The 72,089-nt window shown below is 43.0% G+C and overlaps 2 protein-coding genes across 5 annotated transcripts in view; one reads left to right on the forward strand and one right to left on the reverse strand.

The window, feature by feature from the left end:
* The window catches only part of LOC133563760 (boophilin-G2-like), a 5,039-nt gene extending 4,262 nt beyond the window's left edge, over positions 1-777 (reverse strand). The window contains exons 1-2 of the mRNA XM_061918052.1: positions 691-777; positions 1-14 (exon numbers count right to left, since the gene is read on the reverse strand). The exon at positions 1-14 is cut by the window's left edge and continues 178 nt beyond it. Coding sequence (XP_061774036.1) covers positions 1-14; positions 691-757 — 81 coding nt within the window. The 5' untranslated portion in view covers positions 758-777. The remainder of the gene's footprint in view (positions 15-690) is intronic.
* An 8,556-nt stretch (positions 778-9,333) lies between these two features.
* Positions 9,334-46,406, forward strand: LOC133563761 (carbonic anhydrase 12-like). Of its 4 annotated transcripts, none has more exons than XM_061918054.1 (9): positions 9,334-9,471; positions 9,658-9,678; positions 27,035-27,214; positions 29,803-29,945; positions 44,457-44,552; positions 44,629-44,692; positions 44,772-44,929; positions 45,007-45,133; positions 45,500-46,406. In XM_061918054.1, the coding sequence occupies exons 1-9, from the start codon at positions 9,414-9,416 to the stop codon at positions 45,994-45,996; spliced, it is 1,344 nt and encodes a 447-aa protein (XP_061774038.1). In that variant the 5' UTR covers positions 9,334-9,413; the 3' UTR covers positions 45,997-46,406. The 4 variants fall into 4 exon arrangements, with proteins under 4 accessions (XP_061774038.1, XP_061774040.1, XP_061774037.1 ...); XM_061918053.1 differs by having other exon boundaries at positions 9,429-9,573; XM_061918056.1 differs by lacking the exon at positions 27,035-27,214 and having other exon boundaries at positions 9,350-9,471.
* The last annotated feature ends 25,683 nt before the right edge of the window (positions 46,407-72,089 follow it).

The following is a 72,089-nucleotide window of genomic DNA, read 5'->3' on the forward strand; positions in this document are numbered from 1 at the left end:
CAGTTGACAAAAGTCTGTAGGGTGGTGAAAAGACATCTCATATTAGGCACCAAATGGTGTTGGCTGCACAGGACTGGTGATATCAGCGTGAGCAACCACTACATATTATTGTCATGTCGTCCATGCAGGCTAGAAATGTTTGACTAACTTTATCACCCACTCCCTTTTTTTATGACCCCAATAAAAAACACCAGTTATGGTACGTTTTTTTTCTTTACTTCCTGCATTTCATAGTTTTTCTTTTCGATCAACCTTTATTTTAAAATATATATAATCGAGACTCCAATGAAAAGTCACCCAATGCTAAATGTTTTAATCGCCAGTCTAGCAAGTTGATGTTCAAGACCTTAGACTGTGTTTTAATAGCACATTTGACTCCTCATTCTGTCAGAGCATACTTCAAATAAAAATGTAATCTCTTGAAGAAAATACAAAGAAACCAAAGAGCCACACACTGATAAGTTCAGTGCATTGTATTATTGTTTTGGCGTGGGCGCCATCATGCACTAAAAAGGACTGAAGTCCTCTCACAAGTATGGACGCAAGTTTAAATTAAATCAAAACACAAGCATTGTCAAATATTTAATGAACCCTAACTCCAAGCAGTTTAGCATTTTTATTACCTACAGTTCTTATAGTTACGGATCAATGGAAATAGCTCCACTTCGATTAGAAAATTCATGGACCCACCTGGTATTGCCGAATGGCCAATGTAGAACACAGCAAAGACAATGGCAAAAACTAGTAGGTGCTTCATCGTCCAACTTGTCTCAGAGGTGTCTCTTGACCACTGAGCCAAAGTTGTAAATTACAGCAAGAGCAGGCTGTCAGTACTGATCTTTGGACCCACAATTCCCTTCAACTGACACCAACGTTGATGACAGTAATAGACACCCGCATCCTTAATCATTGTTAGGATAAAACTCATTTATAAGGGTGGGTCCAGACACACAGCAGGTTATATCATTTTTTTTGTGTGTGTATTTTTATTTAGAACTAAAACAAAACAAGTGAATTAAATGGAACACTTCTACTGAATGTTGTGCTATAGAAAAATGCACTTACAGTATCAACAAGTAAAAACAGTAGTAGGTACTGTGAGGGTGTAACAAATACACACATTTGTTCCAAACCAAACGCAGCTGTACAGAACCAACACACATCGGCTCTGTTAGGATTTTCTACTCTGTACCTAATTCAAGTGAAGGACCGGAAAGTGTACACATTTGGGTAATGTGACTAAAAGTGGACTACATTTTGGATGATATTCTTCTTTTTTATTTGAGAATTTTCTTGATTGGAGAACTGCCGGCCAGCATATGATAACAGCATTTCCATGTTGGATGTAAAAAAAAACATTGAACAAGAAAGCTAAACATTTTTACTTTTACTGCAGCGAAAACAAACTGAACCGTGGCTTTAATACCAAGGTACGTATCGAACTGGGATAATTCCGTACCCCTAGTACAGGAGTCGGCAACCCAAAATGTTGAAAGACCACAAATACAAAAAAGTAATCGGTCTGGAGTCACAAAAAAATAAACGTCCTATATAAGTGAATAGTATTGAAGACAACACATGATGTAATTTTCTATATTAGCTATATTACTCGACTATCAAAATTACTTTAAAAGTCCAAATACTGTAAGTATTTTAATGAAGACAACACATGATGTAATTGTCTATATTAGCCGACTATCAAAATTACTTTAAAAGTCTTGTATAAGTGTATAAGGTATAAGGTTCTCATAGTCATTATTATTGTCACCGACGTCCCACTGGGTCATTATTGTCACCGATGTCCCACTGGGTGTGAGTTTTCCTTGCCCTTTTGTGGGCCTACCGAGGATGTCGTGGTGGTTTGTGCAGCCCTTTGAGACACTAGTGATTTAGGGCTATATAAGTAAACATTGATTGATTGATTGATTGATATAATGAAGACAACACATGATGAAAGTGTCAAAATTAGCTATATTGAAGTACTATCTGACGCAAATCTTCGTTGACAGAAATGTTGAAATATAATATTTATTCTACACATTTTTACAACATTGGAAAACAATAGTAAAAAAATTTCAGAGGGTGAGGTGACTGCCTTAGAATAGCGAAAGGTATAGAAGTGTGTGTCCAAGTTAAAGGAAATGGCAGGCTGTCTTCTAATAGATGTATTGCAATCTTTGCAAGCTGGGTAACGTTTGCTGTAGTCTGGAACAACATGGTCCACAAATAACAATCAGCAATGCAGCCAATATTACATACAGATAATGTGTCATGAGACATAGAAAAATAAACTAAATACACAGAGGACATAAGTAAAGCAAATTGAATGAGCTCAAATATACCTACAAATAAGGCATAATGATGTAATATATACATACAGCTAGCCTTAATAGCATGGAGTAAATAGACCTTTAAATATGCGTACATAATTTCTGTACGACAGGTGTAATTGAGCTCAAAAATTGATGAGTAAGTGTTAGGATCTGTATAGTGTTTTTAAAAACAATTATTATTGCATACATGGTAAAAGTACAATTTCATTGTTGATGTGCATTTATTTGAAAAAATAAAGTTATCCATCCATCATCTTCCGCTTATCCGAGGTCGGGTCGCGGGGGCAACAGCCTAAGCAGGGAAACCCAGACTTCCCTCTCCCCAGCCACTTCGTCTAGCGCTTCCCGGGGGATCCCGAGGCGTTCCCAAGCCAGCCGGGAGACATAGTCTTCCCAACGTGTCCTGGGTCTTCCCCGTGGCCTCCTACCGGTTGGACGTGCCCTAAACACCTCCCTATGGAGGCATTCGGGTGGCATCCTGACCAGATGCCCGAACCACCTCATCTGGCTCCTCTCGATGTGAAGGAGCAGCGGCTTTACTTTGAGTTCCTCCCGGATGGCAGAGCTTCTCACCCTATCTCTAAGGGAGAGAAGGAAACTCATTTCGGCCGCTTGTACCCGTGATCTTATCCTTTCGGTCATGACCCAAAGCTCATGACCATAGGTGAGGATGGGAACGTAGATCGACCGGTAAATTGAGAGCTTTGCTTTCCGGCTCAGCTCCCTCTTCACCACAACGGATCGGTACAACGTCCGCATTACTGAAGACGGCGCACCGATCCGCCTGTCGATCTCACGATCCACTCTCCCCCCACTCGTGAACAAGACTCCTAGGTACTTGAACTCCTCCACTTGGGGCAGGGTCTCCTCCCCAACCCGGAGATGGCATTCCACCCTTTTCCGGGCGAGAACCATGGACTCGGACTTGGAGGTGCTGATTCTCATTCCGGTCGCTTCACACTCGGCTGCGAACCGATCCAGTGAGAGCTGAAGATCCCGGTCAGATGAAGCCATCAGGACCACATCATCTGCAAAAAGCACAGACCTAATCCTGCGGCTACCAAACCGGAACCCCTCAACGCCTTGACTGCGCCTAGAAATTCTGTCCATAAAAGTTATGGACAGAATCGGTGACAAAGGACAGCCTTGGCGGAGTCCAACCCTCACTGGAAACGTGTTCGACTTACTCCTGGCAATGCGGACCAAGCTCTGACACTGATCATACAGGGAACGGACCGCCACAATAACACAGTCCGATAGCCCATACTCTCTGAGCACTCCCCACAGGACTTCCCGAGGGACACGGTCGAATGCCTTCTCCAAGTCCACAAAGCACATGTAGACTGGTTGGGCAAACTCCCATGCACCTTCAAGAACCCTGCCAAGAGTAAAGAGCTGGTCCACAGTTCCACGACCAGGACGAAAACCACACTGTTCCTCCTGAATCCGAGGTTCGACTATCCGGCGTAGCCTCCTCTCCAGTACACCTGAATAAACCTTACCGGGAAGGCTGAGGAGTGTGATCCCACGATAGTTGGAACAAACCCTCCGGTCCCCCTTCTTAAAATAAAGTTATAGCAAGCGAAAAAAATAACAGTTCATTTCAACCATCCATCCATTTTCTACCGCTTATTCCCTCATTTACCCTAAAATACACATTGATTGAGGCTTTAAAGGGATACACTTTTACTCCAGAGGCGATCCCAAAAGACACTAGAGAGGCACTTACAAAAATAGTCTTTTAATTCCACCAAAAATGATAACAAGCAATGATAATCCAGGCAGGAAGGGCTAGGATCACTAAAGCCTGCAAACTACGCCGGGCAAGTTGAGGCAGACAAAAATAATGTCGCTGGTAGAGCCAGTGACACGAAAAATGTACCAAAAACCAAATAACCTCAAGAGAAAAACAGGAGGACTGAGCACTCAAATACAAAAAAGAAGCAAAAACACAATTAGCGAGTAGGGAGACAAAATGCATAAGCTGATTTGTCGTGGAGCAACGTGTGGGAATAAGGAGGAAAGATCCCACACGTCCAGGTGCGTCTGATGAGACTAACTAGGTGGAGGTTAACTGTGAATAACTGTGCTCGTCACTCCCGCCTTACTTTGGGAACCATGGCAAAGACAAAACAGAAAAGGCACAAGGGAGAGATGACGCCAACAGGGAACACCAGAACACAGACGTAACAATAAAGTGTGTTTTGTCCGATCACTTAAATAATCGAACAAACCAATCCATTGATTACTAACATAATCGATAACTGCAGCGATTATCTAAATGTGTGGGTCTTGGTGGCAGGCGCTCTCGTAAGTCAACTCTACTGTAGTTAAGACCAAAGACATGGACCGGTGATAAAATCACAAAACTCATGAGGAAACCACATGCTTGTGTAGTTTTTTTCTGGGTACTCCATCTTACTCCCCATCCCAAAAATATGCATGTTATAGTCCGTATTTTTCGGACTATAAGGCGCACTTAAAATCCTTTAATTTTCTCAAAAATCGACTGTGCGCCTCATAATCTGGTGCGCCCAATGTACGGCACAATTTTAGTTGTGCTTACTGACCTCGAAGCAATTTTATTTGGTACATGGTGTGATGATAAGTGTGACCAGGGGCGTCGCCAGACAGATTTCACTGGGGCACGTGCCCCACTGTTGATCTGCAGTGCCCCAGTAAAAATTTCACCAACAAAAAAAAACGCTTCAGAGTTTTAAGTCTACATAGCATAGACAACAGCGCACATACTACATAGTAGGGCAATTGATTGCTACTGTATTCACTCCACGCAACAATGAGCACATGGCTAATTAATATGGTAATTTATTCGCGTGTGGATCGAGACTTCAGTTGAGAGAGAGAGAGAGAGAGAGAGAGAGAGGATGAGAATCACTGCGTGAGGTAGGTAACGTTAGCCAACAACAATTTGTTAATTACAATATTTTGATTTTGATTTGACTCAAACTGTAACTCCTAGATGGATTTAAGAAAGTTATTCGCCCGCAGCAGAGAAGAAGCAGCAGGAATGAGAGATGTAAGTGAAGTCCTAGCTAGCTAGGCAACACCATTGTCTTAAGTTGATGCTAAGTTAGCTAACGTTCTTCCTTGTATCAAGACAAACATATTCATTTGCTGTACGAGCTGTCGGGGGAATTTCCAATCAACATGAAACATAATGTTGGTTATTGTCTGCTGCTTCTGCATCAATGATGATTTGGAGTCAGCATGTGTGAGTTGAGTGCTTCTCAAATGCTTTATCTTCAGGAAGAAAAACATTTTTCCATATCATCAAGTCGTGATGCAAATTTTTAAATCATTCAAGTTTATTTCACAGAAAAATAGCACAGTAGACTTGTCTTGTTAATCGGTGTGACTTTGACTAAAATAATCTGGTTTTGTCACCAGAAAAATGGCTACAGCTAAAACATCTGGTTTTGTTTCCAAAAAAAATAGTAACATTTCTGTATTTGTTTTCAGAAAGATGGCTGAAAATATCGGGTTTTGTTGCCCCATTTAGATTTTTTAAAAATATATTTCCATGTCTGTCCTGAGTCCTCCTCCAACTTGTTAGTCGCTTTGCCTTTTGCTAAAATACTCACTAATAGTCACTAGAAAAAAGGCTAAAATAATCTGGTTTTGTTGCCACAATTTGATTTTTTTCTCCCTAAACTTTTTTTTTTTTCATGCACACATGTGACTGTGACTCACTGAAAATGACACACAATCCACTTTTATGTCAGGAGCCAGCAGTTGGGAACCACTGGTCAACTGTATAACAGTTACTGTAATATTTCCATGTCTGTCCAGAGTGATTGACCACTTTGCAAAAATGAAAAGGAGACGTTACAGTTTACTTCTCAGAAAATGATTCCCTGAACAGACACACAACAGTTGTTCATTTATTCTACTACTGTGGCTTTATTGTTTTGTGTATATTTTATAGTTTTGTGTATCTGAAATAGGATTAGCCACATTGCCATAAATGGAAATTAAATAATATAAAAGAACCCAGAGATGTAGGGGTGCTTTATTTTTTGTTTTACTTTTGTAGATGTTAAATTTGCAGATGATTACTTCAACATATATTTCAAAAAGATTCATTGCTCTTCCTTTTTGCTTTTACCAGTAGCAGTTTAGAAGTCTGGAGTAAAAAAAGTGCACAAGTAGGTCAAATGCATTAGTTAATTTCAGGTGGTTCATCAAAGATCCATACAACATCATCTGATATAATTTCATAGTTTAAAGCACTATTTATGTATTTTTTATGATAAATAAGTGCTAAAAATGTTTTTGCTTGCGCGCTTTGCACGCTCACATGAATTATTTGTGCCCCAGTACAGTATTAGGTCTAGTGACGGCCCTGAGTGTGACCAGTAGAGGGAAGTCATACACAAGAGATACGTATAGACTGCAATATGATGGCAGTAAACAACAACGAAACTGTAAATGTTACAGACGGCGCTCAAGAATCTGTCAAAATGTTTTTAGTACGACTCTGGTAAGCTATGAAGCCGCACTGCTTAATGTATTATCGGCGCATTAATCATACGAGTATTATTAAGTACCAAAAAATTGCACACATTAGCAGACATATTACCTACCGACTTTTCTTACCTTCTGGTATCTGCTGATGTCTATTTGGGATCTGCATAAGTCCTGAAAAGGTGCACATGTCCGCAATTGTAGTCCGTGCACTTATAACCGCACTTGTTTCATTTTATCACGGATAAATTAATTTATTTTTCGGTTGACGTATGGCGTCACAGTAGACCAGGGTTGGGCAATTAATTTTTACCGGGGGCCGCATGAGCAACCTGAGCACTGGTGGAGGGCCACATCGAAAATATTTCAATTAAATTTGGCTCAATATTATTTTTTATATACCGTAAGATAAATAATAATAATAATGATAATAATAATTTCATTTAACCTAACTCAACTTTATTCAATAGCAGATTGCTTTTGATGGTTATATTTTAACATTGTCTTACACAACACTTCCTGATGTATAATACAATGCAAAATGTCCATTTTTGCACAGGGTTAATTTCTGTCACTTTATCCTGCATCCTCTTTAAAAGGCCAACATTTTTACCCGTCAGATTTGGACACCCATCTGTTGTCACACCTGCCAGTTTGTCCCATTTTAGTCCTAACATGTCCAAACACTCATTGACCTCTGTGAACAAGTCATTACCTGTAGTTATCCCTTTCATTGACTGGATGGCTGCCAACTCCTCCATAATTTGAAAGTCTGCAGTTATCCCACGTAAGAAGATGAGCAGCTGGGCAGTTGTCGCGTACATCGCAGCTCTCATCCAAAGCCAGCGAAAAACAGTCAAAGTCGGCCGTTCTGTTCTTCAGCTGAAGCTCCAAGTTTCCAGCGATGGTTTCAACCCGCCTCATTACAGTGCGGCAGGACAGTGACACGTTGTCAAATGCGCCCCTCTTCTCCGGGCATATCAGCGCAATAAAGTCCAATAAGCACTTCTTCAGAAAACACCTTACTTTTTCTGGCGATTTTGTGAGAAATGACGAAACTTGTCCTGAGCCTGCATCTCTAGGGGTGTGAAATTTGGCAAAAAGTCCTTATTGGGTTTGCAGTTTTACCATCAACGCATCGCTTTTGTTGGCGTTATTGACTCGATAACGCCATATATATATATATATATATATATATATACACATACCGTATTTCCTTGAATTATATATATATATATATATATATATATATATATATATATATATATATATATATATATATATATATATATATATATATATATATTTATATATATATATTTATATATATATATATATTTATATATACACATACCGTATTTCCTTGAAATGTCGCAGGGCATATAGTATGCGCCTGCCTTGAATTACTGCCAGGTCAAGCACGCTTCGCAAAATAATTAGCGCATGCTTAGTATTACCGCCGGGTCAAACTCGTGACGTCACGAGTGACACTTCACCTGTCATCATTTTCAAAATGGAGGAGGCTGATTTCAATACCGGTAATTTGAAATCGCATAAAGGATTTAAGGTCCAAGCTTACATCACACTCAAATTTTTACTGCATGCTTTTGGTAAGTGCCAGAGTGAGAAGAGGTTTTAAAATAATTAGCGCATGCTTACTTTTACCGCATGCCTTTGGTAAGCACATGTATATATGTATATATATATATATGTATCTATATATATATATATATGTGTATATGTATATATATGTATATATGTATGTGTATATATACGTGTATATATGTATATATATATATAGATATATGGCTTCACGGTGGCAGAGGGGTTAGTGCGTCTGCCTCACAATACGAAGGTCCTGCAGTCCTGGGTTCAAATCCAGGCTCGGGATCTTTCTGTGTGGAGTTTGCATGTTCTCCCCGTGATTGCGTGGGTTCCCTCCGGGTACTCCGGCTTCCTCCCACTTCCAAAGACATGCACCTGGGGATAGGTTGATTGGCAACACTAAATTGGCCCTAGTGTGTGAATGTGAGTGTGAATGTTGTCTGTCTATCTGTGTTGGCCCTGCGATGAGGTGGCGACTTGTCCAGGGTGTACCCCGCCTTCCGCCCGATTGTAGCTGAGATAGGCACCAGCGCCCCCCGCGATCCCGAAAGGGAATAAGCGCTAGAAAATGGATGGATGGATATAGATATATATGTGCATATATGTGTATATATATATATATATATATATATATATATATATATATATATATGTGTATATATATATGTATATATACTGTATGTATATATATATATATATATATATATATATATATATATATATATATATATATATATATGTATTGGTGACCTGATATTTGAGACATATAGATAGAGTCCCCGGGTGTTAAACTGTAAACTAACATGTATGAGAACAGACTCGCCCAGAGGCACTTGGCAAAGATTGCATGTGTGATAAGAAGACACAGTGGGCTGGTTGTGTTGTGACGTCAACGGAGTCTGCAATGAAAGTCAATAGGCGCTTAAAAGCAGTGCGAATGCTTGTGGTTTGTTGCACGACCCGATCCACGTCAGTCTGAGGGACATCAAGATGCTGCTTTTGTGCGTCACACCCATGGCACTCTTACTGCAAGTGGCCGTGGTGCACGGTAAGATGCGTTTCATGGGGAGATGCTACTTTCTGTTTCACTGTATCCTGTGGGGCTGTTGTTGCAACTGTATAAGTGGACGCTTTATGAAAGGTCAAAGAGGTATAATGTTTGTGTTTGTTCATTTTGGAAAAAGTTTTTACACCTGCATTTTTACTTACAGTGGATCTTTGATTTGTGTTTTAGGTGCCACATGGGGGTACACCAGTAAGTTGAATCATACTTTTTCTTTTTTTTGCATGTGAAATATTTGTAATGTTTTAATTATTTAGTAATTGTATGCTTGTGGAAACTATTATTGAAGAATACACTAATGAGCTCTCTAGTGTACACTTAAATAATATCTAACATCAATTGCTTATCAATACTCATTGTAAATTACATACTTTATTAAATAAACATGCATGAATATCTTACAATTATAGTGAAATGTTAACATGACTTAAACATACTCCAAATACTATATCTTGCTGAGCTTTGAATAAACTTTTTAAATGATATATTTCTTTGTCAAAAGGTGCCTATGCATACGACTTATTTTGTTATTGTGCCAATGCTTCTCAGAACTAAAAACTAAATTAGTGACTGAATTGTTGCAATTAAACATATAACTTTTCTAGTTTGGCTCATGTTTCAAACAATAATAAGTACCCGGTAAGTATAAGTATTGTCCCAATGCAGCTATTTATAGGCAAATTATAGTACATTTTTCAATTAAATGGTCTGATTCTTCCTTGTCTGTGTTTGATCATAACAGTGGTTTGGCATTAATGAGAGTAAATGAGTCTTTGTAGGTAATAATCATGCGTCTCCAGTCCCTAGGCGTGGGATTTAGAAACAATTTCAAGCTCCGCTCTGTCTGGCTTACAAACTATAGTGGTGATTCACTGAGTCATGTCACCTTGCACACTTGGAAAAACACTCCGCTGGAAAGGAAGAAATGCAGCGTAGAGGATTTCACCCCCAGTTAGGCTCAAGTCATCCAGAGGGTTGTCACAGTGGTCAAGAGAACAGCTGGTGGCCGCTTGACAAGGACACAACTGACTCATAAGACTATACCAGGGGTGCCCACACTTTTTCTGCAGGCGAACTACTTTTCAATTGACCAACTCGAGGGGATCTACCTCATTTATATATATCATTTATATTTATTTATTTATGAAAGAGACATTTTTGTAAACAAGTTAAATGTGTTTAATGATAATACAAGCATGTGTAACACATATAGATGTCTTTCTTTCACAAAGACAAGAATATAAGTTGGTGTATTACCTGATTCTGATGACTTGCATTGATTGGAATCAGACAGTGATGATGATAACGCCCACATTTTCAAATGGAGGAGAAAAAAAGTTGTCCTTTCTGTACAATACCACATGAAAATGGTTGGTTTTTGGCATCTAATTCATCCAGCTTCCATACACTTTACAAGAAAAACATTGGCGGCAAATTCCGTAGCTTGCTTGATTGACATTCACGGCACCCGAGGGTCTTGTGAGATGACGCTGGCTGCTGCCAGTTCATTATTATGAAAAAATGACAGAGAGGAAGGCGAGAAACACTTTTTATTTCAACAGACTTTCGTCAAAACTCTAAAGGCCGACTGCACATTTCCTATCTTCACAATAAAAGCCCTGCTTCATGCTGCCTGCTCTAACAAAATAAGAGTCTCGGAAAGTTGGCGTGCACAAGTGATGTGCACGCCAGTTTTCCGAGAGTCTGTATTTAGTTAGCGCAGGCAGCATGAAGCAGGGCTTTTATTGTGAAGATAGGAAATGTGCAGTCGGCCTTTAGAGTTTTGACGGAAGGTACGGCGCGAGAGTCTGTTGAAATAAAAAGTGTTTCTCGCCAGCGTCATTTCACAAGACCCTCCGGTACCGTGAATGTCATTTAAGTGACGTCTTGGTGAAGATTGATGATCACTAATTTTTAGGTCTATTTTTTTTAAAAGCCTGGCTGGAGATCGACTGACACACCCCCCGCGTTTGACTGGTAGCTCGCGATCGACGTAATGGGCACCCCTAGACTATACCAACCCTACCACCTTCAACAATAACACTGTTTTCTAATTGCACATTGAAACTATACGACGCATGAAGTGATGTCATTTTATAAGTACTGCTCATCTTGCTATTTCAACGCCATAATTAGGAATGAGCAAGTAAGTTCAACTAATTAATTTGACATACACTGCAAATGCTAAAGACAAGTCCAAATGATCTTAAAATTAGATTGTTTTAGTTTTTTTAAGCAAGAGAATCTGCGAATGGTGTAAGCAAAATTTGCGTGGCAAGAATTCTTAAAAAAATGTTCCTGTCTCTTCGCCACACCGTAGCACTTTGAGATTCCAGAAAATGAAGTGAGTAATAAATACATTATTATAAGGATTAATGTTGTGACTAAAAATATAAAGAGTCCTAAAATCAGAAATCAGGTTTAAGTTTAAGCAAGTTGTTCTCATCACATAAAGTGAAATGTCTTTGTTATAAGGTCAATTTAAGCCAAATGTTCTTATTAGAGTTATAAATTGCGATAAAATGTATTTTCATGAGGCTAGATTTAAGCAAAATGTTATTACATATTCTATAATACACGGCAATATTTTTGCCTCCTTTAATAGTTAAAACAAATTTACATTATTGCAATCAGTTGATAAAACATTGTCCTTTACAATTATAAAAGCTTTTTACAAAAATCTACTACTCTGCTAGCATGTCAGCAGACTGGGGTAGATCCTGCTGAAATCTATGTATTGAATGAATAAAGAACAGAATCGTTTTGAATCGGAAAAATATCGTTTTTGAATCGAGAGTCGAATCGAATCGAAATGAAAAAAATCGATATATTATCGATTCGTGACCCCAAGAATCGATATTGAATCGAATTGTGGGAGACCCAAAGATTCGCAGCCCTAATATATATACACGTATATATCATGAGATAAGCTCCTGCTACCCCAAAAGGGATAAGCGGTAGAAGATGGATATATATATATATATATATATATATATATATATATATATATATATATCAATTTTTATTTATATATCCCTAAATCACCAGTGTCTCAAAGGGCTTCACGAACCACAATGACATCCTCGTTAGAGCCCACATAAGGGCAAAGAAAACTCACCCCAATGGGACGTTGGTGACAGTGACAATGATGACTATGAGAAACCTTGGAGAGGACCGCAGGGGACCAAAAGCAATGGATGTCGAGCGGGCCTAACATGATATTGTGAAAGTCCAATCCATAGTGGATCTAACGTAACCGTGAGAGTCCAGTCCAAAGTGGATCCAATATAGTAGGGAGAGTCCCGTCCAAAGTGGCGCCAACAGGAAACCATACCAAGCGGAGGCGGATCAGCAGCTTCTCAAAACTAAAAACTAAATTAGTGACAATTAGTGACCCATCCTGGGTCACGACACTGGACGAGCGGTCCATCCTGGGTCGCTACTCTGGACAGCCAGTACTTCATCCATGACCACCGGATCAGACCCCCTCCACAAGGGAGAGGAGAAAAAGAAAAGAAACTGCATATCAACTGTTCTAAAAAGCTAGAATAGTGGTTCTCAACCTTTTTTCAGTGATGTACCCCCTGTGAACATTTTTTTAATTCAAGTACCCCTCAATCAGAGCAAAGCATTTTTGGTTGAAAAAAAGAGATACAGAAGTAAAATACAGCACAATGTCATCAGTTTCTGATTTATTAAACTGTATAACAGTGCAGAATATTGCTTATTTGTAGTGGTCTTTCTTCAACTATTTGGAAAAAAAGATATAAAAATAACTAAAAACTTGTTGAAAAATGAACAAGTGATTCAATTAGAAATAAAGATTTCTACACATAGAAGAAATCATCAATCCTCTGGGGATTGTAATAGAGATCCATCTGGATTCATCAACTTCATTCTAAACATTTCTTCACAAAAAAAGAAATCTTTAACATCAATATTTATGGAACATGTCCACAAAAAATCTAGCTGTCAACACTGAATTGTTGCATTTCTTTTCACAGTTTATGAACTTACATTCATGTTTTGTTGAAGTATTATTCAATACATATATTTATAAAGGATTTTTGAATTGTTGCTGTTTTTCAATTGATTAGTTGATTGATTGAAACTTTTATTAGTAGATTGCACAGTTCAGTACATATTCTGTACAATTGACCACTAAATGGTAACACCCCAATAAGTTCTTCAACTTGGGGTCCACGTTAATCAATTCATGGTACAAATATATACTATCAGCATAATACAGTCATCACACAAGTTAATCATCAGAGTATATACATTGAATTATTTACATTATTTACAATCCAGGGGGTGGGATGAGGAGCTTTGGTTGATATCAGTACTTCAGTCATCAACAAATAAATACATTTATAAAGGATTTTTGAATTGTTGCTATTTTTAGAATATTTTTTAAAAATCTCACGTACCCCTTGGCATACCTTCAAGTATCCCCAGGGGTACGCGTACCCCCATTTGAGAACTACTGGGCTAGAGTATACAAATGAGTTTTAAATGAGACTTAAATGCTTCTACTGAGGAAGCATCTCAAACTGAGGGCATTCCAGAGTACCTGAGCCCGAATGAATGGCAGATTTCTTGCCGGGACATATGGTACAATACAATCAGCAAGATAGACTGGAGCTAGACCGTGTAGTATTTTATACGCAAGTAGTAAAACCTTAAAGTCACATCTTATGTGCACAGGAAGCCAGTGCAGGTGAGCCAGTATAGGTATATATGTATGTATATATGTATATAAAGTATATACAGTATAGGTATATATGTATGTATATATGTATATAAAGGTATATACAGTATAGGTATATATGTATGTATATATGTATATAAAGGTATATACAGTATAGGTATATATGTATGTATATATGTATATAAATGTATATACAGTATAGGTATATATGTATGTATATATGTATATAAAGGTATATACAGTATAGGTATATATGTATGTATATAAAGGTATATACAGTATAGGTATATATGTATATTAAGTATATACAGTATAGGTATATATGTATGTATATATGTATATAAAGGTATATACAGTATAGGTATATATGTATGTATATATGTATACAAAGTATATACAGTATAGGTATATATGTATGTATATATGTATATGAAGGTATATACAGTATAGGTATATATGTATGTATATATGTATATAAAGATATATACAGTATAGGCGTAATATGATCAAACTTTCTTGTTCTTGTCAAAAGTCTAGCAGCCGCATTTTGTACCAACTGTAATCTTTTAATGCTAGACATGGGGAGACCCGAAAATAATACGTTACAGTAATCGAGACGAGACGTAACAAACGCATGGATAATGATCTCGGCGTCATAAGTGGACCAAATGGAGCAAATTTTAGCGATATTACGGAGATGAAAGAAGGCCGTTTTAGTAACTCTTCTAATGTGTGACTCAAACGAGAGAGTTGGGTGGAAGATAATACCCAGATTCTTTAACGAGTCGCCTTGTTTAATTGTTTGGTTGTCAAATGTTAAAGTTGTATTATTAAATAGAGGTCGGTGTCTAGCAGGACCGATAATCAGCATTTCCGTTTTTTTGGGCGTTGAGTTGCAAAAAGTTAGCGGACATCCGTTGTTTAATTTCATTAAGACACTCCTCCAACTGACTACAATCCGGCGTGTTGGTCAGCTTTAGGGGCATGTAGAGTTGGGTGTCATCAGCATAACAGTGAAAGCTAATACCGTATTTGCGTATGATTTCACCTAGCGGCAGCATGTAGATGCGGAAGAGTGCAGGGCCAAGGACCGAACCCTGGGGAACTCCACATGTTACCTTAACATAGTCCGAGGTCACATTGTTATGGGAGACACACTGCATCCTATCAGTAAGATAAGAGTTCAACCAAGACAGGGCTAAGTCTGACATAACAATTCGTGTTTTGATACTCTTTAATAAAATATTATGATCGACGGTATCAAAAGCAGCGCTAAGATCGAGGAGCAGCAACTTAGATGACGCATCAGAATCCATCGTTAGCAATAGATCATTAGTCATTTTTGCGAGGGCTGTCTCCGTAGAGTGATTTGCCCTGAAACCGGATTGAAAGGTTTCACATAGATTGTTAGACGCTAAGTCAGGGGTAGGGAACCTATGGCTCTAGAGCCAGATGTGGCTCTTTTGATGGATGCATCTGGCTCTCAGATTAATCTTAGCTGACATTGCTTAACACGATAAAAATTAATATTTCCACTGGTAATCGGAGTTACGCCATCCATTCGTTTTTTTAACGCATCTGTTCAAGAAGGCGCATTAATGGTAAGAAGTATTCTATTTATTATTGGTTAGCTTCAGAATAAAAATGTTATTAAAAAGAATATGAGAGTTATTGTACTCCAAAAATGTTGACGTTACTTAAAAATGCACGCATTTAGTTGCATTTAGTGTTAAAAAAATAATATAAGGCTCTCATGGAAATACATTTTAAAATATTTGTCTTTCATGGCTCTCTCAGCCAAAAAGGTTCCCAACCCCTGCGCTAAGTGTTCATTTAGCTGTTCTGCAACAATTTTTTCGAGAATTTTCTAAATAAAAGCAAGGTGAGACACCGGTCGGTAGTTTACCATGAGGTCAGGATATATATATATATACTGTATATATATATATACAAACCCCGTTTCCATTTGAGTTGGGAAATTGTGTAGATGTAAATATAAACGAAATACAATGATTTGCAAATAATTTTCAACTCATATTCAGTTGAATATGCTACAAAGACAACATATTTGATGTTCAAAATGATAAACAATTTTTTTTTTCTCCAAATAATCATTAACTTTAGAATTTGATGCCCGCAACACGGGACAAAGAAGTTGGGAAAGATGGCAATAAATACTGATAAAGTTGAGGAATGCTCATCAAACACTTATTTGGAACATCCCACAGGTGTGCAGGCTAATTGGGAACAGGTGGGTGCCATGATTGGGTATAAAAGCAGCTTCCATGAAATGCTAAGTAATTCACAAACAAGGATGGGGTGAGGGTTATCACTCTGTAAGCAAATTGTCAAACAGTTTTAGAACAACATTTCTCAACGAGCTATTGCAAGGAATTTAGGGATTTTACCATCTACGGTCCGTAAAATCATCAAAAGGTTCAGAGAATCTGGAGAAATCACTGCACGTAAGATGATATTACAGACCTTTGATCCTCAGGCGGTACTGCATCAAAAACCGACATCAATGTGTAAAGGCTATCACCACATGGGCTCAGAAACACTTTATAAAACCACTGTCAGTAACAACAGTTGGTCGCTACATCTGTAAGTGCAAGTTAAAACTCTACTATGCAAAGCAAAACCCATTTATCAACAATACCCAGAAACGCCGCCGGTTTCGCTGGGCCCGAGATCACCTAAGATGGACTGATGCAAAGTGGAAAAGTGTTCTGTGGTCTGACGAGTCCACATTTCAAATTATATTTGGAAACTGTGGACGTGGTGTCCTCCGGAACAAAAAGGAAAATAACCATCCGGATTGTTATAGGCACAAAGTTCAAAAGCCTGCATCTGTGATGGTATGGGGGTGTATTAGTGCCCAAGGCATGGGTAACTTACACATCTGTGAAGGCACCATTAATGCTGAAAGGTACATACAGGTTTTGGAGTAACATATGTTGCCATCCAAGCAGCGTTATCATGGACGCCCCTGCTTATTTCAGCAAGACAATGCCAAGCCACGTGTTACAACAGCATGGCTTTGTAGTAAAAGAGTGCGGGTACTTTCCTGGCCCGCCTGCAGTCCAGACATGTCTCCCATCGAAAATGTGTGGTGCATTATGAAGCATTATGAACGACTGAAGCTCTACATAAAACAAGAATGGGAAAGAATTCCACTTTCAAAGCTTTAACAATTAGTTTCCTCAGTTCCCAAACGTTTGAGCGTTGTTAAAAGAAAAGGTGATGTAACACAGTGGTGAACATGCCCTTTCCCAACTACTTTGGCACGTGTTGCAGCCATGCAGGTTAATTATTATTAGCAAAAAAACAATAAGTTTATGAGTTTGAACATCAAAAATCTTGTCTTTGTAGTGCATTCAACTGAATATGGGTTGAAAATGATTTTCAAATCATTGTATTCCGTTTATATTTACATCTAACACAATTTCCCAACACATATGTAAACGGGGTTTCTATATATATATATATATATATATATATATATATATATATATATATATATATATGACAGATAGATAGTACTTTATTGATTCCCTCAGGAAAATTACAATTCTAGCAGCAGTGTACAGAATTAAGATATAATTTAAAAGTAAATAATAAATAATGGGGGTATATGTCATTGTTTTTGCATCCCCTGTCATCCTAGTACCTCCCCCCTGCTCCCCAGAGAGGTGTTGTATGGTCTGATGTCATGTGGGACAAAAAAGTTTTTGAGTCGACTAGTCCTGCACTGTGATCAATAGAAAAAACTGCCAAAAGCATCTATTGTCGTCACGGAAAATATAAAAAAGATAAAAGATAGAAGACAGGTTTAAAAGATCGAATAAATACTAGTAATAAAAAATAAAAGATAAGTTTTAAAGATCTAGAAATACAGAGTTACTGGAGATGCAGCCGCCTTCCACAGCGCAGGCTTTAAAAAAATAAAAATAAAAAACTAACAACAAATTTAATATATATATATATATATATATATATATATATATATATATATATGTATATATATATATATATATATATATATATACACATACATTTCCAGTAACCTCCACTTCACAGGTGTGCTTGAAGCTCATGGAGAGAATGCCAAGAGTGTGTGAAAAAGTAATCAGAGCAAAGGGTGGCTATTTTGAAGAAACTAGAATATAAAACATGTTTTAAGTTATTTCACCATTTTTTGTTAAGTACATAACTCCACATGTGTTTATTTCCTATTATTGATGCCTTCAGTGACAATCTACAATGAAAATAAAGAAAACCCATGGAATGAGAAGATGCGTCCAAACATTTGGCCTGTACTGTATAGATATATATTACATATACTGTATATATTCCATAATATGACTATTCTAGATATAGTTTCCCTATGTGAGTCTTTTCTTGAATTTAGAAAGTTACATAACCAGTTTTTAATTGTTCAAAAACGACAAGTATTCTTAATCTTTTGTTGAAGAATATTCAACATTAGGTTGTGCTTGTTTGTTATTGGAAAAACTATGAATTCCTGGCAAAAATATATCCCAAAAATTGGCTGTTATACTTTCTTAACATAAGATTATCTTTATCGTGTGAAAATTGCAAAAACATTTTTATTTCATTTCAGGAAAAACGAAATGGTTGCTTAATATTGTTAAAATGGGACTTTTTTTTTTTTTTTACCAGCTTAAGGTTAATTTTTTGCTCATCTATAGCTGTCAAATTTGTGGTTGACCTTTGGGCATCAATCTGGAATTAAAGCTGCAAGCAGCGTTGGTCGGGTCCGCCTTTGGCCGCCGCCGCCGTGTCCCGAGTCCCGATCTTAGTCAGACCTACATAGAAGTTTTTGTTTCATCACTCTACGACATTCCTAACAGAATTTACAAGCAGTTTTGTCAGTTTTTTTTCCTAGGGGGAGCTAGAGCACAATTTTAATTTTTGGGATTAGTTTTTTTATTGGATGGCAATTTTCACCAGTCCTGATGTGTGTGTAAAATTTGGTGAGTTTTGAAGCATGTTAAGGGGGTCAAATTACAGAGTGGCGTTTCTGGATGTTGTTGATAAATGGCTTTCGCTTGGCATAGTATAGCTTTAACTGGCACCTTGAAGCATTTTAAGGGGGTCAAATATCAGTTCAAAGAGGCAAAAAAGGCATTTTTAGCCAAAATTTTGTTTTGAAGGGGTTTTTGTCAACTTCCTGTTGATTTTAGGTATAGAAGTATTTAATGGAAATGTAGGTCTAAGTCAGACCTACATAGAGGTTTTTGTTTCATGTCCCTACGACATTCCTAACGGAAGTTACAAGCAGTTTTGTCTGGAAAAAGGTGACAGCTTTTTACAAAACTTTTATTTTGAAGGGGTAATTGCCAACTTCCTGTTGATTTTAACTGAAAGATGGCAATCATCAAAATGTAGGTATAAGTGAGAACTACATTGAGGTTTTTGTTTCATGTCTGTCCGACATTCCTACCAGAAGTTACAAGCAGTTTTATCTGTTTCCTCTTCCTAGGAGCAGATTTTTCTGTGTTTCATTAAAAAATTGCAATAGAATGCAATTTTGAGTTTTGGGGTTTGGTTTTTTCACTAGATCGCAATTGTTGCCAGTCCTGATGTGTGTGCCAAGTTTGGTGAGTTTTGAAGCATTTTAAGGGGGTCAAATTACAGCTCAAAGAGGCAAAAATGAAATTTTTTAGGAAACTTTGCGCAGGGGATCTTTGAAGGCGCGTAAAATCAAAACCTTAAAACTTATCAAAACTTTGATCCATACTTTTAATCAGAAGGGTTCAAACTCTCTCCTGTGCGAGTTTGAAGCCGAAACGACAAACGCACTGGGAGGAGTATCGATTTGAAAAAGGTGACGGGTTTTTACAAAAACTTTTATTTTGAAGGGGTAATTGTCAACTTCCTGTTGATTTTTTCTGCTAGCTGTCAATTATTAAAATGTAGGTCTAAGTGAGACCTACATAGAAGTTTTTGTTTCATGTCCTTCCGACATTCCTACCGGAAGTTACAAGCAGTTTTGTCTGTGTTTTCCTCCTGGAAGCAGTTTTTTCTGTGTTTTATTCAAAAATTGCCCTAGAGCGCAATTTTGAGTTTTATAAATTTTTTTGTTCATTAAATCACAATTTCTGCCAGTCCTGATGTGTCTGCCAAGTTTGGTGAGTTTTGAAGCATTTTAAGGGGGTGAAATTACAGCTCAAAGAGGCAAAAATAGCATTTTTTGCAAAAATTTTGCTTTGAATGCGTTTTTGCAAAATTTCTGTAAATTTTTGCCCTAGAAGATACAATTATGAAATTTAGGTCGAAGTCAGACCTACATAGAGGTTTTTGTTTCATGTCTCTACGACATTCCTAACGGAAGTTACAAGCAGTCTCTTTTTTTTTTCTTCCTAGGGGGCGCTATTGCGCAATTTTGATTTTTATGATTTGGCTGCCTAATATGTTGGGAAGGCATGAAAGACCGACGTGTGTGTCAAATTTGGTGAGTTTTGAAATATGTTAAGAGGGTGAAATTGGGGCGCGACGGTGCGGAAGAAAGAAAGAAAGAAAGAAAGAAAGAATAAAACGCAGCAGATTCAATAGGGTCCTTGCCTATGGCAAAGGACTCCTGTGGAGTCCTTTGCCATAGGCAGGGCGGACCCTAACTAATAGCTTGTCTTAAAACTAATCATCATCATTATAAAAATCCTCTTAGACAGTGTCACGTTCTGTGCTCCTACATGCATCTTTCATTACTATGTGTGTCTTATTGTCATGCTTCATGTTCACCACACGGATGCGTTTGAGGTCCATCCATCCATCCATCATCTTCCGCTTATCCGAGGTCGGGTCGCGGGGGCAACAGCCTAAGCAGGGAAACCCAGACTTCCCTTTCCCCAGCCACTTCGTCTAGCTCTTCCCGGGGGATCCCGTGGCGTTCCCAGGCCAGCCGGGAGACATAGTCTTCCCAATGTGTCCTGGGTCTTCCCCGTGGCCTCCTACCGGTTGGACGTGCCCTAAACACCTCCCTAAGCCGGGAGACATAGTCTTCCCAACGTGTCCTGGGTAAAGAAGGAGCGTTTGAGGTCATTTTACAAAATGAACAACTTGACTAAATTTGGGGGATCCTTTTCTTTGTAGAATCCTTTCATTTTGAAAAGAATTGTTACACAACAGTCATGGTTTCCACTCTTAAAGAACAAACAATCTACACATACAGACAAAATTATTTATTTTGATTATGGCTGCAATACATTAGCTTAGTTATTCTATTTTTCAATCTTTCAAATAAGCCTTGGAAGTCCCACAAGGGTGTATTATCCATGCGTTTGTTACGTCTCGTCTCGATTACTGTAACGTATTATTTTCGGGTCTCCCCATGTCTAGCATTAAAAGATTACAGTTGGTACAAAATGCGGCTGCTAGACTTTTGACAAGAACAAGAAAGTTTGATCATATTACGCCTGTACTGTATATACCTTTATATACATATATACATACATATATACCTATACTGTATATACCTTTATATACATATATACATACATATATACCTATACTGTATATACCTTTATATACATATATACATACATATATACCTATACTGGCTCACCTGCACTGGCTTCCTGTGCACTTAAGATGTGACTTTAAGGTTTTACTACTTACGTATAAAATACTACACGGTCTAGCTCCAGCCTATCTTGCCGATTGTATTGTACCGTATGTCCCGGCAAGAAATCTGCGTTCAAAAGACTCCGGCTTATTAGTGATTCCTAGAGCTCAAAAAAAGTCTGCGGGCTATAGAGCGTTTTCCGTTCGGGCTCCAGTACTCTGGAATGCCCTCCCGGTAACAGTTCGAGATGCTACCTCAGTAGAAGCATTTAAGTCTCATCTTAAAACTCATCTGTATACTCTAGCCTTTAAATAGACCTCCTTTTTAGACCAGTTGATCTGCCGCTTCTTTTCTTTCTCCTATGTCCCCCCCTCCCTTGTGGAGGGGGTCCGGTCCGATGACCATGGATGAAGTACTGACTGTCCAGAGTCGAGACCCAGGATGGACCGCTCGTCGGGACCCAGGATGGACCGCTCGCCTGTATCGGTTGGGGACATCTCTACGCTGCTGATCCGCTTGAGATGGTTTCCTGTGGACGGGACTCTCACTGCTGTCTTGGAGCCACTATGGATTGAACTTTCACAGTATCATGTTAGACCCGCTCGACATCCATTGCTTTCGGTCCCCTAGAGGGGGGGGGGTTGCCCACATCTGAGGTCCTCTCCAAGGTTTCTCATAGTCAGCATTGTCACTGGCGTCCCACTGGATGTGAATTCTCCCTGCCCACTGGGTGTGAGTTTTCCTTGCCCTTTTGTGGGTTCTTCCGAGGATGTTGTAGTCGTAATGATTTGTGCAGTCCTTTGAGACATTTGTGATTTGGGGCTATATAAATAAACATTGATTGATGATTGATTGATTGATTGATATTGGACGTGTGTTAAAACTTAACCTTAAAGCCCCACTTAAGGACTTTCAGTTTTGGTTGATTTTGGCGGCGACGTTGGGTCAAAGCGGTAGTGTTTTGCCGGAAAAAGATCACATTTCCTATGAGGACTAGCGCACATAGTGTCATACTGACATGATGTGCTGTAATATTGACACGAATATTAAGTCTCCAGTGGCTATGCTGATGTTAAATAGCAGACACTATCAAGGAATGATCTTGGATTGCGTTACAAACATGACACTACCATGAATGCTGGTACAAGCATTGAAAGACTGGCGGGAGAGTTTTTTCAAAGAAAGCAGTGAGGAACTAGCACGGCTGGTGGCTGGTGTGCTCCCACACGAATTTTCGATAGCGAACATTAGCATTAGCATTTTGATTTGAGCATCGAAAGTCACTTACCAGTTCAGCAGGATCACAGCCAAGGCGGCATCGATTGAAAATCCCTCCTCGTTTATGAGATCACGCCAGCGAGTAAAAGCTGGGGAAATGTTGATCCTGACTGTCCTTTTTTATTTTATCCGTTTTTCTTTTTTTGTCTCATCAGACTAAACTTTTCTTTTCTTTGGTTGTTTTGGAGCTTCGGCCCTGATAGCAGTGTAACAAACAGTTCAGGGTGTCCCTCCAGTGTTGCCGTAGGGCTGTGACGTAAGAGGTCTATATAAAGGTGGGTTGTTGAAGAAGGTGAGGTATATGGAGATAGGTGTAAAGAAGGGAACAATAAAGTGGTGGAGACCGGACCTGCTCTCATGACTCCCTTTTATTTTTTTATTTTATCAGTACCCAAATTATGCGAACCCAGGACACTCGGCTACATTGGTGGCAGCGGTGGGATTATTTTAACTGCTGTGTTGAAAAAAAAGAAGAAGAAAGTTTTACACGGGACACGTGAGTTTCCAGTTAGCTGCTAAGCTTCCCGGCCATTTTGCGGACACGTGGTGTGGTGACCATGGCTCTTTTTAAGCCCGGAGGCGCTGTTTGACGGACACTCACACGGCATGAATGTCGAAAGTGGACTTTTTGTTTAACCGCTCCTTTCACCGATGGAGGGAGCCGACCGTGACTGCAACCAGGAGCTGGTGAGGATTTTCGGATCCTCCCGACTCGTCCCGTGGGAGACTGGGGGCAGCTTTTAATCAAAGACAATTAATGGACCGCTTCGGGGTAGGAGGCCACGGGGAAGACCCAGGACACGTTGGGAAGACTATGTCTCCCGGCTGGCCTGGGAACGCCTCGGGATCCCCCGGGAAGAGAAGTGGCTGGAGATAGGGAAGTCTGGGCTTCCCTGCTTAGGCTGCTGCCCCCGCGACCCGACCTTGGATAAGCGGAAGATGATGGATGGATGGATGGATGGTTCGGGGCCAACCTGTCGGCGAGTGTGCGTGCTCCGGGGGAGAGTGTGGAGGTGTTTGCTGCGGGCGTGGCCCGGCTGGTTCCGGAGGCGTTCCCGCGGTCTTGCTGCTGGCCCTTCGCGCCGAGAGACAGCCGACGGTGGCGTGAGAAGTACAGAGCGTGTCGGACCTGTCGGTGCCCTTAACGTCCCCGTGGGCGGGTCTCAGGTTTGTCGGCCCCCCGGAGGGTGGTCATGGACGTTCTGGATGTGGCCCGGAGGTTCCCATGGGGACCCCAGGGTGTTTCCCCTTCAATTAGACTCTGTATGTTGCTTGAAAAAAAAAATAATAAAATAACGCGTACCACTGCCTATAACCCCAAGTCTGATGGCATGATGGAGCGTCATAAACGAACTATCTCACAATTGGACTATCTTGCAGGGGGTCACTGGGGCGACCTCCTGCGCACCATCGGACCATCTCGCTGGGGGCGACCTCCTCCACATAATTGAACTATCTTACAAATGGGGCGATTGGAGTGACTTCCTTCGCATCTGGGAGTTTTTGCATGTTTTGAGGGCCCAGTGTGTTAGCCTATGCAATACGGTGTGAAAAAAAAAATATTGTTGATTTATGTGTGCATTAAGATTGTGAATTTTGAATTTTTTTTCTTTTCTCTGTTCTATTTCCCCTTGTTTGTTACCTATTTTGTTTGTGATGAAACGGGGACGTCTCTACTTGAGGGGGGGACGTATGTAACAAACAGTTCAGGGTGTCCCTCCAGTGTTGCCGTATGGCTGTGACGTAAGAGGTCTATATAAAGGTGGGTTGTTGAAGAAGGTGAGGTATATGGAGACAGGTGTAAAGAAGGGAACAATAAAGTGGTGGAGACCGGACCTGCTCTCATGACTCCCTTTGATTATTTTATTTTATCACTACCCAAATTATGCAAACCCATGACAGTCGGCTACAGCAGTAATTGCACATAGGTATTCTTCTTCTTCTTTTAGTTTTCTAGCAGCACACATGGGTTTGCATCGATTTGCATATTTTTAACAAATGGGAAAAACGGGGGAGTGACGTAGGCCGTAAAGCAAGTCAGCACATTTGTAGTTTTTTTGTGCAGCAGGGTTCCTGCCACCCTTCTCTATGTCGCTAAGGCCACGACAGAGGTGCCATTCAACTAGTTGTAAGTCGATGTATCATCCCAAAAGTTATGAAAATATTTCATAAAGGTTGAAAAGTGACTTTGCTTACTTACTTTAACGCTGTGATTTACACACTTTAAAAGTACTATGTTAAGCTCTAATGGGAACACAGTTTTGTGTGTCTGTAGCTTTAATGCTAATGAGCTGTATTTGTTCACGCCTGTCTTTGACTCACTGCACTTGTCCAATGCAAAGATGCCATATGTAACATACAACAACGTAACATTAAGGAGTGGGACAGGCTAGCACTAGCATAGTCATTACAGTCACATTACAGCAAAAAGATGGTAGGTTAATATATTTTCTGAAGATCCATCCATCCATCCATCTTCTTCCGCTTATCCGAGGTCGGGTCGAAGGGGGCAGCAGCCTAAGCAGGGAAACCCAGACTTCCCTCTCCCCAGCCACTTCGTTTAGCTCTTCCCGGGGGATCCTGAGGCGTTCCCAGGCCAGCCGGGAGACATAGTCTTCCCAATGTGTCCTGGGTCTTCCCCGTGGCCTCCTACCGGTTGGACGTGCCCTAAACACCTCCCTAGGGAGGCGTTCGGGTGGCATCCTGACCAGATGCCCGAACCACCTCATCTGGCTCCTCTCAATGTGGAGGAGCAGCGGCTTTACTTTGAGTTCCTCCCGGATGGCAGAGCTTCTCACCCTATCTCTAAGGGAGAGACCCGCCACGTTTCGGCCGCTGGTACCCGTGATCTTATCCTTTCGGTTATGACCCAAAGCTCATGACCATAGGTGAGGATGGGAACGTAGATCGACCGGTAAATTGAGAGCTTTGCCTTCCGGCTCAGCTCCTTCTTCACCACAACGGATCGATACAACGTCCGCATTACTGAAGACGCCGCACCGATCCGCCTGTCGATCTCACGATCCACTCTTCCCTCACTCGTGAACAAGACTCCTAGGTACTTGAACTCCTCCACTTGGGGCAGGGTCTCCTCCCCAACCCGGAGATGGCATTCCACCCTTTTCCGGGCGAGAACCATGGACTCGGACTTGGAGGTGCTGATTCTCATTCCGGTCGCTTCACACTCGGCTGCGAACCGATCCAGCGAGAGCTGAAGATCCCGGTCAGATGAAGCCATCAGGACCACATCATCTGCAAAAAGCAGAGACCTAATCCTGCGGTCACCAAACCGGAACCCCTCAACACCTTAACTGCGCCTAGAAATTCTGTCCATAAAAGTTATGAACACAATCGGTGACAAAGGACAGCCTTGGCGGAGTCCAACCCTCACTGGAAATGTGTTCGACTTACTGCCAGCAATGCGGACCAAGTTCTGACACTGATCATACAGGGAGGGGACCGCCACAATAAGACAGTCCAATACCCCATACTCTCTGAGCACTCCCCACAGGACTTCCCGAGGGACACGGTCGAATGCCTTCTCCAAGTCCACAAAGCACATGTAGACTGGTTGGGCAAACTCCCATGCACCCTCAAGAACTATCACAATTACAGCTGAAGCTTTATATAATTATTGTTTCTCTAGGATTTATTTGAAGATGTGCAGTGAAGTCTGCTTTTTTATAAGGAAAGCATGGCTAGCTAGAGCTTCAAAAGGTGCCATTTGAGCGCCTATTCTCTCAAAAGTGAGGGAGATAATCATCTCCCTCACTTTTGACACATTTAGTTTAGCTCCAGTGACACATCTTACGGTTAGAACATCAATAAAATCTCAGTATTTAATAATAGGGGACCTTTTAAAGGAAAACCAATGTTTTTTTCCCCAGTGGAGTGTATTAAAAAAGGTATTAGCATTTCCTGTCATGACCCACAAGCTGAAGAAATAATGGATGGATGGATTCTACTTACAGGGTCAAATGGAGAAACTCAGTGGTTCAAAAACTTTCCTTACTGTGGTGGACCGGTGCAGTCACCAGTGGACTTCAAGACAGAGAAGCTGGTGTTCGACCCTACTTTACTTCCAATTGGGGTTCACAACTATGCCATGCCAACTAATGAAGACCTAGTTCTAGGAAATAACGGACATACACGTAAGTATATTGTTAATAGCACATAAGGCGTGTGTCAACGTCACACTTTCCTTATTTGGGAGCAAACATGGAGCAGAAAATGAGTTTATTTTTCACACACTCTTATTGTCAACCAAATGATAGAGCACCATGTTCATTCGAGGAAATAATGGGTGAAGATTAATCACCTGCTATACGAGTAGCATATTTTTTTAATTATAAATTGCACTTAAAATCCTTTCATTTTCTCCAAAATTGACAGTGCAACTTATTACCTGGCGCGCCTAATGTACCGTATTTTCCGGACCATAGGCCGCACCGGATTGTAAGGCGCACTGCCGATAAATGGTCTATTTAGATCAGGGGTGCCCATTACGTCGATCGCGAGCTACCAGTAAACGCGGGGGGTGTGTCAGTCGATCTCCAGCCAGGCTTTTAAAAAAAATTGACCTAAAAATGAGTGATCATCAATCTTCACCAAGACGTCACTTAAATGACATTCACGGTACCGGAGGGTCTTGTGAGATGACGCTGGCTGCTGCAAGATCATTATTATGAAAATATGACCGAGAGGAAGGCGAGAAACACTTTTTATTTCAACAGACTCTCGCGCCGTACCTTCCGTCAAAACCCTAAAGGCCGACTGCACATTTCCTATCTTCACAATAAAAGCCCTGCTTCATGCTGCCTGCGCTAACTAAATACAGAGTCTCGGAAAACTGGCGTGCACAAGCGATCCCTCAGAAAGCTGGCGTGCACATCACTTGTGCACGCCAGCTTTCCGAGACTCTTATTTTGTTAGCGCAGGCAGCATGAAGCAGGGCTTTTATTGTGAAGATAGGAAATGTGCAGTCGGCCTTTAGAGTTTTGACGGAAGAGACGGCGCGAAGGTCTGTTGAAATAAAAAGTGTTTCTCGCCTTCCTCTCGGTCATTTTTTCATAATAATGAACTGGCAGCAGCCAGCGTCATCTCACAAGACCCTCGGGTGCCGTGAATGTCAATCAAGCAAGCTACGGAATTTGCCGCCAATGTTTTTCTTGTAAAGTGTTTGGAAGCTGGATGAATTAGATGCCAAAAACCAACCACTTTCATGTGGTATTGTACAGAAAGGACAACTTTTTTTCTCCTCCATTTAAAATGTGGGCGTTATCATCATTACTGTCTGATTCCAATCAATGCAAGTCATCAGAATCAGGTAATACACCAACTTATATTCTTGTCTTTGTGAAAGAAAGACATCTATATGTGTTACACATGTTTGTATTATCATTAAACACATTTAACTTGTTTACAAAAATATCTCTTTCATAAATAAATAAATATAAATGATATATATAAATGAGGTAAATCCCCTCGAGTTGGTCAATTGAAAAGTAGCTTGCCGGCAGAAAAAGTGTGGGCACCCCTGATTTAGATCTATTTTTCATATATAAGGTGCATGAAAGGAGTCATAATATATATATTTTTTTTCCTAAATGTAAAACACTTCCTTGTGGTCTACATAACATGTAATGGGAGTTCTTTGGTCAAAATGTTGCACAGATTATGTTTTAAGATCATCTTTAAGCCGCTTTCTGACAGTATCTTCCGGATGCGCAGTTTTGTCGGCAGTCTTACTTACGTGCCTCACCTTCGATAGTTTATTTTCTCCATCGTCTTTGTTGTAGCTTCAACTGTAGCACTTCCACCACATCGCAGATATTTAGTTATTTTGTATAAGCATATTTTTAAATTTTTGGGTCCTAAATGAAGAATTGTTTAAGTATAAAAATGACTAAATAACAAAAATATCAATACTACAATAGTATTGTCCAGTAGACAAGACCAAACAAACCCTTGATTGGCTCGACCTCAGGCAGCTTTGGTGGATTAGAAGAGTGTAAAGATGATTAAAGCGTGCTATTTCGTGGTCTTATTATTTATTTAGAAGGTCATAAACAATTTTTAATGCTGGAGCTTTGACAATATTTGATATATAAATATTTCTTCTTCGGAAAAAAATTATCGCAGAGATGTCCAGAACTGATTCACAGCAATAAACATATGTTGCTTGTTTAAGTTTTCAGCAGGATTACATAAAAAAAACAACAACCTTTGGACGTCATTTAACACATTTTATGTTATTAACTAACATACCGGCTGGGTTTGTACGGTATGCCGGTATTGGTATAGTACTGCGATACTACTTAATCATGTTCGGTACTATACCGCCTCTAAAAAGTACCGGTAAATAATTGAATGAGAAATGACACAATATGTTACTGCATATGTCTAATTAGGAGCCTTTGTTTGCTTACTTACTACTAAAAGACAACTTGTTTTGTACATTCACTATATTATTTAAGGACAAACTTGCAATAAGAAACATATGTTTAATGTACCGTAAGATATATTGTTAAAATAAAGCCAATCATGCCATTTTTTGCGGTCCCTTTTATTTAGAAAAGTACCGTAAAAGTATCGAAATACATTTTGTTACCGGTACCAAAATATTGGTATCGGGACAACTGAAATGCAGGCAAACAAACTGACTTTTTTTTTTTTAACGCTATGTTCAGTCACAATGAAAGTGAAAACGTTACTGCTTTGTATGTCCTCTGTTCCACAGTACTTCTATCACTCCCGTCAACAATGTACATTTCCCACCTGCCTCAACGCTACTCTGCAGCTCAGCTGCACCTCCACTGGGGCTCAGTCACCAAGCCTTTGGGCTCCGAGCACACGGTCAACAGCGAGCAGTATGCTGCAGAGGTAAATAAACACAAAACTGCTCAGCGGTGATGCTAAACGTTTCGTCAGTTGCTCAGTATCAATCAATCAATCAATCAATGTTTACTTATATAGCCCTAAATCACTAGTGTCTCAAAGGGCTGCACAAACCACTACGACATCCTCGGTAGGCCCACATAAGGGCAAGGAAAACTCACACCCAGTGGGACGTCGGTGACAATGATGACTATGAGAACCTTGGAAAGGAGGAAAGCAATGGATGTCGAGCGGGTCTAACATGATACTGTGAAAGTTCAATCCATAATGGATCCAACACAGTCGCGAGAGTCCAGTCCAAAGCGGATCCAACACAGCAGCGAGAGTCCCGTTCACAGGAAACCATCCCAAGTGGAGTTGGATCAGCATTGTAGAGATGTCCCCAGCCGATACACAGGCAAGCAGTACATGGCCACCGGATCGGACCGGACCCCCTCCACAAGGGAGAGTGGGACATAGGAGAAAAAGAAAAGAAACGGCAGATCAACTGGTCTAAAAAGGGAGTTTATTTAAAGGCTAGAGTATACAAATGAGTTTTAAGGTGAGACTTAAATGCTTCTACTACATTTAAGTGAAATGACAACACTTGTTAAATGTTAACATGCGAACTAAGAAATTCTGCATTTCCATATCACTTGACACAGCTCATCGATACATGCAAAAAATGCTTCCTGTGTATGTTGAACTAATGTTGCATGAGTGTGTTTGTTACATATTTCAAATGAACTCGCTGAATCAAAATTAAGTTTAAGGGAGTGCGTTTAGGGCAGCACAGTGTAACAGGGGTTAGTGCTGGTGCCTCACAATAAGAAGGTCCTGGATTCGATTGTGGCAGAGAGGTTGGTGCGTCTGCCTCACAATACGAAGGTCCTGCAGTCTTGGGTTCAATCCCAGGCTCGGGATCTTTCTGTGTGGAGTTTGCATGTTCTCCCCATGCCATCTCCGGGTTGGGGAGGAGACCCCGCCCCAAGTGGAGGAGTTCAAGTACCTTGGAGTCTTGTTCACGAGTGAGGGAAGAGTGGATCGTCAGATCGACAGGCAGATCGGTGCGGCGTCTTCAGTAATGCGGACGTTGTACCGATCCGTTGTGGTAAAGAAGGAGCTGAGCCGGAAGGCTAAGCTCTCAATTTACTGGTCGATCTACGTTCCCATCCTCACCTATGGTCATGAGCTTTGGCTCATGACCGAAAGGACAAGATCACGGGTACAAGCGGCCCAAATGAGTTTCCTCCGCCGTGTGGCGGGTCTCTCCCTTAGTGATAGGGTGAGAAGCTCTGCCATCCGGGAGGGACTCAAAGTAAAACCGCTGCTCCTCCACATGGAGAGGAGCCAGATGAGGTGGTTCGGGCATCTGGTCAGGATGCCACCCGAACGCCTCCCTAGGGAGGTGTTTAGGGCACGTCCAACCGGTAGGAGGCCACGGGGAAGACCCAGGACACATTGGGAAGACTATGTCTCCCGGCTGGCCTGGGAACGCCTCGGGATCCCCCGGGAAGAGCTAGACGAAGTGGCTGGGGAGAGGGAAGTCTGGGTTTCCCTGCTTAGGCTGTTGCCCCCGCGACCCGACCTCGGATGAGCGGAAGATGATGGATGGATTCGATTGAATTTGCATGTTCTCCCCGTGAATGCGTGGGTTCCCTCCGGGTACTCCGTCTTCCTCCCACTTCCAAAGACATGCACCTGGGGATAGGCCCCTCCCACCTCCAAAGACATGCACCTGGGGATAGGTTGATTGGCAACACTAAATGGTCCCTAGTGTGTGAATGTGAGTGTGAATGTTGTCTATCTGTGTTGGCCCTGCGATGAGGTGGCGACTTGAGTTGGCATAGCTCGGTTGGTAGAGCGGCCGTGCCAGCAACTTGAGGGTTGCAGGTTCGATTCCCGCTTCCGCCATCCTAGTCACTGCCGTTGTGTCCTTGGGCAAGACACTTTACCCACCTGCTCCCAGTGCCACCCACACTGGTTTAAAGGTAACTTAGATATTGGGTTTCACTATGTAAAGCGCTAGAGAAAAGCGCTATATAAATATAAAAATGAAGGAATGAATGTTGTCTATCTGTGTTGGCCCTGCGATGAGATGGCGACTTGTCCACAGTGTACTCCGCCTTCCGCCCGAATGCAGCTGGGATAGGCTTCAGCACCCCCGGGACCCCAAGAGGGACAAGTAGTAGAAAATGAATGGATGGATGGAGTGTGTTTAATAACGACAATGTGACGATCTGTCACTTCACTTCTAGTGGTGGTTCCTTCTTTGGTGTTTCCTGTCGGCGCTCTTAATTTTGTTCCATTTCCTGCATGTCTCCCTGAGCACTGGTTTCCCTCACCTGTCCCTGAATGGCAACCCGGCACACCTGGTTGCAGTTGCCAATGAGGCTGCTATTTATGCCTGCCTCGCCTGCTCGTCAGTGCTCGAGGATTGATTATTTCTGGGACCGTTTGTATGCACGACGGGCTTCACGGTGGAAGAGAGGTTAGTGCGTCTGCCTCACAATACGAAGGTCCTGCAGTCTTGGGTTCAATCCCAGGCTCGGGATCTTTCTGTGTGGAGTTTGCATGTTCTCCCCGTGAATGCGTGGGTTCCCTCCGGGTACTCCGGCTTCCTCCCACCTCCAAAGACATGCACCTGGGGATAGGCCCCTCCCACCTCCAAAGACATGCACCTGGGGATAGGCCCCTCCCACCTCCAAAGACATGCACCTGGGGATAGGCCCCTCCCACCTCCAAAGACATGCACCTGGGGATAGGCCCCTCCCACCTCCAAAGACATGCACCCGGGGATAGGCCCCTCCCATATCCAAAGACATGCACCTGGGGATAGGCCCCTCCCACCTCCAAAGACATGCACCTGGGGATAGGCCCCTCCCACCTCCAAAGACATGCACCTGGGGATAGGCCCCTCCCACCTCCAAAGACATGCACCTGGGGATAGGCCCCTCCCATATCCAAAGACATGCACCTGGGGATAGGCCCCTCCCACTTCCAAAGACATGCACCTGGGGATAGGTTGATTGGCAACACTAAATTGGCCCTAGTGTGTGAATGTGAGTGTGAATGTTGTCTGTCTATCTGTGTTGGCCCTGCGATGAGGTGGCGACTTGTCCAGAGTGTACCCCGACTTCCGCCCGATTGTAGCTGAGATAGGCGCCAGCACCCCCCGCGACCCCAAAAAAAGGGAATAAGCGGTAGAAAATGGATGGATGGATGTATGCACGACTGCTTCTCCCTATTTAAGAGACTTTTACCTGCACGTCGTTCTCCTGTTTCTTGCATTTTGGGGTCACAACTACCGCTGCCATGCAAGTTCGTGACAGACAAAACGTTGTAACTTACAACGTCATAAACAGACGACCAACTGAATTTCTTTTGTGAAAAACAAAAACAAAAAAATTCAACAAAAACATATTATGATATATCCACCACTTACAACATGGCAGACAGGTTTGCAAAAAAGAAGAAAGGCTTTACTACACATCTTAAAATAAAGTCCGGTCAGTCAGCTACAAACTCAGGGCTGTTTTTTTTGTCAGCAAATAAATAGGAGACCCATTGTGGAACCTCTGAGATTAATAACTAGGGTACTGTATTTGTTGAATAATTAAAAATAGTACAGTATGGGAACTTTTATGTTTGCTAGATTCAAGGATATAAACTAAGCTTTAGTTTCAGTCATCTCCAAAAATGACTGCAAACCCCTTCAGCCTTTTTCTCCTACCGTATTTGCTTACACTACTATTTAAAGTAACACATATGTAATGTTAAGTCCCCCCCAAAGCGTTTTTCTCGCTGTTTCTATTTGTACTCATGGCAAGTGAAGACTCACAAGAGGTATCCAATCGTTTGACTACCTTTTTTTACTAATGCAATCAGGGCTGCCCCTTTCAGGACGCAATCTCTGGGGGGTTGCATGTTTTGTATGGGGAAATCAAATGGGAGATGTAAATAAATTAACTAAAATTCCACTCCCCCCGCAACCCCGAGAGGGACACACGGTAGAAAACGGATGGTTGGATGCAAGCCAAACTGATATGCTAAAGTTAGCATGCTAACAGTTACAATCCATCCGTCTCCTATATTTAAGATAGAGTGCCAATGATTGTCACACACACACTAGGTGTGGCAAAACTATTCTCTGCATTTCACCCATCACCCTTGATCACCCCCTGGGCGGTGAGGGGAGCAGTGGGCAGCAGCGGTGGCCGCGCCCGGGAATCATTTTGGTGATTTAACCCCCAATTCCAACCCTCGATGCTGAGTGCCAAGCAGGGAGGTAATGGGTCTCATTTTTATAGTCTTTGGTATGACTCGGCCGGGGTTTGAACTCACAACCTACCGATCTCAGGGCGGACACTCTAACCCAGGGGTGCCCATTACGTCGATCGCGAGCTACCAGTCGACCACGGGGGGGTGTGTCAGTCGATCTCCAGCCAGGCTTTTAAAAAAAATAGACCTAAAAATGAGTGATCATCAATCTTCACCAAGACGTCACTTAAATGACATTCACGGTACCGGAGGGTCTTGTGAGATGACGCTGGCTGCTGCAAGATCATTATTATTAAAAATGACCGAGAGGAAGGCGAGAAACACTTTTTATTTCAACAGACTCTCGCGCCGTACCTTCCGTCAAAACTCTAAAGGCCGACTGCACATTTCCTATCATCACAATAAAAGCCCTGCTTCATGCTGCCTGCGCTAACTAAATACAGAGTCTCGGAAAACTGGCGTGCACAAGCGATCCCTCAGAAAGCTGGCGTGCACAAGTGATGTGCACGCCAGCTTTCCGAGACTCTTATTTTGTTAGCGCAGGCAGCATGAAGCAGGGCTTTTATTGTGAAGATAGGAAATGTGCAGTCGGCCTTTAGAGTTTTGACGGAAGGGACGGCGCGAAAGTCTGTTGAAATAAAAAGTGTTTCTCGCCTTCCTCTCGGTCATTTTTTCATAATAATGAACTGGCAGCAGCCAGCGTCATCTCACAAGACCCTCGGGTGCCGTGAATGTCAATCAAGCAAGCTACGGAATTTGCCGCCAATATTTTTCTTGTAAAGTGTATGGAAGCTGGATGAATTAGATGCCAAAAACCAACCATTTTCATGTGGTATTGTACAGAAAGGACAACTTTTTTTCTCCTCCATTTGAAAATGTGGGCGTTATCATCATTACTGTCTGATTCCAATCAATGCAAGTCATCAGAATCAGGTAATACACCAACTTATATTCTTGTCTTTGTGAAAGAAAGACATCTATATGTGTTACACATGCTTGTATTATCATTAAACACATTTAACTTGTTTACAAAAATGTCTCTTTCATAAATAAATAAATATAAATGATATATATAAATGAGGTAGATCCCCTCGAGTTGGTCAATTGAAAAGTAGCTCGCCTGCAGAAACAGTGTGGGCACCCCTGCTCTAACCACTAGGCCACTGTTGTACAAAGTTATGTGATTCAGAGGTGTTTGGCTCTAAATTTGGCTAAAAAGTTATCTTAATAATATTAGCATGCTAGCAGCTAACAGTTTGGATTTGTCACACACCACATGCTAAAGATATAGGCCTCTGGAAATAGCTAAAAATAGTGTAAAATGATGCTATAAAGTTAGCAGGTGTCAAGTGCTGAGTTTTATGACACTGTTTTAATCTTTAAAAAAGTCTTAAAAAGGTCGCATACTAATGTCAGCAGTCACACAACGCTTCATTTTAAATTTGACAGAAAACGTCATACTTGCCTCTTCTTGCTGCGTCACTGATAGGATTATAATAGCGAATTTCCCAACATTCTCAACGACTCTGTCATCTCCGGAATTAGTGCAGGTCTTGTAATGCCAGACCTACTGGATTTGTTTCCTGGTCAGTGTTCTGATAGGAAGTTATGTACATTTATGCATTCATTTTTGCTTTAATCCCCTGATGTGGGATCTGAGCAGAGAATGTCGTTGTGATTTGTGCAGCCCTTTGAAACACTTGTGATTTAGGGCTATATAAATAAACTTTGATTGATTGATTGGTTGATTGATTGATAAACTGATTATTTTGCACTGAAAAAAAAGAAAAACAAACAATTACTAAACAACTTATTTAAATGAATTTGTTTTTATAGAATTCTGCTTATTAGCCAGGAGTGGCCCTAAATGCAGTTCACATTGGTTGCAGCCTGGGAGTAATGATAATAATTCATAATTAATATGTGCTAGTGCATTTCTAGACACTGTGAGAACCCAATATTTATTCAGTCCACATTTGTACAGAGTTGCCAACTTGGTCGATAAATCTGGTGACTTTCCAATCCTCTTGGCTGCTTTTTTTGTCACCAGCTACAAGCGACAAATCTAGCTAAATTTCCTGGTGTTATTGGAGACTTTTTTTTAAAGTCTTGGAGACTGAGGTGAATGCGTCATCAGCAAGTGACGAGTGCTGCCGGTCAGCTGGTGCTGCGACCGTGCGCAAATCATTTGTCGTCTGGACTTTTATTGTCCGTTCCATTCAAGTAGGAAGTCGGAATTTCTGAGTTCCTGGCCGAAAGTTTCGACTGGAATTTTAAATTAAAATGTTTCTTTACTGTCACACTTCAATACATCACCTAATTTGATTTGCTTTCTGTAGATTAGATTAGATTAGATTAGATAGTACTTTATTTATTCCGTCAGGAGAGTTCCTTCAGGAAAATTACAATTTTCAGCACAATCCCATTCAAGATCAGACAAACATTACAGGGAGACAGAACAGGATCGCTGACGGGTCTGCCGGCTTCCAGCGCCCCTTACAAAAAAGATGACATACAGGTAAACAAGGGTGGGGGGGAGAAAAGAATAGAAGATTAAAATAGAATTAAAAAAATTGGTCTTAGCCTGGGCCCTGGAGAGGGGGTGCAGATTGAGGCCAAGGGAAAAAAAACAACTCATAGCCATAGAACACATCCCTCTTCCATGTGTGTAAGAGGGAAACATCAAACATCAAAGAACACAGAGGACGTTAAAGACATTAAAGCAGCAGATACAACCGGACACTTCTACATACAGCTATGAATAAAAAGTAAAAGAAACATATCCACTGTGGTGGCCTCTGCGGTGTTCCACGCCATCGTCCGCTGGGGTGGAGGGAGCATGGCCAGAGAAAGGAGCAGACCCAACAAAGCAACCAAGACAGCCGACTCCACTCTCGGCCAGTGTCCAGTCCGCATGGATGAGCGAGGATACGTCCAAGGTGACTGAGGTGTCTGACACCTGCTCACCCAGCCAAGACACCGTGAAGCCTTTCCGTCCCAGCGCTCAGTGCTAGCTCCGCAGTCCTGTCCCCTCATCTGCATCTCCTCCAGTCTCTCCAAACCGACTCCGGTGTGGCAGACACCCAGCTGCTGGTCTCCATGGCCAAAAGACTCCCGGGAGGCAGATTCAGAAGTCCACAAAAAAAGCACCACAGAGGTCACGAAAGTGCCCCCCCTTGTCACACAGTCCCAAAGGGTCCCGGAGCAAAAGGCAAGAAAATATAATAACACATGAAAACAAGAGGGACCCTCAGTCACTTACTCACCTCGAAATTGTCTGTGTGTGTCTCTCTGTGACAAAAGTTGAACATCACGCTCACTGGAGATGTGTATTTTTGGTCTTGTCATCCCCGTCCGGACAGAAGGATGACACGGCAGTGCGGCCGGATCAAAAAGTTGCTTTATTACAAACGAGCGTCATTATACAGGCCTGCAGTTCATGGAGGACGTCGGGTCAAAAATGAGGCACGCCGAACTTGGAAGAGTCAAACCATCAGTTGATATTCTTGCCTCCTGAGGTCTGTGTGTGTGAGTGCTAGGTCAGGAGAGCAAAACCTGACCATAAAGGGGATGTTTGTGTAGAAGTGACTGAAAAACAACAGACGTCAGCCGTAACTTAAATGTTGTCATCAAGCTAAACATGTAGTCTCTTCTCAAAGATAGGGTTATCACCTTGGCATACATACCGAGGTCCAATTGTATCGCCTTTTCTTCCGCGAGAACTAATCCACACACAAATATCAGTACAAAAGGGCCCTGCGTTATGTGCCCAAACTGAATTCCCTACTAGTTAAATTATTGGTTTGCTTTCTCCAAGATGAATATAAACATTCACCACATGCAAAACATAGTAAATAATTGACTTCACTAGCTCATCAGAGAGGAGACCCACACACCTCCAGATTGCAAATGAAATGGGCATGTGCAATGCTGCCACTGTATCTGCCTTGGTTTAAAGAGCGAGATGTATATATTTCTTCAATGTCATGTCCCCTAGAGAGGGGGGGTTGCCCACATCTGAGGTCCTCTCCAAGGTTTCTCATAGTCAGCATTGTCACTGGCGTCCCACTGGATGTGAATTCTCCCTGCCCACTGGGTGTGAGTTTTCCTTGCCCTTTTGTGGGTTCTTCCGAGGATGTTGTAGTCGTAATGATTTGTGCAGTCCTTTGAGACATTTGTGATTTGGGGCTATATAAATAAACATTGATTGATTGATTGATGTCAGGCTACTATAGAATCACTGCAACGTCCCAATTACATCATTTATGTTAATGAACCAGTGATTAGATTTGGTTCGTTAGTGAATATCACTCCCATCAATTATTTTTCTCTTCACCACAACGGATCGGTACAACGTCCGCATTACTGAAGACGCCGCACCGATCCGCCTGTCGATCTCAAGATCCACTCTTCCCTCACTCGTGAACAAGACTCCTAGGTACTTGAACTCCCCCACTTGGGGCAGGGTCTCCTCCCCAACCCGGAGATGGCATTCCACCCTTTTCCGGGCGAGAACCATGGACTCGGACTTGGAGGTGCTGATTCTCATTCCGGTCGCTTCACACTCGGCTGCAAACTGATCCGTTGTGGTGAAGAAGGAGCTGAGCCGGAAGGTAAAGCTCTCAATTTACCGGTCGATCTACGTTCCCATCCTCACCTATGGTCATGAGCTTTGGGTCATGACCGAAAGGATAAGATCACGGGTACAAGCGGCCCAAATGAGTTTGGGTCTCTCCCTTAGAGATAGGGTGAGAAGCTCTGCCATCCGGGAGGAACTCAAAGTAAAGCCGCTGCTCCTCCACATCGAGAGGAGCCAGATGAGGTGGTTCGGGCATCTGGTCAGGATGCCACCCGAACGCCTCCCTAGGGAGGTGTTTAGGGCACGTCCAACCGGTAGGAGGCCACGGGGAAGACCCAGGACACGTTGGGAAGACTATGTCTCCCGGCTGGCCTGGGAACGCCTCGGGATCCCCCGGGAAGAGCTGGACGAAGTGGCTGGGGAGAGGGAAGTCTGGGTTTCCCTGCTTAGGCTGCTGCCCCCGCGACCCGACCTCGGATAAGCGGAAGAAGATGGATGGATGGATGGAATTATTTTTTTATCAAATTTGATACTATAGCATTAATCAATGCAGAACAAATTGTATTAAAAAAAAACACCTTAGAATTCCATCCATTTTCTACCGCTTATTCCCTTTCGGGGTCGCGGGGGGCGCTGGCGCCTATCCCAGCTACAATCGGGCGGAAGGCGGAGTACACCCTGGACAAGTCGCCACCTCATCGCAGGGCCAACACAGATAGACAGACAACATTCACACTCACATTCACACACTAGGGCCAATTTAGTGTTGCCAATCAACCTATCCCCAGGTGCATGTCTTTGGAAGTGGGAGGAAGCCGGAGTACCCGGAGGGAACCCACGCATTCACGGGGAGAACATGCAAACTCCACACAGAAAGATCCCGAGCCTGGATTTGAACCCAGGACTGCAGGACCTTCGTATTGTGACGCACTAACCCCTCTGCCACCGTGAAGCCCCACCTTAGAATTAAAAAAAAGAAATCATAATCATAATTATAATTCTTTGAAACTCACATTTTCATCTCTGCTACAGTGTCCACTGCTATAAATAATGAAAATGTGGCAATGATGTCATCTAGCGACTTTTAGGACAGCCAATAGTGACTTTCCTTGCTGAGGAGTTGGCAACACTGCATTTGTGGCCACAGCTGACATGGGGTAAACTGATGAAAACGTGGCCTGTAACTTGCGGCAACAGCCTCCTCAACCATCACTCAACATTTACTCACATTTATACACCAGTGTGGGCCGCACTGGAGGCAAGGTGGGGGAAGTGTCTCGGGCAAGGACAGAGAAGCAGGGACCGGGAAGGGGAAAGGAGGTTTTGAATTTGGAACCGATCAGTTACCGGAAGACCTTCTTTGTTTCCTGAACCACTGCCGCCCAAATGTATTCACATGGCTGCATCCCAGCGGCTGCAGAGCCACATATGAGGTGTTGTGGTCTGACCTGAGTCTGTGGACACTGGACACAGGATGTCAGTTATCCATGCAATCGTTTCAAGTCACTTCAAACTCCACAACCACAGTTATTTTGATGACATGTTTTTTGGGACTCATAGCATGATGGGGAATTGAACTTTTACTTGAAATGACTATTATGACAACGCACTGCACCGAACACACAATTTGGCTGCCAAACACATGACAGTTTGGTATTTGTCTTCTGACCACCCAAGTGACGTAATGAACCATAGACATCTTATAAGTAGACGCAGCATCGACTCGTGCTGACAAGACGCGGGGCCGCCATCTTGGAGTGGTGATCTGCTCCAGTCATTTGGCAGGAGCAATGACCTGTCAGCGCATTTAATTCATTTGACCTCACTGAATACCACTGATTTTCATGCGTTTTTTTTGCCAAACGTGTAGCTATGATAAAGGATACATGTTTTGGCGTGTTTTATCGCTAAAATTCGCTCCATTCTGTCCACTAAAGACGCTGAGAACATTATCCATGCGTTTGTTACGTCTCGTCTCGATTACTGTAACGTATTATTTTCGGGTCTCCCCATGTCTAGCATTAAAAGATTACAGTTGGTACAAAATGCGGCTGCTAGACTTTTGACAAGAACAAGAAAGTTTGATCACATTACGCCTGTACTGTATATACCTTTATATACATATATACATACATATATACCTATACTGTATATACCTTTATATACATATATACATACATATATACCTATACTGTATATACTTTATATACATATATACATACATATATACCTATACTGTATATACTTTATATACATATATACATACATATATACCTATACTGTATATACCTTCATATACATATATACATACATATATACCTATACTGTATATACTTTATATACATATATACATATATATACATACCTATACTGTATATACTTTATATACATATATACATACATATATACATATACTGGCTCACCTGCACTGGCTTCCTGTGCACTTAAGATGTGACTTTAAGGTTTTACTACTTACGTATAAAATACTACACGGTCTAGCTCCAGCCTATCTTGCCGATTGTATTGTACCATATGTCCCGGCAAGAAATCTGCGTTCAAAGGACTCCGGCTTATTAGTGATTCCTAGAGCCCAAAAAAAGTCTGCGGGCTATAGAGCGTTTTCATTTCGGGCTCCAGTACTCTGGAATGCCCTCCCGGTAACAGTTCGAGATGCCACCTCAGTAGAAGCATTTAAGTCTCACCTTAAAACTCATTTGTATACCCTAGCCTTTAAATAGACTCCCTTTTTAGACCAGTTGATCTGCCGTTTCTTTTCTTTTTCTCCTATGTCCCATTCTCCCTTGTGGAGGGGGTCCGGTCCGATCCGGTGGCCATGTACTGCTCGCCTGTGTATCGGCTGGGGACATCTTTGCGCTGCTGATCCGCCTCCGCTTGGGATGTTTTCCTGCTGGCTCCGCTGTGAACGGGACTCTCGCTGCTGTGTTGGATCCGCTTTGGACTGGACTTTTGCGACTGTGTTGGATCCATTATGGATTGAACATTCACAGTATCATGTTAGACCCGCTCGACATCCATTGCTTTCCTCCTCTCCAAGGTTCTCATAGTCATCATTGTCACCGACGTCCCACTGGGTGTGAGTTTTCCTTGCCCTTATGTGGGCCTACCGAGGATGTCGTAGTGGTTTGTGCAGCCCTTTGAGACACTAGTGATTTAGGGCTATATAAGTAAACATTGATTGATTGATTGATAGTTTGCTTAACAGTAATAGAATATTCTTACATGCTGTAAGTGACCAGACGTCCGAGATCAAAACTGGGAATAATAATCCCAGAGAAGGGGGAAAAAACGATCAGCTATTTCTAAGTTGAAGAAACAATATGATTAGGATATATATACATGTGTATATCGTACATAAACAATGTATGAATACATTAGATATCTTTATATCTTAAAGACTGTATTTCTGTTGCTTCAGCAGCAGAGAGTTTATTCTGTCTTGACACTTTGTATTGATATTTTCTATTACATTCTTCCCTTAAATGATAATGTTTAAAGTGATTGTTTTATATGTATTTTTTGTGTATGTCTCTTTGGATAAAAGCGTCTGCCAAATACTTAAACATATATAAACACCTGAAAGTCTTTATATCAGCTAAAACCACCAATTTGTTTCACTGGATTCAGAATAAAACCAAATTCCGTCTTACCCAACAATGTCGGTATTTGAATATTGTTACTTGAAGACTTATTCCTGGTTACAATTATACTGTTAAGAAAGTATTGTCTTATACTTTGCCTAAAAGGAGAATGCATCATAATCAGTAGCGGTTGGGACAAGACCATCTGATTGTCTAGTTAGCTTAAAGACAAAGCTGTCAATTTATCGGTCAGTCTACGATCTCAACTCACCTATTGCCACAAAATCTAACAAAAACAACAAAAAGACATCGGTGTGAGTTAGGGTTACGCGATATACATGCAATACGATATAAATTAAATGAATTTGGCCGACAATATAGCTTTTAATACTATTGTTATGTTGTGATAATGCACTCTAGCAAATTTGACAGCGACAAGAGAATGGCTTTGACGCAATGTAGAGTCCTTGCTAGCGAGGAATGCAAAGTTGTTTCTTAGTCTGCGATCCTTGGAGGACCAGAAATAGGTAAATGTGCTACATTACAACATAGGAGCATACAGTAAGCCATGCTAACTGTTAAGAGCTCTTGAATGTTAACAGAGATCGGTTGATAGAATCAGTCTGTGGCGGGCTGTGCGTTTCTCACCTAGACCTTCAAGTGATGTCCTACTTATTCTAAATTCACCTCTCAAAATACTGTAATTTATGTCACCACATGGACACGGCTGAAGATACGCTACAGAAACCCAGTTGCACACTACTGGACATTGAAACCCCTCCCCGTGTAAAAAAAACAGTCTATTTTCCGGCACATGTAACGTTCAATAAACCCGCTTCAGCAATTAAAACATACAGTATCTTAGGTGGTACTGTCAAAATCAAATAATTGTACAAAACAAATGAAACGGGAAACAAATTAAGAAATAAATTATTTGAACTCATAATTCACTCATAAACCTACTCAGTGGCCTAGTGGTTAGAGTGTCCGCCCTGAGATCGGTAAGTTGGGAGTTCAAATCCCGGCCGAGTCATACCAAAGACTATAAAAAAATGGGACCCATTGCCTCCCTGCTTGGCACTCAGCATCAAGGGTTGGAATTGGGGGTTAAATCACCACAAATGATTCCCGGGCGCGGCACCGCTGCTGCCCACTGCTCCCCTCACTTCCCAGGGGGTGATCAAGGGTGATGGGTCAAATGCAGAGGACAAATTTCACCACACCTAGTGTGTGTGTGACAATCATTGGTACTTTAACTTAACTTTAATTGGTAGCACCCATTTGACTCAGTATAAGCCAGTGAGTGATACCATCATAGTTGCTAGCTGGTCGTAGTCTGTTGATTCGTGTGAAAGTTGCGGGCAAACCATTTCACCACCGGCATAGTTTCCGGTGTCGGCCGACCTCGTCTCACAAGATATAGTTTCTCTAAGTATCCTTCTTGAAAATGGCCTTGCAAATATATATCTGCCACCTAATCGTCATGTTGCTCTTCTTCTTTTTGAGTACCGGTGAGTCTTCTGTGGCTTTCTATTACTCATATGGCTCCAGTCCCACTTCCTGTTTGTGACTGGATACTCAATTGGGACTCCCAAGTGAGTATCCAATCACAGCGTAAGGCCACAACAACTCATGATCTAATAGGCTATCGCAATTATCTATCAACTGTATGTGCCCGTTTACTTACAGTGCACAGATGCCTGCATTGTTGATTCTGAAGGCCGTGGGCAGATTTCGTATAGCATGGCAACATAAGCTAGCTGAATTCTGATTGGATACAAACTCTAACCTAAAAACAACAGCACTGGAAATAGCTTACTATGACAAGAAGAGAATATGAATACTTTTAGATATTTATGGAAAGTAAATTAAAAAAATACTTTTATTTGTAATTTTGATCATGATTTCTGGTTATGTTAGGCCAGTAGAGAAGGCCTTGCTGGCCCTGACACTGGTATCAGTATATGGTGGGTGATACTACAGTGATTAGCGTGATTATTTGCCGTTATTGTGATGCTGTATTTGTGCATCCTAAACTGTGTATCTCTTCTCTTACAGCTGCACATTGTACACTTCAACTCTGAGAAGTACACTGATGTAGCCATGGCTTTTGACAAGTCTGACGGTCTGACTGTGCTGGGTATTTTCATTCAGGTGACAATATTGCCATGTCCTTTGGATTATGAATATGTGTCCGTCAGACTCATCTGAAATGTGTTTTCCCAAACAGATTGGCGAGTTTAATCCAGCCTATGACAAATTCATCAAGCACCTCAGTAAAATCTCAAACAAAGGTGAGTCTAACACAGTGTGCTTTGCTTGTTGCTTGTGGTTTTCAGACAGGTGAATGACTTCTCTGTGTGTTATTTGTAGGGACAAAAACAAAAATCCCTGCCTTCAACATCAGAAAGCTCATGCCTACTCGTCTGGATGAGTATTACCGCTATGACGGCTCTCTGACAGCTCCTCCATGCTACGCAAGTGTACTGTGGACCGTGTTCAAGAATCACGTTACCATCTCTAAGGAGCAGGTACTTCCTTTGTGGTAACCTTTTTAGTGCATAGTCAAAATGTACAGTCTGACCACTGAACACTTTTGTCTCTGCAGTATAAAACCTTGACGACAACTCTCTTTGCCTCCGGAGCCAAGCAAAACACACCCGTTCCTCTTATAGGCAACTTCAGAAATCTGCTCCCCGCTGAAAACCGAGTTGTCCTGACGTCCTTTAAGGCTGGTAAGAATACTGTCCATTTTAGTCTTGCTTAGCGAAGGATGCATGGCTATTGCACGAGATGACGTGTGGCTCTCTTGGGGTCACCTGGTTGTGCTTTTATGTTTCACTCATGCAACTTTTCCAAAGATTTCCAACAAACTAACAGTATAGCATTTGTCTTAAAGGTGATCTGGCTCTCCCACAGAAATAACACCTGTGTGTAAATTTCAATGCTTCACAATTAGAGCTATACTTTTCTAAAATGGCAGTGTAGAATTCCCTTATTTTTGCAAGGGGCTCTGTGTGCCTCTGGCTGTGTTACAACAAAAACTCTCTCCCAGTGCTGGGGGGTACAACAACCTGTGACTGGCTCTATATCTGATGCAGGAGTGACCAAAATTCAGTCTGCCGCGTGTCCATTCGAGAGGAAGAACATTGTAAAGCAGCTGCTGCACGGTGACTTTGATGAGGTCATAGAACATGGGCTCCTCACTCCCAGTGCTGCCAAATTGCTTCTCCAACAGCAATTAAATACTCCAAAGACACTCAAAGATCAAGTGGTAGCAAGAACTAGTAAGCTGAAGAAGATGCAGGAAATTGCCAATCCAATATTGGCCTTTGGCACATTGCGGCAACTGAAGTCCCTTGAAGCCAAACAATCCACGGCCGCAGTGAGTCTGCCTGCCGCTCTCGGCGGGGCAATTCTGCCTAAACTCAACCTGAGGAGTTACCTGACCTGTAAGGCATCCCTTGCTCCTGCGACCATCAAATATCTGGTCAGTGGAGGGCCCTTGGAGATAGACACTGAGGATTCATTCCTGCTTGACCCATACATCAGTGGCAGTAGTATTCTGTATCCCTGGCTTTTTTCAATGGAGGACTAGAGAGATTCCCCACATAGTTGAGGCTCCTATGTCGTGTTCTGTGACACTGCCTTGTGTGCCTTGCATGATAAAAGACTACTTTAGTGGTGCTCTGCATTCCTCTGCTAAGTCATCTTCTGCTAAACTTTTGGACTTCCAGGATATGTAGTCAAAGTTAAATTATTCATCCAAGTTCATGCACATATTCAGGATACATACTTTTGTACCCATTTAAAGTCTGAAAGTGTGTACCTACTGAAATATTGGTCTTTATTACTGATCTGTAATTAGTGTTTTTTTAATTTAAGTGTGTCATGAAATTGGGAAAAATTAGAAATGTAACGGACATTAGGTTCTTGCTTTCCAGATTTCTCTTGCTTGCTATTTTCTTGAAAAAACTTTCAATAAACTGCAAGAAAAACAAAAAGTCATTCAAGTTTCATTATTTTCTCTAATCAAAATCTTCAATGTGTTGTTATACGGTGTTAGCTTTCACTGTTATGCTGATGACACCCAACTCTACATGCCCCTAAAGCTGACCAACACGCCGGACTGTAGTCAGTTGGAGGCGTCCATCCATCCATCCATCATCTTCCGCTTATCCGAGGTCGGGTCGCGGGGGCAACAGCCTAAGCAGGGAAACCCAGACTTCCCTCTCCCCAGCCACTTCGTCTAGCTCTTCCCGGGGGATCCCGAGGCGTTCCCAGGCCAGCCGGGAGACATAGTCTTCCTAACGTGTCCTGGGTCTTCCCCGTGGCCTCCTACCGGTTGGACGTGCCCTAAACACCTCCCTAGGGAGGCGTTCGGGTGGCATCCTGACCAGATGCCCGAACCACCTCATCTGGCTCCTCTCGATGTGGAGGAGCAGCGGCTTTACTTTGAGTTCCTCCCGGATGGCAGAGCTTCTCACCCTATCTCTAAGGGAGAGCCCCGCCACACGGCGGAGGAAACTCATTTCGGCCGCTTGTACCCGTGATCTTATCCTTTCGGTCATGACCCAAAGCTCATGACCATAGGTGAGGATGGGAACGTAGATCGACCGGTAAATTGAGAGCTTTGCCTTCCGGCTCAGCTCCTTCTTCACCACAACGGACCGGTACAACGTCCGCATTACTGAAGACGCCGCACCGATCCGCCTGTCGATCTCACGATCCACTCTTCCCTCACTCGTGAACAAGACTCCTAGGTACTTGAACTCCTCCACTTGGGGCAGGGTCTCCTCCCCAACCCGGAGATGGCACTCCACTCTTTTCCGGGCGAGAACCATGGACTCGGACTTGGAGGTGCTGATTCTCATTCCAGTCGCTTCACACTCGGCTGCGAACCGATCCAGCGAGAGCTGAAGATCCCGGTCAGATGAAGCCATCAGGACCACATCATCTGCAAAAAGCAGAGACCTAATCCTGCGGTCACCAAACCGGAACCCCTCAACGCCTCGACTGCGCCTAGAAATTCTGTCCATAAAAGTTATGAACAGAATCGGTGACAAAGGACAGCCTTGGCGGAGTCCAACCCCCACTGGAAATGTGTTCGACTTACTGCCGGCAATGCGGACCAAGCTCTGGCACTGATCGTACAGGGAACGGACCGCCACAATAAGACAGTCCGATACCCCATACTCTCTGAGCACTCCCCACAGGACTTCCCGAGGGACACGGTCGAATGCCTTCTCCAAGTCCACAAAGCACATGTAGACTGGTTGGGCAAACTCCCATGCACCCTCAAGAACCCTGCCGAGAGTATAGAGCTGGTCCACAGTTCCACGACCAGGACGAAAACCACACTGTTCCTCCTGAATCCGAGGTTCGACTATCCGACGTAGCCTCCTCTCCAGTACACCTGAATAAACCTTACCGGGAAGGCTGAGGAGTGTGATCCCACGATAGTTGGAACACACCCTCCGGTCCCCCTTCTTAAAGAGAGGAACCACCACCCCGGTCTGTCAATCCAGAGGTACCGCCCCCGATGTCCACGCGATGCTGCAAAGTCTTGTCAACCAAGACAGCCCCACAGCATCCAGAGCCTTAAGGAACTCCGGGCGGGTCTCGTCCACCCCTGGGGCCTTGCCACCGAGGAGCTTTTTAGCTACCTCAGCGACCTCAGCCCCAGAAATAGGTGAGTCCACCACAGATTCCCCAGGCACTGCTTCCTCATAGGAAGACGTGTTGGTGGGATTGAGGAGGTCTTCGAAGTATTCCTTCCACCTATCCACAACATCCGCAGTCGAGGTCAGCAGAACACCATCCGCACCATACACGGTGTTGATAGTGCACTGTTTCCCCTTCCTGAGGCGGCGGACGGTGGTCCAGAATCGCTTCGAAGCCGTCCGGAAGTCGTTTTCCATGGCTTCCCCGAACTCTTCCCATGTCCGAGTTTTTGCCTCCGCGACCGCTGAAGCTGCACACCGCTTGGCCTGTCGGTACCTGTCCACTGCCTCCGGAGTCCTATGAGCCAAAAGGACCCGATAGGACTCCTTCTTCAGCTTGACGGCATCCCTCACCGCTGGTGTCCACCAAGGGGTTTTAGGATTGCCGCCCCGACAGGCACCAACTACCTTGCGGCCACAGCTCCGATCTGCCGCCTCGACAATAGAGGTGCGGAACATGGTCCACTCGGACACAATGTCCAGCACCTCCCTCGTGACATGTTCAAAGTTCTTCCGGAGGTGGGAATTGAAACTTTGTCTGACAGGAGACTCTGCCAGACGTTCCCAGCAGACCCTCACAATGCGTTTGGGCCTCCCAGGTCTGTCCGGCATCCTCCCCCACCATCGCAGCCAACTCACCACCAGGTGGTGATCGGTAGAAAGCTCCGCCCCTCTCTTCACCCGAGTGTCCATAACATGAGGCCGCAAATCCGATGACACAACTACAAAGTCGATCATGGAACTGCGGCCTAGGGTGTCCTGGTGCCAAGTGCACATATGGACACCCTTATGTTTGAACATGGTGTTTGTTATGGACAAACTGGGACGAGCACAAAAGTCCAATAACAAAACACCACTCGGGTTCAGATCCGGGCGGCCATTCTTCCCAATCACGCCTCTCCAGGTTTCACTGTCGTTGCCAACGTGAGCGTTGAAGTCTCCCAGTAGGACAAGGGAATCACCCGGGGGAGCACTTTCCAGTACTCCCTCGAGCGTTCCCAAAAAGGGTGGGTACTCTGAACTGCCGTTTGGTGCATAAGCACAAACAACAGTCAGGACCCGTCCCCCCACCCGAAGGCGGAGGGAGGCTACCCTTTCGTCCACCGGGTTGAACTCCAACGTACAGGCTTTGAGCCGGGGGGAAACAAGAATTGCCACCCCAGCCCGTCGCCTCTCACTGCCGGCAACGCCAGAGTGGAAGAGGGTCCAATCCCTCTCGAGAGAAGTGGTTCCAGAGCCCTTGCTGTGCGTCGAAGTGAGTCCGACTATATCCAGCCGGAATTTCTCGACTTCGCGCACTAGCTCAGGCTCTTTCCCCCCCAGTGACGTGACGTTCCACGTCCCAAGAGCTAGCTTCTGTAGCCGAGGATCGGACCGCCAAGTGCCCTGCCTTCGGCTGTCGCCCAGCTCACAATGCACCCGACCTCTATGGCCCCTGCTATGGGTGGTGAGCCCATTGGAGGGGTGACCCACGTTGCCTCTTCGGGCTGTGCCCGGCCGGGCCCCATGGGAACAGGCCCGGCCACCAGGCGCTCGCCATCGTGCCCCAATTCAGGGCCTGGCTCCAGAGGGGGGCCCCGGTGACCCGCGTCCGGGCGAGGGAAATCTGGGTCCATGATGTTTCTTCTTCAGAAAGGTCTTCGAGCTGCTCTTTGTCTGATCCCTCACCTAGAACCTGGTAGGTTCTCCCAAGTTGGAGGCGTGTCTTAATGAAATTAAACAATGGATGTCCGCTAACTTTTTGCAACTTAATGCCAAAAAAACGGAAATGCTGATTATCGGTCCTGCTAGACACCGACCTCTATTTAATAATACAACTTTAACATTTGACAACCAAATAATAAAACAAGGTGACTCTGTAAAAAATCTGGGTATTATCTTCGACCCAACTCTCTCCTTTGAGTCACACATTAAAAGCGTTACTAAAACGGCCTTCTTTCATCTCCGTAATATCGCTAAAATTCGCTCCATTTTGTCCACTAAAGACGCCGAGATCATTATCCATGCGTTTGTTACGTCTCGTCTCGATTACTGTAACCTATTATTTTCGGGTCTCCCCATGTCTAGCATTAAAAGATTACAGTTGGTACAAAATGCGGCTGCTAGACTTTTGACAAGAACAAGAAAGTTTGATCATATTACGCCTGTACTGTATATACCTTTATATACATATATACATACATATATACCTTTACTGGCTCACCTGCACTGGCTTCCTGTGCACTTAAGATGTGACTTTAATGTTTTACTAATTACGTATAAAATACTACACGGTCTAGCTCCAGCCTATCTTGCAGATTGTATTGTACCATATGTCCCGGCAAGAAATCTGCCTTCAAAAGACTCCGGCTTATTAGTGATTCCTGGAGCCCAAAAAAAAGTATTTGCGTATGATGTCCCCTAGCGGCAGCATGTAGATGCTGAAGAGTGCAGGGCCAAGGACCGAACCTTGGGGAACCTTAACGTAGTCCGAGGTCACATTGTTATGGGAGACACACTGCATCCTATCAGTAAGATAAGAGTTAAACCATGACAGGGCTGAGTCTGACATAACAATTCGTGTTTTGATTCGCTCTAATAAAATATTATGATCGACGGTATCGAAAGCAACGCTAAGATCAAGGAGCAGCAACATAGATGACGCATCAGAATCCATCGTTAGCAATAGATCATTAGTCATTTTTGCGAGGGCTGTCTCAGTCGAGTGATTTGTCCTGGAATTGGATTGAAAGTTTTCACATAGATTGTTAGACGCTAAGTGTTCATTTAGCTACTCTGCAATAATTTTTTCGAGGATTTTCAAAATAAAGGGAAGGTGAGACACCGGTCGGTAGTTTACCATGAGGTCAAGATCAAGGTTAGGTCTTTTAAGGAGAGGATGAATAACCGCTTTTTTGAATGCTAGGGGAACAGTGCCAGAGGAAAGTTATAAGTTTATGATATTTAGCACTGTTGGACCTAATGATACAAATAGCTCCTTAATAAGTTTCCCAGGAAGTGGGTCAAGTAAACATGTTGTTTGTTTTATTCCATTTACACGTTGTAACAATTCTTCTGATGTTATTTTGGAGGGCAGTATCCGCCGTATATACAGTCGTATTTGTGTTAATAGAACCCAGTTGTAGCTGGGACGCATTGTCTTTAATCTCCTTTCTAAAAAGTTCAATTTTTTTATTAAAGGCCTACTGAAAGCCACTACTAGCGACCACGCAGTCTGATAGTTTATATATCAATGATGAAATATTAACATTGCAACACATGCCAATACGGCCGCTTTAGTTTACTAAATTACAATTTTAAATTTCCAGCGGAGTTTCCTGTTGAAACGGTCGCGGAATGATGACGCGTGTTTGTGACGTTATGGTTGGAGTGGACATATTAACCCAGCACCACTTACGGCTAAAAGTTGTCTCTTTTCATCACGCAATTACACAGTATTTTGGACATCTGTGTTGCTGAATCTTTTGCAATTTGTTCAATTAAAAATGGAGAAGTCAAAGTAGAAAGATGGAGGTGGGAAGCTTTTAGCCTTTAGCCACACAAAAAAAGGGGTTTCCTTGTTTAAAATTCCCGGAGGTGAAGCTTTACTATGGATCAGAGCGGTCAAGCAAACATGGATCCCGACTACATGTCAAACGGCAGTTTTCTGTGTGAAAATGGTGGTAATAAGTTGCCTCTTACCGGAGTTAAGCAGAGCTTCTGTCCTGCTGCAGCTTCGTGACTTCCCTCAACACTTCCCTCAACACACCTGTCAGCACACCCGTGGCCACACTCTCCGACTATCAGCTACTATTTAACTCACTAAAACACTAGCAACACAGTAGGCAGATAAGGTATTTCCCAGAATTATCCTAGTAAATGTATCTAAAAACATCTGAATCACTCTCACTGCAATCGCCTTTTTTTTCCTTTTTTTTTCTAGTCCTTCACTCTAAATTTCCTCATCCACAAATCTTTCATCCTCGCTCAAATTAATGGAGAAATTGTCACTTTCTCGGTCCGAATAGCTTTCGTTGCTGGAGGCTCACATTATAAACAATGTGAGGATGTGAGGAGCCCTACAACCCGTGACATCACGCACACATCGTCTGCTACTTCCGGTACAGGCAAGGCTTTTATATTAGCGACCAAAAGTTGCGAACTTTATCGTGGATGTTCTCTACTAAATCCTTTCAGCAAAAATATGGCGATATCGCGAAATGATCAAGTATGACACACAGAATGGACCTGCTATCCCCGTTCGAATAAGAAAATCTCATTTCAGTAGGCTTTTAAAGACATTCATAGTCCCTTGTTGGGTTAGCAATGCTACTGTACTAAACAAAAATTTAGGATAGTTTTTATTAAGGCGGATGAGATTTGAGTAATATTTAGCTTTAGCTAAGGTAATCATGCGTTTATAAGGTATTAAACTATCACTCCATGCTTGATGGAAAACTTTAAGTTTAGTCGCGCGCCATTTGCGTTCCAGCTTTCTACATGTTAATTTATGAGCTCTAGTTTCTTCTGTAAACCATGGGGTATGCCTTTTAGGAGCCCGTTTTAACTTCAGCGGTGCTATACTATCAATGGTTCCGCGCAGCACATTGTTAAAGTTGTTAGTGAGGTTATCAATAGAGCCAACATACTTTGGGAATGGTGCCATTACCGAGGGCAGTAGGCCAGCAAGAGTCATCGTTGTGGCAGCAATAATGTTGCGGCTGCTATAGCAGTTATTATTATTATTAGCTTGCTGAACATGAGTCTGAACTTCGATTTTTATAAGCTAATGATCGGATATTACTTTAGTGTACAGGAATATCATAACTTTGGAAATGGTGATACCCCTGACAAGCACTAGATCTATCGTATTACCATTGCGATGCGTGGGTTCATGTATTATTTGTGTGAGACCGCAGCAATCAGTTATAGCCTGGAGCGCCACTTCAGAAGACCACTGTGAGTAACAACAGTTTGTGGCTACATCTGTAAGTGAAAGTTAAAACTCTACTATGTAAGGCCAAAGCCATTTTATCAACAACACCGCTTTGCTGGGCCCGAGCTCATCTAAGATGGACTGATACAAAGTGTAAAAGTGTTCTGTGGTCTGACAAGTCCACATTTCAAATAGTTTTTGGAAACTGTGGATGTTGTGTCTTCCGGACCAAAGAGGAAAACAACAATCCGGACTGTCATAGGCTCAAAGTTCAAAAGCCAACATCTGTGATGGTATGGGGCGGCATGGCGTAGCGGGTAGAGCGGCCGTGCCAGAAACCTGAGGGTTGCAGGTTCGCTTCCCACCTATTGACATCCAAATCGCTGCCGTTCTGTCCTTGGGCAGGACACTTCACCCTTTGCCCCCGGTGCCGCTCACACTGGTGATTGAATGATGAATGAATGATTGGTGGTGGTCGGAGGGGCCGTAGGCGCAAACTGGCAGCCACACTTCCGTCAGTCTACCCCAGGGCAGCTGTGGCTACTGATGTAGCTTACCACCACCAGGTGTGAATGAATGATGGGTTCTCACTTCTCTGTGAGCGATTTGAGTATCTAACAATAGAAAAGCGCGATATAAATCGAATCCATTATTATTATTATTATTATGGGGGTGTATTAGTGCCCAAGGCATGGGTAACTTACACATCTGTGAAGGCACCATTAATGCTGAAAGGTACATACAGGTTTTGGAGCAACATATGTTGCCAACCAAGCAACGTCTTTTTCATGGACGCCCCTGCTTATTTCAGCAAGACAATGCTAAGCCACATTACGCACGTCTTACAGCAGCGTGGCTTCGTAGTAAAAGAGCGCGGGTACTAGACTGGCCTCCCTGTAGTCCATACCTGTCTCCCATTGAAAAAGTGTGGCACATTCTGAAGCCTAAAATACCACACCAGAGACCCCGGACCATGAAGTATCTTGTCTTTGCAGTCTATTCAATTGAATGTAAGTTTAAAAGGATTTGCAAATCATTGTATTCTGTTTTTATTTACGATTTACAGAACGTGGCAACTTCATTGGTTTTGGGTTTTGTAAAACAAACTCATTACAATATACTCTCTGTTTAAAGTGCATTCACTCATTAACCAAACAATCAGTTAGGTACGCTTGAACAATATAATATCCATCCATCCATCCATTTTCTGCCGCTTATTCCCGTTCGGGGTCGCGGGAGGCGCTGGCGCCTATCTCAGCTACAATCGGGCGGAAGGCGGGGTACACCCTGGACAAGTCGCCACCTCAAACAATATAATACCCATTACAAAGTTAGGTCATCATAAAAAAGTATCAATGAGAGGTCAACCCCTATATTAGGTGTCTTACAGCTCACAAACACTATTACTGTACATACAATACTTCTCGGACAGTTTCAATTGAAAATGAGCATGATGATTGTTCAATTAAGGTGAAATTTTGCCATACTTGGATTTTGTAACATTAGAAAAACCTGATGCGTTCACATCGCATTTGACAACGTGAAAGTCTCTGATAAAGAAGTGACCTTAGACCGTCCTTCCTACCATCTTTCCTTTCTTCTGAGCTTTGATTCCATCGAGGATGTCGTGGTGGTTTGTGCAGCCCTTTGAGACACTAGTGATTTAGGGCTATATAAGTAAACATTGATTGATTGATTGATCTTACTAAACCAGTTCAGTAACAATTGACATTTTCTATTATCGATGCACTAAACTGTAATCGAAACACAGAAGTGAAGCTCCACGCTTCTAAACAGTGATCATGAATGAAAATAGTCCTGTCTTGTCGGGAGAACAACTTGCCCTGGTGATGGACCTGGGCTTTCCGAAATGTTCCCTTTTCTTTGGCTCACCCTCATTTAATCGTACCTGCCAAAATCGTGATCACAATTAAAATTTGATTAATTGAACAGCTCTGGGCCAAACTATATCAGGATATGGGTTTTGATCCATATGGCTTAGCCCTACAGCAGCCCTAGCGATTGTGCTAGCACAGTTTAGGGATGTTCCATCCATCCATCCATCCATCTTCTTCCGCTTATCCGAGGTCGGGTCGCGGGGGCAGCAGCCTAAGCAGGGAAGCCCAGACTTCCCTCTCCCCAGCCACTTCGTCTAGCTCTTCCCGGGGGATCCCGAGGCGTTCCCAGGCCAGCCGGGAGACATAGTCTTCCCAACGTGTCCTGGGTCTTCCCCGTGGCCTCCTACCGGTTGGACGTGCCCTAAACACCTCCCTAGGGAGGCGTTCGGGTGGCATCCTGACCAGATGCCCGAACCACCTCATCTGGCTCCTCTCGATGTGGAGGAGCAGCGGCTTTACTTTGAGTTCCTCCCGGATGGCAGAGCTTCTCACCCTATCTCTAAGGGAGAGACCCAAACTCGTTTGGGCCGCTTGTACCCGTGATCTTATCCTTTCGGTCATGACCTAAAGCTCATGACCATAGGTGAGGATGGGAACGTAGATCGACCGGTAAATTGAGAGCTTTGCCTTCCGGCTCAGCTCCTTCTTCACCACAACGGATCGGTACAACGTCCGCATTACTGAAGACGCCGCACCGATCCGCCTGTCGATCTCACGATCCACTCTTCCCTCACTCGTGAACAAGACTCCTAGGTACTTGAACTCCTCCACTTGGGGCAGGGTCTCCTCCCCAACCCGGAGATGGCACTCCACCCTTTTCCGGGAGAGAACCATGGACTCGGATTTGGAGGTGCTGATTCTCCTTCCGGCCGCTTCACACTCGGCTGCGAACCGATCCAGTAAGTTTAGGGATGTTCTCTGTGTTTATTTGAGAGTTAGAGTTGGCTTAATGATGGCATTGTGTTTATGTGTATGAGTGCACATGTGTACCTAGTTTGAGTCTTAATAATGAAATTGTAATATTTGAGAAATGTAATATTGGTACAAAAAAATGCCTGTGCTACTAACTATTTTCATTTAGTAAGCGTACAGCACTGATGTATATAAACATACATATATATATATATCCATCCATCCATTTTCTACCGCTTATTCCCTTTTTGGGGTCGCGGGGGGCGCTGGCGCCTATCTCAGCTACAATCGGGCGGAAGGCGGGGTACACCCTGGACAAGTCGCCACCTCATCGCAGGGCCAACACAGATAGACAGACAACATTCACACTCACATTCACAGACTAGGGTCAATTTAGTGTTGCCAATCAACCTATCCCCAGGTGCATGTCCTCCCACTTCCAAAGACATACATATATATATATATATGCATATAAATGTATATACACATATATACAATACATATATTAAAAGAAAAAAAATATGAACACAACACTTTTGTTCTTGCTCCCATTTGTCATTGTTCACAGATCTGTCTAAATCTGTGTTAGTGAGCATTTCTTCTTTGCCAAGATAATCCATCCCACCTCACAGGTGTGGCATATCAAGATGCTGGTTAAACAGCATGATTATTGCCCACAATAATAGGCCTCTCAGAAATGCTCAGTTTTATCACACAGCACAATGCTACAGATGTTGCAAGTTTTGAAGGAGCGTGCAATTGGCATGTTGACTGCAGGAATGTCCACCACAGCTGTTGCTCGTCAATTTTGCAGTACAAGCAGCCTAAAGCCGCCGACCGTGTGTAATGACTCCAGCAGGTGCACATCCATGATTGTCTGAGGCCAGCCGCCCAGACAACTGCTACAATTGATTTGTATAAGCAAATAATTTCTGCACAAACTGTGAGAACCCATCTCAGGGTAGCTCATTTGCATGTTCGTCGTCCTCTTCAGTGTTTTCGACCTGACTGCAGTTCGTCGTCGTAACCGACATGTTGGAGAGGTGTTCTCTTCACAGATGAATCTTGGTTTTCACTGTTCGGAGCAGATGGCAGACAGCTCGTACGGCATCGCGTGGGGGAGCCGTTTGCTGATGTCCATGTTGTGATTCGAGTGGGGTTATGTATGGGCAGGGGTGTGTTATGGGCGACGAGCGCAGGTGTATTTCACTGATGGCATTTTGAATGTGACGAGATCCGCGACCATCATCTCATGTTGCAGCATGACAATACATGGCCTCATGTTGCAAGGATCTGTACACAATTCCTGGAAGCTGAAAACATCCGAGTTCTTGGATGGCCAGGATGCTCACCAAACATGTCACCCTTTGAGCATGTTTGGGATGCTGTCCCAAAGGAACTAGAACGTGTTTCAGTTCCTGCCAATATCCAGCAACCTTGCACGGCCATTGAAGCCAACATTCCAACGGCCACAATCAACAACCTGATCAACTCTAGGCGAAGGAGATGTGTTGCACTGCGTGAGGCAAATGGTGGTCACACCAGATACTGACTTCTTTTCTGACCCCCAATAAAGCAAAACGTCTGATTTCAGAGTGTCCTTTTAATGTGGGAAGCCTAAAACACACCTGTGCAATAGTCATGCTGTTTAATCAGCATCTTGATATGCCACACCTGTGAAGTGGGATGGATTATCTTGGCAAAGAAGAAATGCTCACTAACACAGATTTAGACAGATTTGTGAAAAATATTTAGGGCGAATAAGTCTTTACTGTATATAGTCAAAGTTTTACATCTTTGAGTTCAACTCATGAGTAATGGGAGCAAAAACAAAAGTGCTGTGTATGTATTTGTATTCAGTATACATACACACATATACTGCATGTATATATATATATATATATATATATATATATATATATATACACACAGATATATATGAGTTGTTGTTGTTTTTTTGTTTTTTTTGTTGTTTTTTTCCTTCCCCTTGGCCTCAGTCTGCACCCCCACTCCAGGGCCTAGGCTAAGACCGATTTTTTAAGTTTATTTTAATCTTCTATTTTTTTCTCCCCCCCCCCTGTTTACCTGTATGTCATCTTTTTTGTAAGGGGCGCTGGAAGCCGGCGGACCCGTCAGCGATCCTGTTCTGTCTCCCTGTAATGTTTGTCTGATGTTGAATGGGATTGTGCTGAAAATTGTAATTTTCCTGAAGGAACTCTCCTGACGGAATTAATAAAGTACTATCTATCTATATACAGATATGATGTACATATATACTGTATGTACAACCCCCGTTTCCATATGAGTTGGGAAATTGTGTTAGATGTAAATATAAACGGAATACATCCATCCATCCATTTTCTACCGCTTATTCCCTTTCGGGGTCGCGGGGGGCGCTGGCGCCTATCTCAGCTACAATCGGGCGGAAGGCAGCGTACACCCTGGACAAGTCGCCACCTCATCGCAGGGCCAACACAGATAGACAGACAACATTCACACTCACATTCACACACTAGGGACCATTTAGTGTTGCCAATCAACCTATCCCCAGGTGCATGTCTTTGGAAGTGGGAGGAAGCCGGAGTACCCGGAGGGAACCCACGCATTCACGGGGAGAACATGCAAACTCCACACAGAAAGATCCCGAGCCTGGATTTGAATTGCAAATCCTTTTCAACCCATATTCAGTTGAATGCACTACAAAGACAAGATATTTGATTTTAAAACTCATAAACTTTATTTTTTTTTTCCAAATAATAATTAACTTAGAATTTCATGGCTGCAACACGTGCCAAAGTAGTTCGGAAAGGGCATGTTCACCACTGTGTTACATCACCTTTTCTTTTAGCAACACTCAATAAACATTTGGGAACTGAGAAAACTCATTGTTGAATCTTTAAAAATGGAATTCTTTCCCATTCTTGTTTTATGTAGAGCTTCAGTCATTCAACAGTCCGGGGTCTCCGCTGTCGTATTTTACGCTTCATAATGCGCCACACATTTTCCATGGGAGACAGGTCTGGACTGCAGGCGGGCCAGGAAAGTACCCGCACTCTTTTTTACGAAGTCACACTGTTGTAACACGTGCTGAATGTGGCTTGGCATTGTCTTGCTGAAATAAGCAGGGGCGTCCATGAAAAAGATGCCGTTTAGATGGCAGCATATGTTGTTCCAAAACCTGTATGTACCTTTCAGCATTAATGGTGCCTTCACAGATGTGTAAGTTACCCATGCCTTGGGCAGTAATGCACCCCCATACCATCACAGATGCTGGCTTTTCAACTTTGCGTCGATAACAGTCTGGATGGTTCACTTCCCCTTTGGTCCGGATGACACGATGTCGAATATTTCCAAAAACGATTTGAAATGTGGACTCGTCAGACCACAGAACACTTTTCCACTTTACATCGTGCCAGCAACACGTGACAAAGAAGTTGGGAAAGGTGGAAATAAATACTGATAAAGTTGACGAATGCTCATCAAAGACTTATTTGGAGCATCCCACAAGTGTGCAGGCTAATTGAGAACAGGTGGGTGCCATGATTGGGTATAAAAGCAGCTTCCATGAAATGCTAAGTCATTCACAAACAAGGATGGGGTGAGAGTCACCAATTTGTAAGCAAATTGTCGAACAGTTTTAGAACAACATTTCTCAACGAGCTATTGCAAGGAATTTAGGGACTTTACCATCTACGGTCCGTAAAATCATCAAAATGTTCAGAAAATCTGGAGAAATCACTGCACGTAAGCGATACTGCATCAGGCGGTACTGCATCAAAAACCGACATCAGTGTGTAAAGGATATCACCACATGGGCTCAGGAACACTTCATGAAAGCACTGTCAGTAACTACAGTTGGTCGCTACATCTGTAAGTGCGAGTTAAAACTCTACCACGCAAAGCCAAACCCATTTATCAACAACACCCAGAAACACTGCTGGCTTCGCTGGGCCCGAGTTCATCTAAAATGGACTGATGCAAAGTGGAAAGGTGTTCTGTGGTCTGACGAGTCCACATTTCATATTATATTTGGAAACAGTGGATGTGGTGTCGTCGGGAACAAAGAGGAAAATAACCATCCGGATTGTTGTAGGCGCAGAGTTCAAAAGCCAGCATCTGTAATGGTATGGGGGTGTATTAGTGCCCAAGGCATGGGTAACTTACACATCTGTGAAGGCACCATTAATGCTGAATGGTCCATACAGGTTTTGGAGCAACATATGTTGTCATCCAAACAACGTTATCATGGACGCCCCTGCTTATTTTTCAGCAAAATAATGCCAAGCCATGTGTTACAACAGCGTGGTTTCGTAGTAAAAGAGTGCAGGTACTTTCCTGGCTCACCTACAGTCCAGACCTGTCTCCCATGGAAAATGTGTGGCGCATTATGAAGCGTAAAATACGACAACAAGACCCCGGACTGTTGAACGACTGAAGCTGTACATAAAACAAGAATGGGAAAGAATTCCACATTCAAAGCTTCAACAATTAGTTTCCTCAGTTCCCAAGCGTTTATTGAGTGTGGTTAAAAGAAAAGGTGATGTAACACAGTGGTGAACATGCCCTTTCCCAACTACTTTGGCACGTGTTGCAGCCATGAAATTCTAAGTTAATTATTATTTGCAAAAAAAATAAAGTTTATGAAATTGAACATCAAATGTCTTGTCTTTGTAGCGCATTCAACTGAATATGGGTGGAAAAGGATTTGCAAATCATTTTATTCCGTTTATATTTACATCTAACACAATTCCCCAACTCATTTGGAAACGGGGTTTGTAAATTAAATCTTAATTCTAATCCAATTTAGCGGTGTATTTAATTTATCATTGTAGCTCTATTAATAACACAAAAGGGGTAACAAGTCTACATTATTGTAGAGAAATGTTTGTTTAAAAAAACAGTCAGTTTTTTTTTATTAATGTGAACATGATGTGTTTTAAACACATTCGGGGAAAAAATATTCCCTTATTTCTTGAATCCATTTACCATTGCAAAATGAAACCCCATTAATATAGATTAAAAATGAATTATATCTAATCGTGGTTAATTGAAAACTTTTCCACAGCAACACTGTGATTGATCTAAACTAAAAAAATAATAATTTTACAGCCTTAATTTTTAAAATTTTTACAGGGCGCTTTTATTTTTGGCTTTTTTCGTACTTTACGGTGCAGGTATAATGGCTCAGGATATCCGCCAACCAATTATATGCTAGTTAAGCCCTCCCACAGGATACTACTCAGCCAATCAAATCCGTGCATTCCATATTAAACATTGCCCCTCTAAATACGGTGACGGACGAAAAAGCAGAAACTCGGAAGATTGAGAGCGATACAGTAAAGGAAGAGAGAAACGAATGAACGATGCAAATGAGACGCGTAAGACGGAGACCACAGACAAATCAATAAACATGGTCTTTGTTGAGAAGAGAAAAGTAGATTTTGATAATAGAGTTTCAAACCTAAAATAGAGCGCAAAACCAGACTGTCTCACGTTCTCTGAGATCGTGGCTCTCATAAAAAGTGGTATTGTGAAATGACACAAAGCACAACATTTCTGACCAGACATAATGACTCAAGCCTAAACTGAGGTTGCAGAAAATAAGCAGTCTAAATATGTACAATGCAGCCGAATCCTGGCCCATTCATTCAGGGACCATTACAGTAGCTGCTAATGAATGTTTCCTCAGACCGTTTTTCAAATCATTGCAGGAAAGCAGTCTACATGTGCTTTGTGGACTTGGAGAAGGCATTCGACCGTGTCCCTCGGGAAGTCCTGTGGGGAGTGCTCAGAGAGTATGGGGTATCGGACTGTCTTGTTGTGGCGGTCCGCTCCCTGTATGATCAGTGTCAGAACTTGGTCCGCATTGCTGGCAGTAAGTCGAACACATTTCCAGTGAGGGCTGGACTCCGCCAAGGCTGTCCTTTGTCACCGATTCTGTTCATAACTTTTATGGACAGAATTTCTAGGCGCAGTCAAGGCGTTGAGGGGTTCCGGTTTGGTGACCGCAGGATTAGGTCTCTCCTTTTTGCAGATGATGTGGTCCTGATGGCTTCATCTGACCGGGATTTTCAGCTCTTACTGGATCGGTTTGCAGCTGAGTGTGAAGCGACCGGAATGAGAATCAGTCCATGGTTCTCGCCCGGAAAAGGGTGGAGTGCCATCTCCGGGTTGGGGAGGAGCCGCTGCCCCAAGTGGAGGAGTTCAAGTACCTAGGAGTCTTGTTCACGAGTGGGGGAAGAGTGGATCGTGAGATCGACAGGCGGATCGGTGCGGCGTCTTCAGTAATGCGGACGTTGTACCGATCCGTTGTGGTGAAGAAGGAGCTGAGCCGGAAGGCAAAGCTCTCAATTTACCGGTCGATCTACGTTCCCATCCTCACCTATGGTCATGAGCTTTGGGTCATGACCGAAAGGATAAGATCACGGGTACAAGCGGCCCAAATGAGTTTCCTCCTCTCCCTTAGAGATAGGGTGAGAAGCTCTGCCATCCGGGAGGAACTCAAAGTAAAGCCGCTGCTCCTGCACATCGAGAGGAGCCAGATGAGGTGGTTCGGGCATCTGGTCAGGATGCCACCCGAACGCCTCCCTAGGGAGGTGTGTAGGGCACGTCCAACCGGTAGGAGGCCACGGGGAAGACCCAGGACACGTGGGGAAGACTATGTCCACCGGCTGGCCTGGGAACGCCTCGGGATCCCCCGGGAAGAGCTAGACGAAGTGGCTGGGGAAAGGGAAGTCTGGGTTTCCCTGCTTAGGCTATTGCCCCCGCGACCCGACCTCGGATAAGCGGAAGAAGATGGATGGATGGATGGATGCAGGAAAGCTAAATCCCGATTACATGCAGAAATTGATACAAATAGTTTTGGGGGCCACATTTCCAGAAAGTTAGAGTTTCAAGAGCGCTCTGCTGTTTCAGGACCTTCTACAAAAAAGGTAGTCAAAGATTATCTTTATGACAACACTAGTGTTTTTAAGAATTTTCTGCAAAAATGTGAGTCTCTAACAAGATATTTTAACTGAACTCAGGGGCCACCAGCTGAATAGCCCAAATGATGAAAAAGAGTGGACCTAAATTTTAACCTTGAGGGACACTACTATTATAACTAAAGAAGTTGAGCATACCTATGAAGGTTCTCAATCATCCAGGTTGTTGTCATTGTTGTCCAACAAGATTGCTTGGTTTGTCTTGGAAGACGTTTTGCTACTCATCCGAGTAGGCTTCAGCAGTTTTTACTCATAGACTTAGATTGGTCAGATTTAGTCCAAACGGTTACTCCAGAGAACCAGTACCTGGGCAAGAATGGTTTCGCCTTATCTTAGTGAGGAAAACTGTTTTGATGCAGACAAGCAATCGTACTGTCAAAGCCAAGACAGTCACGGAAGTGTAAATTCCCCTCGTTAGCATTGAAGTAATGTGTGGCAGAACTATCGCTGTGGATCGACGACTACCAGTCCAAAATAGTCAGAATTCCCCCCACATACGCATTCAATTCATTACATTCTGGTCACCTTCTGGTCACCTTCTGTTATTTGTTGGAGGCTAGATTGCAGAGTATTTTAGGTATGGTTGAAAGGACAGAGTTGTATGTGGGGTATACCGCAATGCTAACGAGGGGAATTTACACTTCAATGGCTTTGACAGTTAGGATTGCTCGTTTGCATTAAAACAGTCCTTTTCACTACAATAGAGCGAAATATCCTTGCCCAGGCACACATTCCTAGTTCTTTGGTGCATAAATATTTGGGGTTTTGGCACCAACCGCTTGGATGAATTCTGACCAATCTAAGTCTGTGAGCACAAACTGATGAAGCCTACTCGGATGAGCGGCAAAACGTTTTCCAGGACAAACCAAGCAGTCCAGTTACGAATGATTGAACGCCCCGACGTAAAGAAGTTGAACAAACTACTAAATCCATCCATCCATCCATTTTCTACCGCGTATTCCCTTTTGGGATCGCGGGGGGCGCTGGCGCCTATCTCAGTTACAATCGGGCGGAAGGCGGGGTACACCCTGGACAAGTCGCCACCTCATCGCAGGGCCAACACAGATAGACAGACAACATTCACACTCACATTCACACACCAGGGACCATTTAGTGTTGCCAATCAACCTATCCCCAGGTGCATGTCTTTGGAAGTGGGAGGAAGCCGGAGTACCCGGAGGGAACCCACGCATTCACGGGGAGAACATGCAAACTCCACACAGAAAGATCCCGAGCCTGGATTTGAACCCAGGACTGCAGGACCTTCGTATTGTGAGGCAGACGCACTAACCCCTCTGCCACCGTGAATCCCAAACTACTAAATACTAACTCTATTTAAAGTAAACAAGCTTAGACTTAGACTTAGACTTCCTTTTTATTGTCATTCAATGTTTGACTTTACAGTACAAATAAGAACACAATTTTGTTGCATTAGCTCTTGGTAGTGCAGGATAAAAAAAGCAATAAGGTGCAGATATAAATAGATAGATTACTGTACAGATAAATATATTGCACTTTTGCATATGCATCCAGTTTTATGGATGAATGTTATATTGTCTTTTTTTATTCCAGCGAGTTAATCCGTTTTGGGGGGAGTTACGGGAATAATTTAATTATGATGCTTTCAAGAGTCCAGCAGTGAAAACAGTCCTTGGTGGGGGTGGGAGGAGTCTTTGCAGATTTTCTGAGCCCTGGTCAGGCAGCGGCTTTTTGCGATCTCCTGGATAGGAGGAAGAGGAGTCCTGATACTCTTTTCCGCCGTCCTCACCACTCTCTGGAGAGACTTCCAGTCTGAGGCATTGCAGGCTCCAGTCCAGACAGAGATGCTGTTGGTCAGCAGGCTCTCTATACTGTCTCCGTAGAATGTGGTGAGAATGGGGGGAGGAAGCTATGCTCTTTTAATCCGACGTAAAAAAGTGCATGCGCTGCTGAGCTCTTTTTACTAGAGCTCCGGTGTGTTGGGACCAGGTTATATTGTCAGTGATCTGCACCCCCAGGAACTTGGTGCTGCTTACCATCCCCACCGCTGTGCCGTTGATGAAGAGTGGAGCGTGGCTGGACCGGTGCTTCCTGAAGTCAACAATGATCTCCTTGGTCTTGTCAACGTTCAGGACCAGCTTGTTGGTTCTGCACCAGTCAACCAGATGTTTCACTTCCTCCCTGTAGTCCATATCGTGGTTGTCACGGATGAGGCCCACTACTGTCGTGTCGTCCGGATACTTCACAATGTGGTTAGTGGTGGACTTGGCGCAGAAGTCATGGGTCATCAATGTGAACAGCAGCGGTCTCAGGACACAGCCCTTGGGGGAGCCGGTGCTCAGGGGGATGGCACTGGAGGTTTTGTTGCCTACTCTCCCAGACTGGGGTCTGTCTGTGAGGAAGTCAAGCAGCCAGTTGCATAGGGTGGTACTGAATCCAAGGAAGGCCAGTTTGCTCACCAAATGCTGCGGGATGATGGTGTTGAATGCTGGGCTGAAGTCCAGAAACAACATCCGCACGTGTGTGTCCTTTCCTTCCAGATGTTCTAAGCTCAGGTGGAGTGCAGAGGAGATGGCGTCCTCTGTGGAGCGATTTGGGCGACAAGCAAACTGGTATGGGTCGAATGTGGGGGGAAGTCTGGAGACAATGTATTCCTTTACCAGCCTCTCGAAGCACTTCATTATGATGGGGGTGAGTGCCACGGGGCGATAATCATTGAGGGAGGAGACGGTGGGTTTTTTAGGCACAGGAATGATTGTGGCCGTCTTAAAACATGATGGTATCACAGCCTTGGTCAGCGAGATGTTGAAGATGTCTGTGAGAACCCCCGCCAGCTGGTCTGCACATCCCTTAAGCACCTTGCCCGGAATGTCATCGGGTCCCGTACCGCATACTCCTCCACACGTGTTATGATTATCGGTGGCGGCTGCCTTGAACATGTCCCAGTCTGTGGTTCCGAAACAGTCTTGTAATGCTTCCATTGCTCCCTCTGGTCAGGTCCTCACCTGCTTCACTGTAGCTTGCTTCCTGATCAGCATGGGCTTGTGTGCAGGAATTAACATCACAGATAGATGGTCTGAGGAGCCGAGGTGGGGGCGTGGTGCAGCTTTATACGCCTGTTTAATATTACTATAAACCAAGTCCAGCTTGCGGGCTTCACGGTGGCAGAGGGGTTAGTGCGTCTGCCTCACAATACGAAGTTCCTGCAGTCCTGGGTTCAAATCCAGGCTCGGGAACTTTCTGTGTGGAGTTTGCATGTTCTCCCCGTGAATGCGTGGGTTCCCTCCGGGTACTCCGGCTTCCTCCCACTTCCAAAGACATGCACCTGGGGATAGGTTGATTGGCAACACTAAATTGGCCCTAGTGTGTGAATGTGAGTGTGAATGTTGTCTGTCTATCTGTGTTGGCCCTGCGATGAGGTGGCGACTTGTCCAGGGTGTACCCCGCCTTCCGCCCGATTGTAGCTGAGATAGGCGCCAGCGCCCCCCGCGACCCCAAAAGGGAATAAGCGGTAGAAAATGGATGGAAGTCCAGCTTGCTTCCACCCCTGGTTGCAAAATTCACATATTGATGGAAATGAGGGAAAACTGTTTTCATGTTAGCTTGATGAAAATCCCCTGCAACGATGAAAACTCCCTCTGGATGTGTAATCTGCAGTTCACTTATGGAGCAGTACAAAGCATTCAAAGCTTCTTTGTTGCTAGCACTGGGGGAATGTACACTGCTGTGAAGATCATAGCATTGAATTCCCGGGTTAAATAAAATGGCCAGCATTTTATAGTTAATATTTCTACATCGGGAGAGCAGTGACATGAGACTATTTTCCCGTTGTTGCACCAGGTGTTATTGATGTATATACAAATACCACCTCCTCGGGATTTACCAGTGAAAGTGCTGCTCCTATCCGACCGAAACAGAGTTAGCCCCTCGATGCTAACTGCCTCATCCGGAACGGATGGTTTCAGCCACGTTTCTGTGAGAAATATGGCGCAGCAGTCTCTCATCTCGTGTCTTGCATATAAATCCAGCTTCAGGTAGTCCAGTTTGTTCTTCAGAGAGCGGACATTTGAGAGCAGGATGGAAGGAAGCGGCGTTGTGTGAGGATTAGCCTTTAGCTTTGTTGTTAGCGCCGCTCGGCATCCCCGTTTCTGCTTCCGATCACACCGCTTACGTCTCCTCTGTCTGCGGTCCCCTCTGGTACTAGGCTACGCTGCTTCACAGGCCGCTGGGTGTAGCCGGCGTAGTATTCCGAGGCTAACGAGGAGGTCCAACGTATACGCATATTTTGGTCCAATACGGCCCGATCCATCCACATCCAAAATTGTCTGGCGGTCGTATGTTACCACGGAGTGTCCTCGCCGGAAGCCAGCCATGAAATTCACAGAATTTACCGGTAGAAACTACACTCTTGTTACGTAAATCACAATAGGAAAAATATGTGTGAAAAGAAGAGGACTTAAAAGGTTGCCTTGAGGAACACTATCACAAGTGTGCAACCCAGTGTTTTGTTTGCTAGCAAGGTTTAAATGTCAATGTAAAGATCTGCCTACGTGTTTGTAGTGGTCCAAGTCCTTCGATACAACAGGAGCACTCTAGTGTTTTGGGGGAATTTGCTGCAAAAATGTTTGTCTCCCAAGTTTGGAACGGAACTTGGGAGACAATATCGTGTCATACCCGAGCTAGATTTGGCCCCAGGATGCCGGTTGAATAACACTGCACTACTTCATAACCCAACACTGGGATCTTTGCTTTATGTTCCCAATACACCCACTCGCCCAACTTTGTAGCCTGTTCCCTACATTTGTGGTGTACCAATTACTCTTTGCATATCGAGGTAGTGGGCATCAAAAAGGATAGGGGGTATTAATCTATTTTATTAAATGTATTATTATTACTGCAATGAGGTGGAGACTTGTCCAGGGTGTACCCCGCCTTCCGCCTGATTGTAGCTGAGATAGGCGCCAGCGCCCCCCGTGACCCCAAAAGGGAATAAGCGGTAGAAAATGGATGGATGGATGGGTATTATTATTAACCCAATGTGGGAAGGATGTGAAAACATAACTAAGTAGTCGCTTACGGGTCCGAACGTAAACTATGCAGTGGTGTCCCAATTCCTAGGGAAGATTACAAAACTATACTCTGTGTTGCTTAATTTTGAGGGTGTAATTATTGTGGGTGAGGGTGAGGATGAACATTGCGATTGGGCCAAACTACACCCACTTGAATATTAGTGGACTACCCCTGTCCCTGAGTTGTATTTGTGTACACTGTATAGCAGGGGTGCCCACACTTTTTCTGCAGGCGAGCTACTTTTCAATTGACCAACTCGAGGGGATCTACCTCATTTATATATATCATTTATATTTATTTATTTATGAAAGAGACATTTTTGTAAACAAGTTAAATGTGTTTAATGATAATACAAGCATGTGTAACACATATAGATGTCTTTCTTTCACGAAGACAAGAATATAAGTTGGTGTATTACCTGATTCTGATGACTTGCATTGATTGGAATCAGACAGTAATGATGATAACGCCCACATTTTCAAATGGAGGAGAAAAAAAGTTGTCCTTTCTGTACAATACCACATGAAAGTGGTTGGTTTTTGGCATCTAATTCATCCAGCTTCCATACACTTTACAAGAAAAACATTGGCGGCAAATTCCGTAGCTTGCTTGATTGACCTTCACGGCACCCGAGGGTCTTGTGAGATGACGCTGGCTGCTGCCAGTTCATTATTATGAAAAAATGACAGAGAGGAAGGCGAGAAACACTTTTTATTTCAACAGACTTTCGCGCCGTCCCTTCCGTCAAAACTCTAAAGGCCGACTGCACATTTCCTATCTTCACAATAAAAGCCCAGCTTCATGCTGCCTGCGCTAACAAAATAAGAGTCTCGGAAAGCTGGCGTGCACAAGTGATGTGCACGCCAGCTTTCTGAGGGATCGCTTGTGCACGCCAGTTTTCCGAGACTCTGTATTTAGTTAGCGCAGGCAGCGTGAAGCAGGGCTTTTATTGTGAAGATAGGAAATGTGCAGTCGGCCTTTAGAGTTTTGACGGAAGGTACGGCGCGAGAGTCTGTTGAAATAAAAAGTGTTTCTGGCCTTCCTCTCGGTCATATTTTCATAATAATGATCTTGCAGCAGCCAGCGTCATCTCACAAGACCCTCCGGTACCGTGAATGTCATTTAAGTGACGTCTTGGTGAAGATTGATGATCACTCATTTTTAGGTCTATTTTTTTTAAAAGCCTGGCTGGAGATCGACTGACACACCCCCCGCGGTCGACTGGTAGCTCGCGATCGACGTAATGGGCACCCCTGCTCTATAGCAAACTTCTTACGCTTCCACGCACTGCAGGTTTGCTGGTTCCCATTGTTGTTGGCTCTGCACTGGGACTCATTTTCGTCGTATCCTTTATATGCTGCCTGTTAAGACAAAAAGGGTAAGTGAGCAGAAACCAGACAAGAAAGCCTACTGCTTCAAGTCACCACTCACTGACTCGCATCAAATGTTAGGACGCCTCAAAGTCTGTTTTACACCCTAGAATGTTTTTCTTTACTGAAGATTCTACTAGAGACAGGTTTATGGAAAATAATTTAGGTCACATGTACTGTCTAAGTGAGGGAGTGAGAAAGGAAGGAACTCTGGTTCACAATCCAATACAGCTGGTGGCAGTAATGCACCTTTAACATTGATTGACCCGCCAATAAAGAAAAAGCAACAGCAGCAGCACTAAAATATTTTAGGGAGCTAATCCCGCATTTTTTACTTATTTTAATGGGGGAAAAAATATAGTGCAAATATACAAACTGTATATTTGGAATTTTGGGAATAACATAAAAACAAACAGTGATTGTGTCCTCAGCTTTGTTATTGAATGCAAACACGTGCGAGTCATCTGTAATAACATGAAATTGCACATTTACATTTCCTTAAAGGAGTGCTTCTCAAATATTTACTGGTCTGCCTATAGCCCAGACCTGTCTCCCATTGACAATATGTGGTGCAATATGAAGACTGCTGAACATCATCCATTCTTGTGTATTGTTCAAGTTCATCAACACGTCTTTCCAATATTTCAATTGATTTGTCTTTTTCTCCAATTATTTTTTTTTAGCTCTCTAACTTCCTCCACTAGTTGACTAAGTGCAGTTTGTTGGTTTGCCACTCTGGACAACTCTTCAGACATAAAGTTAAGCGAGAGTTTTATTTCCTCCAGCTCGTCAACCTGTGCCTTCCTAGGAGGCATTGTTACTGTTGGTAGTTTAACCTTGAAGTACCTTGATCAGTAGGCTTTATGGCAGTCTGCTTGGCAAGACTGCCATCAGGCAAGAATGGGAATGTAATTCCTCCTAAAAAGCTTCAGAAATTAGTCTCCTCAGTTCCCAAACGCTTATTGAGTGTTGTTAAAAGGAAAGGCCATGTAACACAGTGGTAAAAATGCCCCTGTGCCAACTTTTTGTGTAATGTTTTGCTGCCATTAAATGCTGAGTTAATGGATTATTTGCAAAACAAAATCAAGTTTCTCAGTTTGAACCTTAAATATATTGTCTTTGCAGTCTATTAAATGATAAATGGGTTGTACTTGTATAGCGCTTTTCTACCTTCAAGGTACTCAAAGCGCTTTGACACTACTTCCACATTTACCCATTCACACACACATTCACACACTGATGGAGGGAGCTGCCATGCAAGGCGCCAACCAGCACCCATCAGGAGCAAGGGTGAAGTGTCTTGCTCAGGACACAACGGACATGACGAGGTTGGTTCTAGGTGGGATTTGAACCAGTGACCCTCGGGTTGCGCACGGCCACTCTCCCACTGCGCCACGCCGTCCCTATTCAATTGAATAGAAGTTCAAAAGGATTTGAAAATCATTATATTTTGTTTTTATTTACAATTTACACAACGTGCCAACTTCACTGGTTTTGTAAGGAAAAAGACGTAATGTAATAAGCAAAGAGTGGTGATTTTGATACTACGGTGGCTACAAAAACTTTATCCGCTTCCGCAGCTAGTTCGCGGCAGTCCAAAATGGCGGTGTTAGCCAAAGCAGCCCGCACCTGAGAAGGCAGGAGTGTCAGGAAAAGCTGCACGAACAGGAATCCCGGGCTGTGCTCACCCAAGAGGTTTAGCATTTTGTCCATGAGTTCAGAAGGCTTGCAATCGCCAAGCCCCTGCAGCGAAAAAAGGCGGCGAGCTCGCTCCGCGTCGGTAAGTCCAAATGTCTGTAACAGGTGAGCCTTCAACGTGAGGTACTTGTTCCTCTCCGGTGGGTGCGTAAGGACGCTAGCCACTCTGGACGCCATCGCGCTCCAGAGGGAGGACACAACATCAATGTATTTTTTATTTCGGCAATCTTCACATAAAACAAAAAAAAAAAAAAAACAAAAAAAAAAACACTCATTTGAGCAATGATTGAGCCGAAAGGGTGTAGGTTGAAGCAACGCTTATATAAACCTACCCCATCACAACAAGAACAAGCTTCAAAATATATAAAATCTAAAACATGCTTCACTTATATTACTTTTTTTTTTTTTTTAAACAATATATAAGCAACATATATGTAGCACACGTCTCATATACATAGTTTAACATTTAAATCAAACATATACATTTGTACACTTATATATATATATATATACATATACATACACACACATTATATATATATACATATACACATACATACATACACACACATATATATATATATACATATACATACACATATACACACATACATACATAAATTATACATACACAATTCATTTAAATTCCATATAAAGTGGTAATATATACATTTTAATATAACCTATATGTATAATTATGAAATCATACATTGTATTTATATACATATATATTATTGTCTTTCTAAAACAATGTTTGCTCTTCTTTCTTATATTTACTAATAATAACATAATGGAACTTAGTGTCGTCTTCGGTGATACCTCGCAGGGTGAACTGTGCCTCGGCCTGGGCAAACCATACAGTCGCGGAAGATTCCCAGAACTCGGGCAGCTTCAGAGAAACTGCATTCGCCGTCATGGTCGAAAAAAAATCCACTGAATTCGTTCAGTGAAGCGTCGGGGTCACCAGTGTTGTGCTCGTAGCGTAAAAGCAAGACAACTTCGTGTATCGTTGACACACAAAAACGTGTGCGTCCTTTATTCTTTTAGAACAAAAACCGCTGACTTAAAACACTCAAAAATGGCGGGAACAACAAACCCCCACCTTTGGGAGAATCTACTGACGGCCACTTAAAGGGGCCGCGC

The sequence above is a fragment of the Nerophis ophidion genome, linkage group LG12 (genome assembly GCF_033978795.1).
Source record: "Nerophis ophidion isolate RoL-2023_Sa linkage group LG12, RoL_Noph_v1.0, whole genome shotgun sequence".
Taxonomy (NCBI): domain Eukaryota; kingdom Metazoa; phylum Chordata; class Actinopteri; order Syngnathiformes; family Syngnathidae; genus Nerophis; species Nerophis ophidion.

What these genes read in the sequence shown, in the direction of transcription:
- LOC133563761 (XM_061918053.1), top strand. Translation starts at nt 9,438, where the DNA reads ATGGCACTCTTACTGCAAGTGGCCGTGGTGCACGGTAAGATGCGTTTC. An exon ending in GCGAGCAGTATGCTGCAGAG is followed by an intron (nt 29,946 to 44,456) that starts GTAAATAAACAC and finishes CTTCTCTTACAG; the next exon opens with CTGCACATTGTACACTTCAA. An exon ending in CCTGACGTCCTTTAAGGCTG is followed by an intron (nt 45,134 to 45,499) that starts GTAAGAATACTG and finishes TATCTGATGCAG; the next exon opens with GAGTGACCAAAATTCAGTCT.